Here is a 72,089-nt window from a genome sequence, read left to right as displayed (position 1 = left end):
GCTTTATGTGAACATCAGCAGTGGCCTGGCAGAACCCTCCATGGGTTGGTAGTGGTGGTGCCCACAGGGAGAGGCTCCTCTGCCTGTGGAAAGGGGAGGGAAAAGTGGGAAGAACTTTGTGTTATGGTTTGAGGGCCAGCTTAGCTACAGGTGAATAGAACATCAGGTAAATTTCTAAGATGTTTGACTCCAGTCCCTGGCTCCCAGACAATATATCTGGACTTGCCTGGAGCCTGGGGGAACTCACTGCCTGTATACAAACCTGGCTGGCTTCACTGCCTGCTTACTGTAGAGCTCTAGGGTCTTGAGTGAACATAGGTGGTAGCCAGCTAGTGGTTACAGCAGGCCCTGGGTGAGACCCATACTGTGCTGGCTTCAGTTATGACCCAGCACAGTCCCACTGGTGGTGGCCACAGGGCTGCTCACATAACTCCACCCCAAGTTCCAGGGGTCTCAGCACAGAGAAAGAAAGACTCTGTTTGGGAGAAAGTAAGGGAAAAGAACAAGAGTCTCTGCCAGGTAATCCAGAGAATTATTTCAGATCTCATCCAGGACCACTAAAGCAATACCTCTATGAGTCTGCAAAAACCACAATATTGTTAGACTTGGGACCCAAGTCTCTTTGAACAACTTAAAAGTCTTCTCAAGAAGGATGGACACAAGCCCAGACTGCAAAGACTATAATAAATACCAAACTTTTTAATGCCCAGACACCAACGAACATCTGTAAACATCAAGACCATCCAGGCAAACATGACCTCATCAAATGAACTAAATAAGGCCCCAGTGACCAATCACAGAGAGACAGAGATATGTGACCTTTCAGACAGAATTCAAAATAGCTGCATTGAAGAAACTCAAAGAAATTTAAGATAACGCAAAGAAGGGATTCAGAATTCTGCCAGATAAATTTAACAAAGAGATTGAAATAAGCAGAAATGTGAGACTTGAAAAATACAATTGGCATATGAAGAATGCATCAGAGTCTCTTAATAGAAAAATTGATCAAGCAGAAGAATTAGTGAGTTTGAAGACAAGCTATTTGAATACACAGTCAGAGGAGACAAAAGAAAAAAGAATAAAAAACAATGAAGCATGCCTACAGGATCTAGAAAATAGCATTAAAAGGGCAAATCTAACTGTTATTGGCCTTAAAGAGAAAATAGAGAGAGATAGGAGTAGAAAGTTTATTCAAAGGGAAAATATCAGAGAACTTCCCAAATCTAGAGAAGGATATCAATATCCAAGTACAAGAAGGTTATACACCAAGCAAATTTAACCCAAAGAAGACTACCTCAAGGCATTTAATAAATAAACTCCTAAGGTGAAGGATAAAGAAAGGATTTTAAAAGCAGCAAGAAAAAAGAAACAAATAACATACAGTGGAACTGCAGTACATCTGGCAGCAGACTTTTCAATGAAAACTTTGCAGGCCAGAAGAGAGTAGAGTAGAATGATAAATTTAACATGCTGAAGGAAAACAACAACAACAACAACAACAACAACAACAAACTTTTACCCTAGAATACCATAGTTGGCAAAAATATTCTTCAAGCATATAAGAGAAAAAAAGACTTTCCTAGACAAACAAAAGATGAGCCATTTCACCAATACCAGACCTGTCCTACAAGAAATGCTAAAGGGAGTTCTTCAATCTGAAAGAAAATGATGTTAATGAATAAGAAGAAAGAATCTGAAGGTACAAAACTCACTGGTAATAGTAAGCACACAGAAAAACCCAGAATATTGTAACACTGTAATTGTAGTTTGTAAACTACTCTTAGGTAGAAAGACGAAATGATGCACCAATAAAAAATAATAACTACAACAACTTTTCAATACTTGGTATAATAAGATATAAAGAGAAAGAACAAAAAGTTAAAAAGCAAGGGGATGAAGTTAAAGTTTAGAGTGGTTATTAGTTTTATTTTGCATGTTGTTTATTTTTTTTTTATGTAATCAGTGTCAAGTTGTTATCAGTTTAGAAAAATGGGTTATAAGTTGCATTTGCAAGCCTCATAGTAACCTCAAATTAAAAAAATACAATGAATACAAAAAAAATAAAAAGCAAGAAATTAAAACCACCGAAGAAAATCACCTTCACTAAAAGGAAGAAAGAAAGAAAAGAATGCAGAGAAGACCTCAAAACAAGCAATAAAATTACAAGAGTAAGTCCCCACTTTCTATAATAACATTGAAAGTAAATGGACTAAACTATCTAATAAAATGCATACAATGGCTAAAAGAATGACAAAACAAGACTGAATGATCTGTTGCCTACAAGAAACACACTTCACCTACAAAGAAAAAATAGATAAAAAATAAAGGGATGAGAAAAGATATTCTATGCCAATGGAAGCCAAAAAAGAGCAGATGTAGCTATATTTATATTTGACAAAGAAGACTTCATGACAAAAACTGTAAGAAGAGACAAAAAGTTCATTATATAATGATAAAGGGGCCAATTCAGCAAGAAGATAAATGATTGTAAATATATATGGACCCAACATTGGAGCACCCAGATATAAAGCAAATATTATTAGAAACACAGAGAGAGATAGACCTCAATACAATAATAGCTGGAGACTTCAACACCCCATATTCAGCATTGGACAGATCTCCCAGACAGGAAATCCACAAAGAAATATGAGACTTAATTTGCACTATAGAACAAATGGACCTAATATAATTTGCAGAACATTTTATCCAATGGCTACAGAATGCATTCTTCTCCTCAGCACATAGGTTATTCTCAAGGATAGAACATATGTTAGCTCACAAAACATGTGTTAAAACAGTCAAAACATTTTAATAATATCAAGCCTCTTCTCTGATCACAATGGAATAAAACTAGAAGTTAATAACGAGGAATTTTGGAAACTATACAAATACATTGAAATTAAGCAATATGCTCCTGAATGACCAGTGGGTCCACGAAGAAATTAAGACAGACATTGAAAAATTTATTGAAGCAGATGATAATAGAAACATAAAATACCAAAACCTATGGGATACAGCAAAGTACTAAGACAGAAATTTATAACCATAAGCACCTACATCAAAAAGGAAGAAAAACTTCAAATAACATAACAATGCATGATAAAGAACTGAAAAAGCAAGAGCAAACCAAACCTAAAATTAGCAGAATAATATAAATAATAAAAATCACAGCAGAAAAAAAAGTTGAAATGAAGAAAACAATATAAAAAAATTAATGAAACCAAAAGTTGGTTTTCTGAAAAAATAAAATTGGCAAACCTTTAGTCAGACTAATGAAGAAAAAAAGGTGAAGGCTCAAATAAATAAAATCAGAGAAGAAAAAGGAAACATTACAACTTGATACCACAGAAATTCAAAGGATTATAAGTGGCTACTATGAACAACTATATGCCGATAAACTGGAAAAGCAAGAGGAAATGAATACACTCCTAGACACATGCAAGCTACCAAGATTGAACCATGAAGAAATTCAAAACCTGAACAGACCAATTACAAGTAATAAGATTGAAGCTGTAACAGAAAGTCTCTCAGCATTGAAAAGCCTGGGACCCAATGGCTTCACTGCTAAATTCTACTAAACATTTAAAGAAGACTTAATACCAATCCTACTCAAACTATTCCAAAAAACAGAGGAGGAGGGAATAATTTCATACTTATTCTACAAGGCTATTATTACCTTGATACGAAAACCAGATAAAGACATATCAAAGAAAGAATACTACAGGCCAATCTTGGATGAATATTGATGCAAAAATCCTTAACAAAATACTATCAAACTGAATTCAATAATACATTAAAAAGATGATTGATCCCAAGTGAGATGATTTATCCCACGTGAGATTTATCCCAGGGTTGCAAGGATGGTTCAACTTAAGCAAATTAATCAATGTAATACATCATATCAACAGAATGAAGAACAAAATCTATATGATCATTTCAATTGGTACTGAAAATCCATTTGATAAAATTCAACACTGCTTCATGATAAAAACCCTCAGAAAACTGGGTATAGAAGGAACATACCTCAACATAATAAAAGTCATGTATGACAGACCCACAACTACTATCATAATAAATGTAAAAATACTGAAAATCCTTTAAGATCTGGAAAATGACAAGAATGCCCACTTGTTATTCAACATAGTACTGGGAGTCCTCTCTAGAGCCATGAGACAAGAGAAGGAGATAAAGGACATCCAAATTGGAAAGAAGGAAGTCAAATTATCCTTGTTTGCAGGTGATATGATCTTATACTTGGAAAACCCTAACGACTTCATTAAAAAACTGTTAGAACTGATATATAAATTCAGTAATGGTGCAGGATACAAAATCAGCATACCAAAATCAGTAACATTTCTATATGCCAACAGTAAACAAACTGAAAAAGAAATTTTAAAAGTGATCTCATTTGCAGTAGCCACAAATAAAATTAACTACCTAGGAATTAACTTAATCAAAGAAGTAAAAGATTCTACAATGAAAACTAGAATACATTGATGAAAGAAATTGAAGAGAAAACAAAAAATGAAAATATATGTTTATAAATTAAAAGAAGTATTGTTAAAATGTCCATGCAACCCAAAGCAATCTAAAGATTTAATGTAATCCCTTTTCAAAATATAAATGACATTCTTCACAGGAATAGAAAAAAATCATAAAATGTATATGGAACCACAAAAGATCCAGAATAGGCAAAGCTATCCCAAACAAAAAGGGAAAAACTGGAGGAATCAAATGACCTGACTTCAAATTATATTACAGAGCTATAGTAACCAAAGCAGCACGGTGCTGGCAAAAAAACAGACACATAGACTTTATTAGTTTGTTCTAACACTGTTAAGAAAGACATACCCAAGACTGGGTAACTTATAAAGAAAAGAGGTTTAATTGACTCACACAGTTCAGCATGACTGGCAAGGAATAGGGAAACTTAAATCATGGTGAAGGAAAAGCAAACATGTCCTTCTTCACATGGTGGCAGCAAGGAGAAGTGCTGAGCAAAAGAAGGCAAAGCTCCTTATAAAACCATCAGGACTCATGAGAACTCACTATCACAAGAACAGCATGAAGGTAACTGCCCCCATGATTAAATTACCTCCCACCAGTTTCCTCCCATGACACATGGGGATTATGGGAACTAGAATTCATTATGAGATTTGGGTGGGGACACAGCCAAACCATATCATTCTGCCCCTGGTCCCTCCAAATCTCATGTCCTCATATTTCAGAACCAATCATACCATACCCTTCTTAGCAGTTCCCCGAAGTCTTTACTTACTTCAGCATTAACCCCAAAGTCTGAGTTCATAGTCTTATCTGAGACAAGGCAAGTCCTTTCTGCCTATGATCCTGTAAAATCAAAAGCAAGTTAGTTACTTCCTAGATACAATGGAAGTACAGCATTGGGTAAATACACCCATTCCAAATGGGAGAAGTTGGCAAAATAAAAAGGCTACAGGCCCCATGCAACTCAGAAATCCAATAGGGAAGTCATTAAACTTTAAAGTTCCAAAATGATCCCATGTCTCCCATGGACTCCATGTCTCACATCCAGGGCACACTGAAGCAAGAGGTGAGCTCCCATGGCCTCAGGCAGCTTTGCCCCTGTGGCTTTGCAGGGTACAGCCCCTTTCCCAGCACATGCTGCTATCTGTCAGTGGATCTATCATTCTGGGGTAGGGAGGATGGTGGCTCTCTTCTCACAGCTCTCCTAGGCAGTGCCCCAGTGGGGACTATGTGTGGGGGCTCCAACCCCACATTTCCCTCTGCACTGCCATAACAGAGGTTCTCCTACCCTGCAGCAGATTTCTGCCTTGACATCTAGGCATTTTCATACATCCTCTGAAAATCTAGGTGGAGGTTCACAAAACTCATTGCTTGTCTTCTGTGCACCCACAGGACCAACACCACATGGAAGCTGCCAAGGCTTGGGGCTTGCAGCCTCTGAAGCAACAGCCTGAGCTGTATGTTGGCCCCTTATAGCATGACTGGGATGCAGCACACCAAGTCCTGAGGTTGCACAGAGCAGCAGGGGGGACGCAAGCCCAACTCATTAAACCATTTTTCCCTCCTAGGCCTCTGGGCCTGTGATGGGAGGCGCTGCCATGAAGGTCTCTGACATGTCCTTGAAACATTTTTCCCTTTTGTCTTGGTGATTATTTGGCTCCTTGTTACTCATGCAAATTTCTACTGCCAAATTGAATTTCTCGCCCCAAAATGGTTTTTCCTTTTCTACTGCATTGTAAGGCTGCAAATTTTTAAAACATTTATGCTGTGCTTCCTCTTAAACACTTTGCCGCTTAGAAATTTCTTCTGCCATGTACCCTAAATCACCTCTCTCAAGTTCAAAGTTTCACAGATCTCTAGGACAGGGGAAAAATGCAACCAGTCTCTTTGCATAGCAAGAGTGACCTTTATTCCGGTTTCCAAAATGTCCATCATCTCCATCTGAGACCACCTCAGCTTGGACTTCATTGTCGATATCACTATCAGCATTTTGGTCAAAGCCATTCAACAAGTCTCTAGGCTTTCCCACATCTTCCTCTCTTCTGCGCCCTCCAAGTCTCTGGGAAGTTCCAAACTTTCCCACATTTTCCTGTCTTCTTCTGAGCTTTCCAAACAGTTCCAACCTTTGCCTGTTAACCCAGTTCCAAAGTAGCTTCCATGTTTTCAGGTATCTTTACAGTAGTGCCTCACTCTCTGTGGTACCAATTTAACTGTATTAGTCTATTCTCACACTGCTTATAAGGACATACCCAAGACTGGGTAACTAAAAAGGGAAAGAGGTTTAATTGACTCACAGTTAAGCATGGCTGGTGAGGACTCAGGAAACAACCATGGCAAAAGGGGAATCAACCACATCCTTTCTCACATGGCTGCAGCAAGAAGCAGTATGAGCAAAAGGAGGAAAAGCCGTTCATAGAACCATCAGATTTTGTGAGAACTCACTATCACAAGAACAGCATGAGGGTAACTGCTCCCATGATTCAGTTACCTCCCACTGGGTCCCTCCCATGACACATGGGGATTATGGGAGCTACAATTCAAGGTAAGATTTGGGTGGGGACACATCAAACCATATCATAAACCAATAGAACAGAATTGAGAACCCAGAAGGAAATCCTCACACCTACAATGAACTCATTTTTGATAAAGATGCCAAGAACAACTGGGGAAAAGACATTCTCTTCAATAAATGGTGCTGGGAAAACTGGGTATCCATAGGCAGAAGAATGAAACTGAACCCCTATCTCTTGCCATATACAAAAAATCAAAATGGATTAAAGAATTAAATGTAAGACCTCAGATTATAAAACTACTATTAGAAAGCATTGAGAAAGCTCTCTAGGACATTGGTCTGGGCAAAATGTCTTGAGTAATACCCCATAAGCACAGGACAACCAAAGCAAACATGGACAAATGGGATCACATCAAGTTAAAAAGCTTCTTCAAAGCAAAGGAAACAATCAACAAAGTGAAGAGACAACCCACAGAATGGGAGAAAATATTTGCAAACTACTCATTTGACAAGAGATTCATAATTAGAATATATAAGGAGCTGAAACCACTCTATAGGAAAAAATTATAATTATCTGACCAAAATATGGAAAAATATTTTGAATAGACATTCTCAGAAGACAACATACAAATGGCAGACAGGCATATGAAAAGTGCTCAACATCATTGATCATCAGAGAGATGCAAATTAAAGTTACAATGAGATATTGTCTCATCCAAGTTAAAATGGCTTATATCCAAAAGGCAGGCAATATCAAATGCTGGCGAGGATGTGGAAAAGAAAACCCTGTACACTATTGGGGGAATGTAAATTAGTTCAACCACTATGGAGAATAGTTAGGAAGTTGCTCCAAAAACTAAAATACAGTTACCATACAATCCAGCAATCCCACTACTGGGTATATAGCAAAAAGAAAGGAAATCAGCATATTGAAGAGATATCTGCACTCCCATGTTTGTTCACAGCACTGTTCACAATAGCCAAGATTTGGAAGCAACTTAAGTTTCCATCAACGGATTAATGGACAAAGAAAATGGAGTACTATTCAGCCATAAAAAATAATGAGATTCTGTCATTTGCAACAACATGGATGGACCTGGAGGTCATTATGTTAAATGAAAGAAGCTAGGCACAGAAAAACAAATATCGCATATTCTCACTTATTTGTGGGATCTAAAAATCAAAACAATTGAACTCATGGAGACAGAGAGTGGAAAGATGGTTACCAGAGGCTGGGAAAGGTAGTGAGATTGTGGATAGGAGGTAGGGATTGTTAATGGGTACAAAAAATAGAAGAATGAATAAGACCTAGTATTTGATAGCCAAACAGGGTGACTATAGTCAATCATAATTTAATGTACATTTAAAAGTAAAGAGTATAATTGGATTGTTTGTAACACAAAAGATAAATGCTTAAAGGGATAGATACCCCATTTTCCATGATATAATTATTATGCATTACACACCTGGATTGAAATAGCTCATATACCCCATAAATGCATACACTTACCATGTACCCACAAAAATTAAAAAGTAAAAAAGTAAACAAAAGCATCATTTGTTTTACTTGCTTTGTCTCAAATACTTGAAGGCACTCTGATTCAAATGAACTTAGAAGACTCCCTGGCCTTTATAGTACCAAGCCTGTAACCGTGAAATAGCAAAAGAACTAATGTAACTAACTCAAGTTTTATTTAAGAGGCCTTTACCCATTCCTGCATGTAGGCTAGGATAATTTTAGAGCACTGAGATAATATGCAAAAACAGTGACCATGTAATTTTTAAAATTAACTCTGGGATTAAAGAAGTATATAAACAACTATGTTTTGTTAAAGATTTATAAAAGCACTGTGGCCTGACCAAGGATAAACAAGTTTCCAACCTTCTTGGACCCTCTCTGACCCCCAGATGTCTGTGGTCATTAGTACCTCTCTTCTTCCCCATATTTCCCTCCCATAAAAATCCTCTGGTCAACCTGAAGAAAGGTAAGATGGTACTTTAGAATGCTAGTTCACCATCTTCTCAGTTTGTTGGACCTTCAGATAAACTTGTTTTTCCTCTCACCAACAATCATCTCTTGTGTCTGGCTTTCAAGTGGCAAGCAGCTGAACCTGGGCTCGCTTACAGGTCTAGAGATGTAAGTGGCCCAGTTTTTTTCCTTTTCCTTGTACTTTAACTTTCTATCTTCCTGGCCTTCTATGGGCACAGTTGCCTACCCTCATGATGGAGTGTTTTTTTACATTATTTGACTGCATAAGATGATAGACAGATAGATGACTGATTGATTGATTGATAGAGATAAATGACATGGATAGAAAGAATATACTAAAACAAACTGTATCAAATGATTTGAGAGAAAGATGTTTACCCAGTTCAATTCCACAAACCCTTTTGTTTGCCCTCTAAAACCTTCATTCTTGATTAAGTTGGCTTAACTCTGGGGTTTCAAATTCTCCATTGGGCACTTAATCCAAAAGAGGGTTAACCTTCTTAGAGATGTCACTGTAGAGATGGGTTTTACAACAGAGACTGTTCTCAGGGAGACTTTGCATTTTAGAGCTCCCTGGTGCTGTCCTCCATGCCCCACAGCCCAATGTCCATTGCTGAAACAATTCAAGCCTCCTAGAGAACTCTTCAGTTTTTCTATCATACATTTCTTGGTGTCATTTTAACTACAAATGAACAACTAACCAAGTCTTTGGGAAAATATCTTTAAAATATATCTTAAAAATCTGACATTACAGTATTAACCTGTAAGATTGGGAGTGAGGAAGAGGGAGAGAATGTGTTGCTGCCAAGTTCAGCATGTAAAGATATTTCATTGCCTCTTGTTTGGAATGATACAGTTCAAATAGCATTCTGGTATATAACATCTGGGAAACTATGAAGCAAGGAGTCATTGGGACTAGCTGTACGGCATCAAACTACTTTCAATAGGTTAGGCTATTTTGCTTTGAAAAATATTTTTGTTGCATTGTTGCATTCTTGTACTTTGTCTTTCTTACACAACAGGATTCCTTTCAGTAAAGAGTGCTTTGAAATAACACAAAGATTGAGAACAATTTGTGTTTTTTTTTCTCCCACGGAAAATAACAGCACGGAAACCCCTTTTTTACTAATTGTATCTGTCATACAACTTTACAAGTTAAGAAGAATTGTTTTCTTCAGAATATCAATGCATGAATGCTGTGATTCATGGCGTTCTTTGAATTTTGGAATGATGAGCTAATATAAGGAAGGGAAGAATATGCTGAGTTAGCTGCCCTGACTCATTAGGTAATTATTATATGCACAATTAACATGATGGTGAGGGAAAGGCAAATACACTTTTTCTGAATGATCTCTTTATATGGACATACATTATCAAAGATACAACCTCATTTCTTAGCGAATAGATGAAAAATTTCTCAAATATTAAGAAAGAAATAGCACAGAAGCTCTTAATCTTTCTTTTGACATAGATTTTTGAAAATATCCTGGTGTAAGTCTCTCCCCAGCTGAGTAAAATTTTGAAGTTAATGCCTTAAGGTGTATATAATTCCCCTTCCTCACATCAGTGTTAGAAAAAGATTTAGTATGACTTTAAGGGGCTGTAGAATTAAGTTGTACATGTTTTTAAGATTTTAATCTGTAAAGTTTAACTGATTTCATAAGGATCAAGGTAACAGCGAGAGAGCCTGCGCTTTAAAATCTTACTTTTCTTTCTATTTTTTTAATAGAATAGTCTTAAGTTTGAGGTGACTCTACTACCTCCAGTCTTCTGCATAAGAAGTGAATGTCAGTGTGATAACCATTTCTATTCTGTCTTGAAGTTGTGTGTTTGAAACTGAAACCACATAGTTCCAGTTGTGTGGGTCATGATTTTTCCATTTAACTACATCCAGCAAATCGCATAAGTGCAAAGGATAGCCTTTATTCACATTCTGGAGCACACAGACTATGTCTTCACCTATTTCTATGTCTTTGTTTACCTCTATATCTATCATAGTCAAAAGAGATCTTAAAGATAAAAATATTGCACTTTCTAAAAAGAAAAACATTCATACCTTTCCCTTTATTTTAAAATCAACACGGTTTTATCCCATTTGATCATTATAAATTCTGATTTAGGTGATGATTATTCTATTAAGTGTAATTATACCCCAAATAACAGCGATCTAATATTCATTATCATCTTTACCTTGTCTCTGAAAAGCATCATATAGTTTTGCTTTTAGAAAAACATAAAGAGGACAAAATGCACAATTTCCCAGAATTTATAATGCTCCATCTATATATTAAAATAATTTACTTTTTGCTTTTGCCCATCTTTCAGAAATCGATGTTAATCTAAATTACCCAAGATTACATACTACTGGCTTTTGGCATTTTGCAAATTAGGTTGATTAGATGGTAGCATTATCCTTGCAGATTATTACAGAAAAGCTCCTTGGCCTATACAGATTTTACTTGTGTTCAGTTTTCACCAGACACTTCTCTGTGAGTAGTTTTTTAAAGATTATATATCTGATGGCAGAGAAATTTATGATAAAAATGTGCTTTGGGTAGTGTTCAGATTTGTATTTTAATTCTCACTTGCAAGAAGCCAAGTTAAAAATAAAATTTAAAATAAGTTAATTCTAAATCTTTGGCCCTTGGGTCCATAATAATTTTTCTGTGGTATTTCTTCTGTGAAGAAGAAATATTTAAATTTCTCTTCCTGGTTGCACTATTTGAGGCATTTCCTTTTGCTTTATCATCACTCAAGTTATCTATTGCTGTATAACAAATCACTCCTAAATTTATTGGCTTAAAATATCTTTATTTTTGTGCTGTGTGTTGACTGGGGAGATTCTTGCTCAGGGTCTCTCTTGAGGCTGCAGTCATCTGGACATCCAAGGTGACCACTCACATGGCTGGCAGTTGGTGCTGGCTTCAGCTGGAGCTCAGCTGGACTATTTGTTGGAGAACCTGTACATGCTTCTCTGTGTGTGTTAGCCTCTGGCTTCCAAGAACAAGCATCCCAAGAGTGAGTGTCATGAAAAACCTAGGTGAATGCTGCAAGGTTTCTTATGATGTAACCTCAGAAGTCCTAAGAACATCACTTCCACTGTATTTCACTAGTCAAGAACCCCACAAAGGCTTGCACAGATTTGATGGGAAGGAAATAGCCTCTGCTGCTCACTGGGAGGTGTATCAGTCAGTAGCAACAGAACGAACAGCGTATGTGTATGTACATGCGTATACATATATACTTATAAAGAAATTTAAGGAATTGGCTTACACAGTTCTGGGGGCTGACAAGTTCAAAATCTGTAGGACAGACTGGCAGGCTGTTACCTCAGGCAAAAGTTAACATTGCAGTTTGGGTCCTTACTTCATAGGGTAGGCAGCTAGGCCAAAAATTCAGGCAAAATCTCTATGTCATGGTCCTGAGGCAAAATATCTTCTTCTTTAAGAAACTCTTAGGGCCTTCAACTGATTGCATGAGATCCACTCACAATGTCGAGAGTAATCTTCTTTACTTAAAGTCAGCTGATTGATGATGTTAATCACATCTACAAAATACTTTCACAGCAACATCTAGATCAGTGTTTGAACAAACAACTGGGCTTCATAGCCTAGCCAAATTGACACATAGAATTTGAACATCATAACAGGCATAGCAATTTTTTTTTTTTTTTTTTTTTTTTTTTTTTTTGAGATGGAGTCTCGCACTGTTGCTCAGGCTGGAGTGCAGTGGCGCGATCTCGGCTCACTGCAAGCTCCGCCTCCTGGGTTCACGCCATTCTCCTGCCTCAGCCTCCCAAGTAGCTGGGACTACAGGCGCCTGCCACCATGCCTGGCTAATTTTTTTTTGTATTTTTAGTAGAGACAGGGTTTCACGGTGTTAGCCAGGATGGTCTTGATCTCCTGACCTCGTGATCCGTCTGCCTCGACCTCCCAAAGCATAGCAATTTTTTAGATCATCTTTAATTTGCTGTAGTCATCATAAAAATGCTTTAACAAGAGTAAGATATTTGCTTAAAAGGCAATAGCAACTTCAGACTGTGAGAAATGACGTTGACCTCTAGCAGGACTAATTGATCAAATGATTTTTTTCAGATATGGTATGAAGACTCTACCTTAGTCTCTGTCTCTCTCCTAGTCTAAAACTTATCTCTTGATGTTTGAAACTGATATTTTATATGCAATTACATGAAAAGATTATAGTGTAACTAAGAGTAATATCTATATAGCTCTGATTTTCCTTTCCTTGTTAGAATCTGACTACTTTACCTTTCGTGCTTACATTTCTGTTTCTTTTACTTTCTCTTGGAACTACTTTGTCAATAGTAATATACATACTCAAGTACCCTCACCCACCAAAAAAAGAGCAATAACTATAAGTTGGAGGATGTCTTATATTATTTTAAATTTCTATTTGGTGACTGACTTGTGTGCATTTTCCTCAACCTAATGCACATATCTAGAATTTTTGCTTATAAATTTAAGTGAGATTTGACCTGTGTTCCATTTTCCATTGACCTGGCTAGTTGATTTAATTTTTCCGCTATGACCACCTCCCTCCCTATGATTGAGTGTCTAATGGTGATTGGTTCATTGATAATACAATCCTTTAGGGTCTTTTTAAAAAACGCAGGTTCCTGGACCTTTCTTTGATGACTGAAGCAGAAAGTCTGGAAGTTAGGTGCAATCCACATTATTTTAACAAGCACCCTTGGAGTAACCATTTCCCTAATCAGAGTTCATCTGTAATCATATATATTGCTTTAGGAGAAAACTCAACCTCTACTTTTCAGTACCGCTATCTATTCCAATTCGACTATATGTGATTATTTGATAGCTTAATTTTCCATGTTAGATCCCCTTTTCTTCAGCCTCTAATAGAAGTTGTCTGTCTTTCAGGCCTTTACTAACAGTAAGACACTCATAACTTCTGTCTACTGCCAGTCAACATATTTCAGATTTTTATGGCACTCTCAGCTTCTGGTATCAATAACTGCTTTAGTTTGGTACACAGAAGTATATCCTGGTATAAGCAAATTATTATAGATATAAGATCCTATATCCTTTCTGGCAATAGTGTTCCAAAGGAGGGTGGAAGTTAGAAGATCAGAGAAATGTCCCTAGCCATTTCTAGTATAAGGGAATGAGTCAGAATTTGCTGGAAATTCTGGAAGCTAGTCATATCATACTACTAGAGTAGGACCATAAAGAAGGCTGATGCAGGCATCTATGGAAGTTGGTACTTTGTGACTCCTGCCTTTCTGGGTTAGTGCACATCTAAATTGTGGTAATAGGCCTGGGGCCTCTGTTAGTTATTATGGCCAACAGTTGATAAGGAAAGCTGGTTGCTGAGTAGGAAAGGAAGGCAAACTGGAACACGTCAGATATCCTTGGCACCTTTCTCTCTTTGCCACCAAGCAGTGTTGATATTTAGAGTGTAATGGCTGATGTTTCACCTCTATCTCCCAAATCTCATGCACCTTATCATTTAGCCAACTCTAAGATGAAATGATATGATAAGGGGATTCTAGAAAACATTGCTCCATGTAAACAAATTGACAATAGAACAGTTCAGTATTTTTCAGCCCTTGTCACCTTGACATCTACCCACAGCTCTTTTCATCATATTTAAGTTTAAAAAATAGACAGCAAAATCATGCTTCTGACTAATATACATCTGCCTCCGTTTATAACTGAAAATATACTTTCTCTTCAATAGAGGATTTACAAAGCCCCAATATATTTATTTTATATGTGATTGATGTTCATTCCTTGCTCAATGTTGAGCTTATAGAAATAGCCTCCTCCTAAACTTTTAGAAATTTACGATCTAATTATTTCTAGAAATAATAACAATTGTAAAGATCTTGAAATATAGAGATAAATTATCTATAATGTCACTCTTGAAACTGAAGAGCTTAGTAAATTTGATATAACCCTTTCAAATAATTTTCCATTGTGATATATATAATGATATGTTATTGATATATAGGGATATATTATTGATATATATATATAAATAAAATGAATTAATAATAGGCACACAATGTTTAATTTGCCATTCAATTTAATACCAAATTATAACTATGTTTTCAGATTCTTACATAGCCTTCTTAATAAAGGCTGCATAATAGTCTATCTAGTGACTGTGGCATCAATTAATTTGTTCCCATTCTACTGATGCATATCTAGATTGCTTCTCAGTTTTCATGGGTACAAATAGGCCCGTGTGATAAAATATAATGCATTCCTAGATAGGTCTATGAAAGTACAATGTGTGAAATTTGTACAGTATTCTTACTAGTTATAAGGGAAAGTCCATTCTCCAAAGCTAAAGAATTTATAAAATCCATGACTGTATTTCTTTTAAGACAATATGTTTCCCACAGTTATTCACAGAACGCTTTTGTTCTTTTATTTGCAGTGGGACACTGCCAACCAGTTAAATTCTAGTGAGTGACTGACTGAAGCCAAAAATTTCCTGATTTCTTTTTTTTTTGCAGTTTTATTACACTTGTATAACCAGTATTTTTACTTGTATCAGCAATTTTTTTCTTTTCTTCTAATTTTTACATTATTTACAAAATAACCATAACATTCAATAATATATCAAACTAATTGCACAAATATTGCTGAAGAGAAAAACTGATGTCAACACTGCCAAACCTGAATGTTTCCAAGAGCAAAACAATAGCTCAAAATATTCATTTTCAGTTGATGTACTGAAGTATTGTGTAATAAGTTTAGAAGTCACAGAAGTTGAAAGTCTAAAAAGTTAGGTGTTTTCCTAGAAGAGGCCAATTACTTCATACTGATAACCTTTCCTATATTTTGGAATTTTTAAGGATAAATACATGTTTAAAATGTATGAACATCTTATGGCTCTTCATAAATGGAATTACAATTAGGAAGCATATAAATTAGAGTGTGGTTAGATAGAAAAATGTTTTATGTATAATGTGATATCTGAGCTGAGTTCTGGGGGAAAAGTACTTAACTATGTCAAGGTCATGGGGTAGAGAATAAATGACTTTCCAGCATGTTTGGGAGAGAGAAAATGCATGATGTGTTTGAAGAATTGTTAGTAGTTTGGTATAGCTGAAGTGAAAGTCACATATGGCCAAAGAAGTATGGTGGGTGGAAGCATGAGTCAGCAGAGAGGCAGAGGATAGAAGCAGAAATCAGAAATATGAACTAAACTAATGGTTGATCTTGATTTTGAAAGCACTGGCAAATTCCTCAGGGAGGCATGCGATCAACATGACCAGATTTGTTTTCAAAAATATTTTTTGGCAGCTATAATCAGTAGAAATTGGAGAAGCTAAAGAGAGACCAGTTAGAAAAATATTATTGTGATTCAGGAAAGATAAAATGAAGTGACAAAGGGAGGCAGTGACAACAGGGGTAGAGAAGAGAAAATGGTAGATACTATTTTAGAAGTCGAATCCACTAGAACTGTGGCTTGTGCCTTTGGATGTGGGCAGTGGGCAATGAGATGAAACAGTCTAAAATAACTTTCAGACTTCCATCTTGGGCAACTGAGTTCATGATAATATCGTTCTCCAGGAGAGAGATAATACAGGAGAAGCAGTTTCATTAGTGTACACGGTGAGGTCATATTCATTAACAATGAGTTAGACACACCTGTAATTATATCTAAGGAGATATAATTCATTAGATAGTTGAATGTATAAATATATGGATGAAATTGAAAACATAAATTTAGGCAGTATTGGTAATAAGGAAATTGAAATGGAAAATAATATTTGGATCACGTGACTCAGGGATAAAATGTAGAGGAAGAAGAGCAGAAGGCATAGGGCAAATCTTTGGGGACCATAGATATCATGTAACCACAAAAGAAAAAGAAAGTATTGAAGAAGGCATAGAAAAAGCATGGACAGGTGTAAAACCCTTTAGCATTTGATATATACTTTATAGGAAGGCCTTCTAGTTTAGGAGTCAGATGAAGTACACTTTTGTGTTGTTTCTAGGCATGTGGCCATAGATACATCACTTAACATCATTGTAATTTTAAGTCCTCCTATGAAAGGTGAGACCATGACTCCTGCTGCCTGGTTTATAGGTCTATAGCAGATAAGACAATACATGTTAAAGCATCTTGGGAACACTCCAAGTCACCATATAAATGTAAAATTTTTATTATTTTCTAGATACTGACATATTTTATCACTTTTGACATTTCTTCCTTTCTACTAAATGGGATGTTAAGTGGGCTTATAATTTCAATCTTTGGGTATGATATAATCTCTTACATTGAAATAAACATTACTAAAAATTTACAGGACTACCAAATAGTCTAGGTCAAGAACCTCTAAGACACAGAACAGAGGACACACAAATTTTTCAAGACTTACTATGATATACACGTAAGATCAAGCTGACATTGGATTAGTTCTAAAAAAAAAAAAACAGTCATTGGAAATTTGGTTATGTGCTTGGCATTACTGTAAAAGCAATTAGAGGGAAATGGGTTTTCTAATTCAAAATAGATGGTTGAGGATAAGCATCATCTTAAAAGTGTGGCTCATGGCAAGGATTCCTGAAGGCAAATTCATACAATGGGTGGAATTCATGTTACTACCTGATTCCATTTTTTTTTAACAGCCTTTCCTTCCCATTCAGTCCTGTTTGCCTTTTCTCTATTTTATCTCCATTCTAAAGAATTTTTCTGAGCCTAGGGAATATAATCTAATGTATTCATTCATTTTCAAATATTAAAATATGAATATATCAATATTTAAAGGCAATGTTTCTCAAAGAGTGGATCATGAACTACCCAGACTCACTGACTCAGGTGATTTTGACACCCAGTTCTATTGGAGAAGCACTGCTTTAAGAATATATTTTATTAAACAGAAATGCAAGAATAATTTTCTATTATCTATTATTATAAAAAATGAATGAAACATTACTATAGTGTAATAAAAATAGTGCTTGGAATAAAAAAAATCCCATTTTTTTTCCTCACTGACTAAATGTGTGATATTCTCAGGTTAGTCTCTTAATCTCTTAAAAATCTCCATTTGCCCATCTTAAAATGGATAAATAATAATAATGAAACCTGCTCAAGCTCACAGAGTGGTTTTGAGCATCAAGAGAGACAGATTGTTGGTGAAAGTAGCTACAACTGTGAAATAAGATACCTCTATGTCTTTATCTTTTTTTTTTTTTTTTTGAGACAGAGTCTTGCTCTGTCCCCAGGCTGGAGTGCAGTGGCGCGATCTGGGCTCACTGCAAGCTCCGCCTCCCGGGTTCACGCCATTCTCCTGCCTCAGCCTCCCGAGTAGGTGGGACTACAGGGGCCCACCACCACGCCCGGCTAGTTTTTTTGTATTTTTAGTAGAGATGGTGTTTCACTGTGTTAGCCAGGATGGTCTCGATCTCCTGACCTCGTGATTCGCCTGCCTTGGCCTCCCAAAGTGCTGGGATTACAGGCGTGAGCCACTGCGCCCAGCCACCTCTATGTCATTATCTTTATTTTAGCTAATGGTGGAATGTCTTAGGGGAGGAGGGCATTTTAGTACTTTAAGAATTAAACTACATATTTTTATTAATGACAAAAAGCTAACCTCTAGATAGCTAGAACATATAAATGCAAATAACAACATATTAATTACACATATTTGAACCACAGAGTTGGGTTTTTATTATTATATATTTCAAGAACAAAGCTTACAATTATGTCACAATTTCTGGATTGGTGCTCAATAAATATTTATGGAATGGATAAATGCATTTGGAATACATTTATATTGTTAGCACAGAGCTATTCCTTTTTATTATATTTTCTAAAACTTCCTCATAAGAACAGAAAATATAAAAACTTTAATGCCTTATTGATGCAGCATCATTCAGGAGTATTAATATCAGTATGACAGTATATCAATAATAATATGACTAATGTAGAGAAATTCTGCCTCGGGGTTTATACAAGAATCCACTTGGGTTTTTTTCTTATGATTTAAAGGGTCATTACCTATCAATTCAATTACAGTTTTGTCTCAATGAAATGAGCATGCGTCTGTCAATAACACTGTTTATTAACTCTTTTAAACAAACTCATAATATGCTTAAGAAAATCAGATCTATAACCATTGCACTCTTAAGGGAACAGTTATTTTTCACTCTTGTGGTTGACATTCTACATAAATCCTTTCTAAAATAACATATAAGAGTTACTAAATATGATATTGCATTAAGGAGTGAGTTTTCTGTTTGGTTTATAGTACTACTGAATACTATCTAGTCTCTGAATTTAGAGTTAAAATTAACTGCTATTGATTGAATATTAGTAAATAGTGTAGATGCTCTGTTCCTGTCTCCCTCTTTTCCTCCTTCTTGCCTTTTCTTTCTTTCTCTCACCCATTCGTCTATTCTTCACTCCTATCATCAACGGCACACATTGAATATCTCCTGTGTGCTACAGAATATATGAGATAATAGAAGATACTTCAAATCAGTGGTACTCAACTGAGGACGATTTTGTTCCCCAACAGGCATTTGGCAATGTCTGGAGATATTTTTGCTTGTCACCCTGTGGGAGTGTTACTGGCATGTACTGGGTAGAGCCAAGGATACCGCTAAATAAAAGGACAATGAAAAGGACAGCTCTCTACCACAAAAAAATTACCTGTTCCAAAATGTCAGGAAGGCTGGGCTGGAGAAACTCTGCCTTATGTAATTTCTATAGTTACCATATACTCAGTGTTGGTAATATACTCAGCAATTCCCTACCAGGTGCTTTTCTCCTGATTCTTCACAACTTCTAATATGGAATTGCCATTAGTAATTACATACGATGTTCTTCTACATGGAGAAAGTATTGGAGTCTTTGCATGCCTGCTTGAAGGTTTCTATTTCTTTCACGGTCATCTTGTGCCACAATGTTTTTTTTTTTTTTTTTTTCTGTGTAGTGTACTACAAAAACACTTTCTGTTAAAAATTAATATGAATAAGATGTTTTATATTTTCTTCAGTAGGTGTGATCTTATTATAGAACAAAAGGTCTGGTTTGTAATATGCAGTATTGTTTGAGAGGCATTACAGACAGTGTCTGAGAGCACAAACATGGAGTCCATACTCCCGGGATTTGTTTACTGGCTCTGATGCTGACTAGGTATGTAACCTATGTAAGTGTCTTATCTTCTCTTTAAAATGCAGATTTTACATAGAATGATGTGGGTTTTGAAAGAATTACCATGCTATTTAATTAATAGGACAATGTTATTGATTTAAAGGTACAGCATTATTTTATGTACCACTAGGAAAAAAGAAAATGCCACCAATTAAATTCTTATAAGCCATCATGTGTAAGGCATATTCCAATGTCAAAGGTTGTTAAAATGTGGAGAAGCATACATCTTAGAACCAAGAAAATGCAGTATGTGTAAAGCATTTAGAACTGTGGCAGACACTGAATATACACAAAATATCCATTAACACTTGAGTTGATATATGCACAATAAACCACCACTAGGAAAACAGGCAGTATTGTTCAGAAAGAAGTCCAGAATTGCCACACTGCCAATATTCTTTTTCCAGAAGAGAATGCTTTTTTCTTTTTTCTTTGCTGCCAATACTTCTATTCATACATGTTTTAAAAGACTATTAGTCATTTCAACATGAATATTGATTAGGCTACTCTGTAACAAACCCATTGAAAAAATAAGTGCCACCAACTAACTGGAAACATTTTTTGGGATGAAGAATTTTGGTTTGAAATGTCCTTTATGCACTTCTCTATCTGATTTGATTCCATGATCTGTGTCATAATAGCCTGATATTTTTTCCTGACTGGACTGTGTGTGAGAGTAAGTCATTCTTGTGGGCTTTCACAGCTTTCCCATGAATGTCTGTTTATGTTCCTCTCTTTCTATTGTATCTTAGTCTTTCTATGTATGCCTTCTCCATTGTAAGACAAACGCCTAGAGGAAAGGGACCAGGTGATAATGATTTCTGTATACCAACTATCTGGCACAATTTCAGGTACAAACTCAATATACATTTCATACTGTACAACTTTTTAGTCTGTTTTGTGCCATAAGATATAGAAAACATCAATATGCAAGGACTAGAAACTAACTAAGTCAATTGGTGAATAATATCTACTCTCTAAAAGATATACTTGAGGTCAGAGTTCAGCATGTTGTATGGGTACATAGAAAGCATCCCAGTTCTGAAAGAGAAAGAATTTCTGACAGCACTGCTATTAGTCCATACCGTGGGTCTGAGTGAGCCTGAGCATTTGACCTCTTCCTTTGCTCCAATGTGGAGAATTTATCCTCTGTCTTTCCCTCCTACATCTCATTTTCACATGAGACTAACCAGAAGACAAAGGCAATTTTAGAGACTTAGAAGTTTTGCTAGAGATGATGATCAGCTATCTAAGCCAACCAGAGGCGCATTTCGAGTCATGTCTGTAAAAATTAAGATTATGTCCTGAGGCCTAAGACAGGTGAAGACATCAGCACAGTTGGAGGATAATGGCCAGGACTCTTTTCCCCCATGATCAAACCCAGAAGGAAGAATAGTACATCACAAGGACAGAAAGCTCAACCAAGGGGTTTGAAAACAAAATCAAACCAACTTGTTCTAGGATTTTGGAATGCAAGAATACACTCCTAGAATAGAGCTTAAGCCATTATGTATAAACTTTGTTCTGCGTTTACCTGTGAGAGGTGTAACTAATGTGTTCAGCTGTGAATGTCTTATCAGATAAGCTGTTTGGATGAAGCTCTGTTCCCACATTGGGTAACACATCAAGGACAATAGCAAATGGCAGGCTGCTAGTTGCCATGTGGTTTATTGAAGCCAATATATCAACAGACATAATCTAGGAATAGAGCTCACAGATCTAGTGTTTTCCTGCTTATTCCAGTAGATTTTGGAAACTCAGTCTTTTAAAAAAAAATAGTAGTTAAAAAAGCCATAGTAGAAGAAAAAATACTACTGATCTAGTATTGATTTTTGGTAAAAGGCTCTGGAATTTTACATCCTAATTAGTCTCCTTCTCAGAAAGAATATTTATTAAATACTTCCCCATCCTAGTTTTTATTTAGGCAGATGGTTGGAACGTTATGGTAATATATTAATAACAGATGCACACCTTTCCCTGGACTTCACAGTAGGGAGGCTGCTGTCTCAAGAAATTATTAATGGAATTTAAAGTCTTTCACTTCCAGGTCATAGGTTTGAAAAATGTGCCTTTGTTGTATCTAAAAAATCATTACTGTCTAATATGTGTCACGCAACATGGACTTAGTCCAGATATCACATTGGGTATTAATAAGTAGCAATTGTATGTAGACAAGAGATGATTTCTTTTTAAAAGTCATCACAATAAATTACTATTCTGAATGGTGTTTTGGGTCACCCTTAGACAGAAGCACTGTGATTTTGACTAAGGTTGACCACATTTCCTAGAAGGCTATAGCATCTTTCACAAACATTTGTTTTGTGACAGGGGAAAATAGATGCTTTGGGTAGTAATTAGTTTTCTAAAAAGGTTATTTTACTTTTTAAGTATGCCTTTCAAATGTTATTTAATGATTAATAATAACTTGATTGGAAAAAAATAATAATTTGAAATACAGAAGAACTTGAGGCATAAATTATATTCTTATAATCTAAAAGGTTACCTGCCTAGAAAATATTATTCATAGGAAATCTTAGGGATTTGGAGATAAATATGGTGTAAAATCATTTCTTTAAGTCCTTTTCTTAAAATTATCTAAAGTTGCCTGAGAGTGGACAAGAAAGCATACACTGAACTACACTGGGGGTATCTTCCTCTGCAGAATGAAGTTAACTTACTCCCACAATCCCCTACGTATGTATTTTTATTTTCAAATTAATGTAGAGTTAAAATGACTATTTTCTGACAAGTTCTACAAGCTTTAGTATACAAATTTGTATTATGACCACTATAATCATGTTATAGACCATTTCATCATCCTTCAAACCTGCCCTGTACTGCTCCTTTATAAAAATATCCTTCCCCACCCTATCCTCTGGCAACTACTAATCTGTTTGCTGACACTACAGTTATGTCTTTTTGCAAATGTCTTATAAATGGGACTATAAAGTGTTTAACCTTTGAGAATGGCTTTTCTTCACTTAGCTTAACAGCTTTGAGATCTGTCCAAGTATTGTTTATCAGTAGTTTGTTATTTTTGCTTGCTGAGTATTATTTCATGGTCTGTAACACTGTTTATCAGCTCATTGAAGAACATTTGGGTTTCTAGTTTGGGCACATAAGAATCGTGCTGCTATAACCATTCATGTATAGGCTTTGTGTGAACATAAGTTTTAATCTCTCTAGGGTAAATACCTAGGGGTGGAATTGCTGGGTCATATAGTAAGTGTATGTTTAACTTTGTAAGAGAGACTTTGCCCTTTTCCATTGCCATCATCACATTATATGTGAGTTCCAGTTGCTCTGCTTCCTCACTAGTCCTTAGTTTTGTAGTACTTTTTATTTTAGCCCTTCTATTAGTGGCTTAGTAATATCACATCATTGTTTTAATTTGCATTTCCCTAATGACAAATGATGTTGGACATCTGTACATGTGTTTGTTTGCCATTTATCTGGTTTCTTTGTATATCTTTTATGATGAAGTATCTGTGCAAACCTTTGCCCATTTTTTTTATAAAGCTGGATCGTTTTCTTACTGTTGGGTTTTAAAGTTCAGGATCCAAGTGATTTGCAATTGATTTATTCCAGCCTTTAGCTTCTCTTTACATTCCCTTAATAGTATCTTTTGCAGAACCAGGGTTTTAAATTTTGCCGAAGGTTAACATCTATTTTTAAAAATTAATTATGCAGTTGGTGTTATATGTAAGAACTATTTGCTTAATGTCAATTTAAAAAGATATTTTCCTATGCTTTCTTCTAAATATTTAACATTTTACATTTAGGTCTATGATCCATCATGATTTAATCTTTGTGGAAGGCATGAGGTTTATGTTGATATCCATTTTATTGCATATGGATGTCCTAACACCACTTGCTGAAAAGGCTATTCTTTCTCTATTGAATTGCCTTGAACCTTGGTCAAAAACTAATTGGCATATTTGTATAGGTCTATTTCTGAACTTTCTATTTTGTCCTATTGATGTAGGAGCCTACCCCTTTGCTAAAACCACAATGTTTTGATCACCAAAGCTTTATAAAGAGTTTAAAATTATAAAATATCAGTCCTCCAACTTCCTTTTATACCAGAATTGCTTAGGCTAGTCTAGTTTCTTTGCCATTGCATATACATTTTAGAATTAGCTTGTCTGTAACTATAAAAATAATCTAGCTGCATGAACTAGCTAATGAAAACAGCTCCTTTCTCTCCTTTTATCAGATAGCATAATTAACTGATAAAACAGTCTAGAAAGACCAAGGAGAAACTAGCATTGCCTACATTTACAAGAGTTTGAAAAGGGAGGGGCACTTATTTCTAAGGAGGCTGAGCCACAGACAAAGCCTGGGTTGCTGAAGCTTGCTCATACCACTTGATCATTCACATTGATGATTTCAGATCCTTTCCTCTTGATTTCTTTTTGAAATAACAAGCAAAGTAACTTAATGGGCTCTCAACAGTGTTTAAGTCTTAGTTCAAGAGTGCTGAGTAATTAGTATAATGTACACGAGGAAAACACTAAGATCCTACGATTTTTCTACTGTGGCATTAGAGGTTGGAAATTATTAGTAAAATAATGGTATAAGAGCTATTCCAGTATTTTCCCTTTGTCTGCTTTGTCCGGTAAATAGGCTTGTTTTCTTTTGTAGTGCCTGGTTCTAACATATGCATGACATGGCAAGAGGTACTTGACGTAGGCTGGAATTTTTAGCTCAGTTGTGATTTGGGGACCTATTGGCAAGATGAGAATATCATAAGATTAGGGGTAGTTAGGTATTTTTGTGAGAATCAAACTGGAACATAGTAACCACTCTGTGTGTTGTATACCAGCCATCTCTTAGGCCCTGTTTCTGATTTTCTCAGCTTCATTTTTCTGTGGATCCAGCTGCACTGTGGGCTCCGACTAACTTCACACAGATGTGATCTAACAATGTCTCACCTCATGTCATCTATCTCATCTCTGCTTCAGGGCTTTCCTGTTCACCAAGAGCGATGGAACACTGGAAGATTCTGAAAGTCAACAAGAATTAATGCTCTGTGTACCAAACATTTTGATGGGCAGGAGCTAGCTGCAAATTATTTTTCTTTCCCCTTTCTCTGTGTACTCAAAGAGTGGTCCTAAGATGCAGATTATGTGGTTTCTCGGAGGAAGGTCCTAGGAAATCAAGCAATCAATTGCATTTATTTTAAGCCACCTGATGACACATTTTCATGTTAGCTTCCACTGCACCCATCTTTCCTTTACTCCCTTTGTCTCCTGCTTCTATTCTCGGGTTCTGCAGTCCCTAATTGCACATTAGCACTTAGAGCTATATCTAATGTTTTATTTTCTGGGGAACCTTGGCCAAGTAGCAAAATAACATCATTGCTTAATTAAGAGGCCCATGTGAAGTATAATAAAAGATGAGGTAAGCATTTCCAGTTGAATAGAATTATTAAATAATTATGTTTAGTTTAATGTGATGATTTTTTTTCCTCTCCTTTCTAATTTAATTTTGACTTTCCCCTTTTCACTGCTGTACACTTAAGGGAACTCTGGTTTTCTGTTTTTTTAACAGGTATGTGCTCAGGGAATCTGTGCTCAATAAATAGTTGTTAATTACTATTGGGTTGTTTCAATAAAAACTTAAGCAATATATAATATGGAGGTAAAACTGATTTTTATGTCTCACCAGAATTACATAACACATTACAAACAGAGTTTATAACATCTTTGGGTCTTTAAAATAGTCGTGTGAGGTAAGAAGGTTTATTTATCTCACATAGGCTGGTAATTGGGGTTCAGGGAGAAAAAGTAACTTGCCTTAGATCACAGAGGAGATAATTGTTAGAACCAGAGTCGTGAGTCTACTAAAATTTTGTTATTTCCCCTTGGTCTCTTTTATATCAAGAGTTTGAAATCACTGGGTCTTGTAAATTAGTAAATTTAGATTGAATACACTTATGAACAGTACCCCTAAATACAGTCTGATGTTTCAACTGATGATGTTAAGAATTTTCTAGTTTATACAATGTAATATAACATATGTATATAACAATGTGAACTTGAAACGAATGAATCAATTCTATAAAAGAAGCAAGTTGCATTTCACCTAAGCTTTCATCTTGACATATCCTATGCCCTTTTATAAGTATTTATTATTCTGTCTTATGTATCAAGAAAATACAGTTTTCAAAGCTCTTTGTTTCCCTCCTTCAATCCTTATACTTCCTCATTAATGCTTTCATTGGAACAAACTGTGAGATTGGCTATTTTTGCAAATAAGAGATATTTCTGTTCTGTTTGATGAACATAGTCTTGTACTGCAATAAGAAAATTTAGGTTCACAACTCAGATTTGTTGTGATATAATGAGATACATAGGCATAATCAACATATTAAATGCACATACATTATTATGATATATAACATGTATAATATATTTTAGATAACTATATATAGTATTTATTTATATTTTTATATGTTTGATATATCTGGGCTAATCTTCGTATTACAAAAATTAAATACTCTTAATATAAAATATTTTAAAAGATTTTTGACAAACTAAGTTAAAGGAAGATACAGTATTTCTTTACTGTAGTATGCATCATATTTTTTCTCTTTTTGATGGCTGGCATCTGCTTTTAGCTGTGAGATTTCTCAAATGATAGTTGAAGTAATAATTAGTTACTGCATAGGTATCAACAAATCCTACTTCAATACTTTCTGTATGTACAATAAAGGAGAAACCGAAATATTTTTTTTCTGTGTGTCAACATTCTCACTCCTCGTAGTTCATTAAATCAAGATGATATAAATCCCTGAAGACTGAAGTACAAATTTTAGAGCTGTATTGATTTAACCTTCCCTTTGTAAATATTTCATAGTTCTATAATGTGCAAATGCAGTCACTCACAGAACAAAGGATTGCACTTTTCTGTTTTTATGCAGAGGGGGTGGCTGACAGCTTTTATTATACCATTTAGAAAATAATACATATGAAAATGTGTAAGGATATTTTGTCATTATTATGGATGTCAAGAGGAATTGATGAAACACTGTTTTTAAAACAAGATTTTTGTAGAGAATACTTTAAATGTGTCATTTTCCAAATATAAATCCATTTACCTTATATAATTTAAATATTCTTACTATGTTTTAAAATTATTTACTGGCTCTTCTTAAATAAAAGGCTTTATTTGCTGGCCTTTTATCTCCCCCTCATTGACACTATGGAGAAACTTAGGATTTAAATATGTAATATTTGAGTTACTTTCATAACAGCACACTGTGAAATCATGGTGGTACAAAAATAAATATTTCATTGAAGGCTCCATCAAGGAAAAAGTAACCTTTCTCAACTGAGGGTTGGAACTATGGCTGTAAAAATGACAAATATGTTATACTACTGTTTAATGTTTTCTTTTTAAGCTTTATATAAAAATAAAGCCATAGTCAACATAGTGAATACTGATGTGTCAAGATGTAACAAAATTAGTTTTCTGCTGCCATAGAGATGGCATCAGAAGAAGATGATTTTTTTTCTTTTAATATTTACTTTGCTAGGAAGGAGGCAGAGAAAAATGGATCTATGGGTGAATGGTAAGAGCCTGGTATTATGAGATATCACTGTGAACTGCTTTCATTAAACTAAAAGTTTGGTAATTACCACACGCACAAAAACACACATTTTAGGAAAAGAATATTGTAGACTTTTATAAACTAGCAACTTAGTGCACCGAAACAGGAATTTTATCTACACCAAAGCAGATTGCATTCAGAATTCTAAGAGTACAGTGATGAGGTTTACTTATAAAGACAGAGTTTCTGCAAACAGGAACCAGGGCTTTTCACTAGCGGGGAAACTTTGATTGGCAGACTTTTCAGTACCTGATTTATGCTGAATTTCATCACATAATTTTTCCATGAAAACATAATACAGATACGCAAAAGGAAGTCTAATTATATTCCATTGCTTGTACTCTTACTTTTTAAGACTGTATGGCTGATTTTTATTTCTGTATCAGTGTTGCATGTATGCAAATGCTCACATATATGTGCAGTGTGTGATATTGTACCAGTTGGTCCCATTTAAAGTGAGTTTTATTTTCTTGGAGACAGTTTAGGCTTCATTGATCTCAATATTTCTGATAATTCCTTCATAGTGCTTTCTGTAGATGTCCACATTTTTCATCCCATATTCAAGTTAAAGCACAGTAAAAACACAGCTACTTATAAATGTTTCTGCATGCCTGTCCCATTGATCATTTAATATGAACATAAGAAATCTCTCTATTTAGGAAACATAGCCATTTTGTTATCTCAAAGGCTATTTTTTATTAGTTAATTTCAACACTTTCCTTCATACGTATTTCCAGGTCCACCGTTGGCTATCTATTCTCCCAATCTATTGTAAGAGCTGAAATACAGTTACTTATTCACATTTACAATGTGCCAGATATTATCTCCTCAATGTAAGTTTGGGCGTAGAAAGACTTGTGTCCTGAGGACAATATGCTTTACTTCTCTGCAGATCTCACCCAAGTTTTTAAAGTGTTCAGGCATAATGTTCACTTCTTATAAGAGAAAAACGACTTTACCTGGGCACTTGGAAAACACGTATCTATGAGAGAAAAATGCATACTGTAGCTGTTTATGTTATTTATTCAACATTCAAATGAACGTCAACAAATTTTAATGGAACACCTTCTAGGTACCAGGCAGTGTCTAGCCATTTGGGAACTGTGAAGAGTAAACAAAACAGATAAAAATATCTGTCCTCTCCCAGGAGCTTGCATTCTTCTGGGGGAAATAGATAATAAACATATAAGTCATTAAGTAATTTATATGGTATGGAAAAGTCCTATGGAAAACAGAAAGAAGAGTTATTAGATCAGGATAAGGACAATCAGGGATGATGGTGGGCTGTGGCACTTTTCACTTTTACGTGAGATGATCAGGACAGACTCTCTTGGAAAGATGAGCTCTGAGATCTGAAGAAGGCAAGAGAACTAACCAAGCAGATATTTGAAGGTGGGGCAATTCAGGCAGGAGAAACAGCTAGGACAATCTGGAAGAGACAGACACAAAGAAGGCCAGTGTGATTGTGGAGCTGCTGAGGGAAGAAAGAGAGGAAATATAGTTAAAAAAAGGCCATTGAGTGATCTGACTTATAGTTTAAAGGAATCTTCTGGCCGCTGTGCTGAGAATAGACCTTCAAGGGGGAAGGGCAGAGGTAGCACATAAGGAAGGCGGCATCAGGTAGGCAAGTGGAAAATGATGGTGACTTAGACTTGGGTGGCAGCAGTGCAGGAGGTGGAGGTGAACAGATTCTGAATATTTTGAACATCTCCAAACTTCTTGACACTGGGATGGAAAAGAAACTGAGGAGTTGAAGATGATGTCACAGCTTTGGTGTAAACCATGGTGAAGATGGAGTTGATAGCAACAAAACTGTAGAAGACTGCACTGGAGTAGGTTTAGGCGGGGAAGGACTAGGAATTCCCTTTCAGACAACCAAGTGGAGAAATAAGGAGATCAGCTGGAGCTGAGTCTAGGCTTCCCAGAAAGAGGTATGGGCTAGAGATTTCAGGTTTTGATTCATCAGTACATGGAAGAGATAAGTGAAATAAACCAGACACAGAAAGAAAAATATTGCATGATCTCACTTATATGTGGAGTCTAGGGGGAGAAAAGGTCAGACCTACAGAGATAGAGAATATAATTACTATAGATGAGAGGCAAGGAGGCAAATGGGAAGATGTAGACCAAAGAATACAAAGTAGCAGATAAATGGGAGGAAAAGTCTAGAGAGTTAAACACAACATAGTTGTAGTTTATAGTTTATAAAATTATAATGTGTTAGGGATTTTTGTTAAATAAACAGATTTTAGCTGCTCCTGTTAGAAAAAGTAACTATGTGAGATGATTAATATATTAATCTGCTTCACTACAGTAATTATTTTACTATAATTACTATAATGGATTATTTATTATACGTATGTGTTCCATATTATCATCTTATAAACCTCAAATATATACAATAAAATTTATTTTTTTAAAATAAAACTAAATAGTTTGGATGAGATCACAAATGGGTGTGAGTGTTGACAGAGGAAAGAAGTGGCAAATAAAATGTTGAACCACTGTTACATTAGCAGGTTGGAGAAAAGAAACTTCTTCTTTCAAAAAGATGTAGAAGGTGAAGTAGATGAAAAACCAAGACAGTGTTTTGTCCTGAGAGGCAAATAAAGTATATCAAGAAAGAAATGATCAACTGTGGTACATACTGCTGATAGGTCAGGAGAGAAGAGGAATGAGCATTAATACTTCAAAAACTTTAGTGGGTTCAAGTAAAATCTTGTAAGCAAATTCCTTTTCTTTGCAAGAAAAATACCAAAAACTTTTGAGGAGTAGCAGCACTGTCATCATGAAAAACACATCTTTGTAATCAGGTAGATCTCGGCTTGGGTCACAGGGTGGATCCTCATTAGTTTGTGACTTTAGGACAGTCACTTAGCCTTCATGAACCTCAATTTCCTCATCTCTACAAAGCAGATAATAATACCTCCTTCATAAGGTGATTGGGAGGATTAAATATTTAAGTGCTGGCCTTTTCTCTGACGTATGAGGAATGCTGGCAAATGATAGTTAACAATTATTGCAATTATAGTTATAATTATTAGCGCTAATAGTCAAGGCTGCCTCACATGTGGTCCTATCCCCCCTACCCAGATGTTCACTATGGTGCTGTGGGATCTTTTGGGTCCAAAAATCCTGCTCATCATCCCCAGAATATTCTTTGTGTGTGTCATTTTTTTTTCCCTCTTCCATTGTTAGTTTATGTGTTATCCTCAAGTTAGAATACCTTCCATCCATCTCTGACTATCAGGATCCTACTCATTCTTCAAACCATTGCTCAGTCCCTGTTCTCTTCTGGGAAGTTTCCTTTATCATCCCAGCCAGATGCAGCCTTAATCTCCTCTGAACTAATCTAACACTAATAACTGCACTATCAATCTACCTTCGATACACACTGCATCAAGAAGACTAATCTGTTTACATGCTTTATCTCTCCAAACTACAGAGTGAGTTCTAAGAGGTTAGAGATTTCTGTGCCTTTTCAATGGCACCATTATGGTAATTCACACAGACCCTCAATGTTGGTTGACAGATGATGATGCTGCTTCCCTGGGGCTGGTTTCATAGGAGGACTCCGCTGTTCTTTTGAGAGCCAGAGTTTAGATCCTTTTCTATTATTACTCAAAAAACCTTTGGAAATTTAGAAGTCTTTTAAAGAAGGTGTTCTTATGGTCAAAAAAAAAATACTGTGAGACGTTAGGTAAGTAACTGTACTTCTCAGGATTAACAGGGATAATAAAAAGGTGATCTTTAGGACTGAATGAGAAAGTAGATGTAAAAATGCCTAAGATACCCAACACAGAGAAACACTTAAGTATTTGCTGTTATTATTTATTAAAGCACATTTTTATATACAATTTTGTGTTTCTACAGTGTAAGTATTTCAGACCCAGATTTAAGTAAAATGTAGTAGGGTCCTTGTCTGTGCTAAGTGTTTTTTTTAATGTTGCCATATTTAATTCCTAAAACAATCTTACAAAGTTTGAAAAGTTTTTTCTTTTTAAATAATTAAGCAATATGATTTTCAGAATGGCTAAGCAACTTTCATAATGTCACACATATGATGTCTCCAGATTCCAAGTTTCATGTTCTTTCATTTACATTAATAATAATTCTAATATCAATACTTCATATGCACTGAATTTGAATAGGGCATTACACTGACTTAATCATGTATCACATCATTTTATCACCACAGTACACCTATGAGGTTGCTGCCAATGACTCCATGGAGATTAAAGGAAGTCAAGTCATTGACCCAGACCGCACAGGTAGAAGTTGTAGAGCAAGGATTCAAGGCCAAATAGTTCTAATTTTTCTGCCGGTGGTTGTCCTACTCCTTTACAACATCCATCATTTCAGGGGCTTATTCTTACCAAATAAGAGTCAATGTGAATGGGGGAACATACACATTTTGTTTAAATGAGACACTGTAGATTGCTCCTAAAATGTCACAGGCTGGGAACCACTAACCTAAGATCTCCTTTTGATTTTTAATTGAGTTGCTCCTGTAACGCCTTCAGCATCTTTAACTCCATGTTCTTTCTCTTCTTTGCTTCAGTAACTCCCATGCATTCTTCAAGCCTTAGAATAGCTGGAACCTCTTCTGAGAAGGTTTTCTTTCTACTTCCAGTCCCAATAGGCGCTGGATTTCAGGTGTGTGCCCTGGGCAAAACTCTATCACCCATCAACCACAAAGTTTTCCTATTTTTCCCTCCACTAAAGTAGGTCTTTAAACTTCTAACTGTCATAGAACCTAGAACATGGAAGGGGCTTAAATAAGTTTGTCCACTGAGCAATTAATAAAAATTACTTCCTATCAACATATCTTACTATTTTTCTGCAGTCAGTGATTCATTCTCAAGCAAAAACGTTTCTTTTCTCTACCATTGGATCGTGCTTCTCCTCTGCTCCCTACTCTCAAGTGGTTTCCCTATCTCATCTGTGTTGGGAGCAAGAACTTTGTTTTGATGAAGGAGGTTTTATCACATCATTTTGAGTTTCCCATGTCACTTCTTCATTCTTAAGCTACCAGCATCTCCGCTCATTCAGGCTTTGGCACATGACATTTTCTCCAAAAATTAGTTTTGTCCTTTTTGTTTGTATCTGAATTCCTGGTTGCCTTTGTCTTTGGGTGGTATGTCTCTCTCTCTCTCTCTCTATATATATATATACACACATACACACACATACACACATACATATATATGTGTGTGTGTATACATATATATGTATATGTATATATATGCATGTGTGTATATACATATATGTATATACACATATATGTGTATATACATATATGTATATACACACATATGTATATACACATATATGTGTATATACACATATATGTGTGTATATACACACATATGTGTATATACACATATGTGTGTATATACACATATATGTGTGTATATATACACATATATGTATGCATATACACATATATGTGTGTATATATACACATATATGTATGCATATACACATATATGTGTGTATATATACACATATATGTATATACACATATATGTGTGTATATACACACATATATGTCTGTATATACACATACATATATGTGTATAGAGAGATCATTTTGGTCTCTCTATATATATTTATATATATATATTTTTCCTAAAACACTAATTTCTTGATAGCTAAAACCATGTCCTTAACTCTCATTAATGGAATATTACATAAATAGAAAATCAAGCTAATGCTGTGACAGTCCAATTTTCCTCTGACTGAGGATAAAAATTCATATTTTTATCAAGGGTTTAGTAGAGTCCATGGAACATAGACAAACTTTCTTTAATATTTTTTTAAATTGAGCTTTAGAGGTTCAGTGTCTTCTTCAAGGTCCCTCAGCAAGAAAGTTGTCAACTTGATATGGCATGAGAGTAAGTCGTCAAGTCAATGAGGTTTCACTCTGATTTTCCAGTGGTTTGTGGTTTAGCAGCAATATTATGTCCATGGGGGGTTCAAAACTATAAATAAATTGGTCAGTTTGTAGACATAATTTTAATTAAAATTTTTCATCCATTTAGCTCCATAAGTCTTACTAAATTTGAAGTATTAATATTGGGGATAAGAATTAAGAAAGAAGGCATTAAAGGTATAGAATCTACCTTTTTAAAGGCACTATAAAGCACCTTCCTAGAGGTAGTTCCTTCTTCAGAGTGAATAATACACCTGGAGTGGCATTTAGCTTAAAGCCCTGGCAGCTCACTTTTTTGGCTGTAAGGCATAATTACGGAGTTGGACACTGTGCATTGGCTACATTAGGGATAATGCTTGCAAGTCTTTCATTTATGTGGTTTGGAGTCAGAATGAAGTTCTCCAGATTTCTTTTTGATGCTTCTTATCTCTAGACAGATCCTTTTCATTAATTGGTTTATGCTTTCCCTCAGTGGATATCAGTTGAGAAACATAAATGTTAAATGACTCACTTTCATCCCAGAGAACATCTCCTACATTTTAGAATGAAATGTCATAATTGAGAATCAACAACCTTTTTATTTTGTTCCTAACGGACAATTAAAGCCAGACTCTTAGTAACTTGACATTCTTGAAAACCACCACATGACTTGATTGAGCCTACTTCTTGAACTGCAGAATTAACATAAAAACATTAAAATCTAGAGAGTAAACGATCAAGATGAGAAAACTTGAGGCATAAAATAGGGTGAAATCTGAATCATAGAAAAAGTTCTTCATTGCTTGAAAGATACAATTTACAAACTATTATCAGCTGTCAAAGATGATTGTGTTTAACATGGGGTTTGTGTGCAGCTCAGGGGAGATCCATGAAGAATTCTGAAATTATGGTTTAGTCAAATGATGGCAAATAGATTTTTCATTTGTGGATCAACTCAGAATGATTGGAGGAAGCTTCCAGGAGTATTTTATTTAAAAAAGACCTAGAAGTTGCTTCTGCCTTAGTGGGGAAGAGAGTGCTATGGGTAAGCAGCAATGTGTATACAGTAGGTACAGGAAGTGAGAGTGACAATATACATACTACCAGCTTGCAGCTGTGGACTCGAACAAAGCCTCTGGTTGGTTCTGGAAAGAACATAAATCCATTTTATTACTTCCAAAAGTATCTAAATATATCCTGGATGTTTCCTTAGTAATCCTTATAATTATACTCCCCTAATTTATCTTAACTCTCCTGTTTCTCAGATTAAATTTGGGGCAGATATCTGCAATATGCCAACTAAATGCAGAACAGATTATAGATACTTCAAGCTCTTGAGTTATCTTTTCTCAGACTTGGAGATAACAGGAGCAAGCTTGTGTGGCCTTCTGCATCTCTCTCCTCAAAGGACCTCTTTGGCAGCAGGTGAAGCATATACCAATGTGTTGTGCTTTTGTAACAATGGTCGCCTGATAATAGCAGAAGGCTGCTGTTTGTACTGTGTGGGCATCTGCAAATAAAATATCAAATACACATACTATAAGGCCATATGTCAGAGTCTGTTTTAGGGGCTCACTGGCTTTGAGCTACTATCAAGAAATAATAATCCTTTTCTTTAGCATAATTTCCCTCGGGTCATGTTTATAGCTTAAATCAACAAGCTCCAAAATGGACTGCTCTACTGTGGCCACCCTGTAAAAGAGTGTTCTATCTACTAATTGTATATAGATGCTTCAGGGGATCTTTCCAGAATCTGCTCCCAAATTTAATGACTGACACAAGGCAAAGCTTTTTTCTTAGGAGGCTGACCCCTGAAAGGTTGTTGTGTTGTAGACTCCAGTTTTGCATGATCAGACTCCTGTGATAAAACATGCATGCACATGATCAAAGAGCAATGGACATTTGCATTTCTAATTTCCCTTGGTAAATTACAGTGAATCCCCAAATCTGTACTCTCTTTTCTCCTCTCTTTTCCTTCCTGTTTCTTCCTTGCTTTTCTCACCCATCTTTCCCTTTCTCCTTTCTTCCCCACTTCCTTATCTCCTTACTCTCTCCCTTCTTGAGTAAATCAGTTTGTGAAGAATAAAAAGTAGACATCATTTGTTCCCTATAAATTTACATTCCAGTTGAGGAAATGTTGACAGAATAACAATGAATTTATAAAACATGGGCAATAAATGTGCACTGCCTCAAAATCATGTGCACAAAGCCATGAACTGGTCTTAAGCGTGTACCCTTCATTCAGTTTTCATGAAGGCATCTATGACCCATTCTTGCTTATTGCCTGGTTTTTGCATTTACAGCTAACTGCATGAAAAAATAAATGCTAGGAAATAAATATCCCCTCTCCACACACAATTTTTACAACAGTTTTTTTTTCTCTAGTTCTTTTGATTCATCAAGTTAATCTCAAAATTGTTGTAGTGATCATTTCCAAAAAAATAGATCTGTTAATGTTTGACAGATACAATGGCCACAGTAGATACACTGAAACTTGATTCACAGAAAAAGGAATTGTTTTAAACACATCTGCCTCCCGCCTCCTTCCTGCCGCATGTGTCAGCCTTCTGGTAATTTTGAAAATGAACTCAGCTGAGTGTATTAGAAGACGGGTTTCTTCCTCACCGTCTCTTTCTAGGATTAAAGTGTTTGGTTTTAACAAGAGTTTCAGAATTAATCTTTGTGTATTCCTTATCTTTTCTTGCTCCACTGAGCCTTTTAAACATAAATGCCCTGAAGCAGCACACCACTTGTCTTAAAACCCTGGAGTCTCAGAGCACGACACAGGGTTCTCTTTACCACAAACTACTAGAAACAACTCACAGGCCTCTTGTTTCTTTCTTGCACTCTGCAGGGACAAACCATCCCCTCAGCCCCCATCCCTGCCCTCACTGTCCTCACATCTGTTCCATCGACACAATCATGGATATTGTGTTTAGGTTGTAATACCTAATGGTTAACCAGAAAGAAACATGACCTAATTTAATAGCTTGGGGGCAAAACAAACCAACAAAAACTTCCCACAAAAGCAGACCCCCGAAGGGGATCTGTTGGCTTTTTGTATCAGGAATGTGAAATCCCAGGAAAGGTGCTCGGAGTAAAAGGTTCATTCCCATTCTTTACTCTGCAGTAGGAGGCCATGGTGCTATTTGGTATACAATTTTGCTTTACAAAATTCTAGGAAATGAATGAAACCTGTGAAAAGAGAAGCTTTAGACATTAGATATAGCAGAGTTTATCTGAACAAAGAATGATTCATGAATCTTGCAGCACTCAGAACCAGAAGAGATTCAGAGAATTCTGCTCTGCCAGTGGGCCGTGAGTATTTATAGACAGAAGAGGCAAGTCATGTACAGAAATAGTTCCATTGGTTACAGCTGGGCTTTTGCCTTATTTGCACATATCTGATCTGTTGGCAGCCTGTGATTGGCTGAAGCTCAGCTGCTTCTGATTGGCTCAGACCTATCTGTTACACAAAAATGTACTCCTAAGTTAGGTTTCAGTTTGTCTAGGTACTAAGTTCAGTTGTAGTTCCTTAAGTAAAGACTCAAAGTTCAGAGATGGCCTTTGGCCAAATTTAATTTAATACTTTGACACCACCATCCCTGACCCAATATATTTTACAAATCAGACAGTATAAAATAATGGGAGCATTTTGGAGTAGGGCCATTTTTGAAGAGTAATTCTTAAATGATGCAATGTGTTTTAATGACTCATCTACATGATGAGAGGCTCCCAGCAAGTCTCAGGCCTCCTGGGTCTCTCTCTCTCTGTGCTCCACAAGACCTCTAAGGAGAGAAAAGGCATGAATAAAAAATCCTGGCGAGACCTTCTGTATGCTCCCTTCCTCTCCTAACACTCCTCATCCCCAGCACCCCTTTGGGGTTCTCATAGACCTGCTGACCTTGTTGTTATTGCCCTGTGTGCACCAGCATCTCCAGTAATCAGAAAAGGGAGTTTCTTTCAGCATCTTTTAAAGCTGGGCATATGGCATTTGGTAATATGAACAGGAGGAAAGCGGGAGAAGAGAGAATGAAAGAGAGAGGAATTTAGACTTTACATTGACAGTTCTGTGACATCTGGATGGGGTCACTAACTTGTGTGTCCAACCCTACCCCCGAATCTGAAAGTGGTCAAGGGCCTGGGAAGTGGGTGTACCGTGAGCCTTGGGTTAGTAAATTAGTGACTAAACTCTGAGTCAGGTTAGATGCTAATTGTGCTGTGATCCTGAACACCTGGGATCCCGGTGCCAGACCAGCTGTCTTGCTTTGTTCCGAGTCAGTCCTTCAGTAACCAGTACCTTATCTCGTCCCCTGATTACTCTGTAATGGCATCCCTGACTTGAACCCCAGTGACTCAAAGTCGTATAGGAAGTGCCTCCATGATCTCTTAGTTTTCACAATTGGATTTAATTCTGAACCTCAGTTTTCTCAATCTTGAATCTTTAATAACTCCTCCCAGAGTTCCCTAACAGGAGTCATTCAACTGCGAGACTTTAGCCAGTTTTGCACTGTTTCCTCTTTCTTTGATCCCTTGATTTTTTTTTTTCTTTATCTACTTGAAAAGAATTCCAAGCTCATCGACACTTGCAAATAATGCAAATAATGCTTAAGGCCTGATGCTCCTTTTCTAATATCAGTATGGGATTAACATTAGGAGATGTTCCTGAATGCCCCTCTGCCAGAAAGAGATCTTTGCTCTGGCTTCTGTGTTTATAGCGTCTGACATTTAAAGCCTGCGTATACTCCTAATCTCAATTTTTCCAATTCCCCAGCAGGCAAAATTGTAAAAATGCCACCCAACATTCCGCATGCTAATTCCCAAAACCTGTGATTATAGTGAGGTATTAATATCACTTCCATGATTATGTTATGTTATATGGCACAGATGACCTTGAGTTAGGGAGATTATCCACCCGGGTAGGTCTTCCAATCTCATAAACCCCTTTAAAAGCAGAGAATTTTCTCCAGCTGATCAGAGAGGTCAGAGGGATTTGATGCTGTCTTGCTAATTTAAAAGATACAGGGGGCCACATGCCAACAAATGCAGACAAGTATCTTCCCCACCTCGCAGCCAATAGCCAGCTAGAAAAGCCAGACCCAGTCTGACCTCCTCAAGGAACTAAATTCTGCCAACTACTTAAATAAATGTAAAAGCAAATATTTTTTCCGGAGCCTCCAGATAAGGACCCATCCAATGACACATTGATTATGGCCTTATGAGACTCTGAGTATAGAACCCAGTTGAACTCGCTGGGATTTCTGACTTACAAAAGTGTCAGCTAATAAATGGGTGTTGCTTTAAGGGCTAAATTTGTGGTAATTTGTTAAGGCAGTAAAATGAATATTCTCCATCTTCCTTCCTACCACTGAAGCCTTAGTGGAAATAAATTGAAGTTGAAATAAAAGCATTTTAAGTCTGAGTAAAATGTTTTATGTACTTGACACATTTTTCTTCGTTTAGTTGCTTGAGTTTGATTGAAGAAAGTTTTGGAACTAACATATGCAAACTGTGAGAGTCTATCCTCTTGTTAATGAATGTCCATCATTGTTTTAGCAAACATTCAAAGGCAAATTCAATAACTGTTAAGAGAGATTAATAGAAGCTTTTATATGCTTAGTAGAAATGGAACCCTAGTCTCATAAACACAATGTACTTCTCTGTGTATCTAATAGGAATTGGCAGAAATGAGAGAGAATTAGGCTTACTGACAGCCTTAGTGAGACTGAAGTATTAAAAAGAAAACATAACAGCCATTTACTTATCAACATTAAAGACTATTAATACATTTGCAGGAATTTAGTTTTACAATAATACTCTTTGCTACATCATTTAATATTTGATTCACTTGAATTTATCTTTAGGGAAATAATATTTAGCATAAATTCTAACTTTACTATATGATAAAATGTGAATGTTTTATGGAATCATACCCAGTAAAATAGGCTTTATTGGAGGGGCTCATTTAAGTTCAGCAATAGCGGGAAGGGATGGATAATGATCACATAAAGTCTTGGTAAAAGCACATCAATTTAGATTATGTTTCAATCTGGGAATGGACTTTGGTGTTTCATTTGTAAATGTGAATAATTAGCATTGTTTATGGGTTTTTATAATTTGAAAAAAAGCTTTGATACAAGGCCCTGAAAAGTGAAACTTGCCTGACTAATAGATGTTTAAAGAATATATTCTGACTAATTGAATATTCTGGTTAACTGTGTCTTTTTATTTTGCCCATGATCATTGAAAATCTTGTTCAAGTATACTGTTCCATTTTGCTGCCTTAGCAAGTGTACTATGCTGAAAATGAGCATATTCTGACTGTCTCACAGGATCAAGGTTATTATTAACTTAATGATTAATGTCAGTAACTTAAAACCACTTACATATTAAAATATTTGTTTTTAGAGTATATTTATATGTATTTATCTGGACTTTTTATGTATCAAGAGATGTTTTCTCGTAAAGTGAAATTAAGAATAATAAAGAGTTGTGTAAAGGTTTTTGATTTGGGTTCAAGTAACTAAGGTGTATGTATGGGTGAATGCATATATAATTATTGTGTATGCAATCCATAAAATTGTAGAAAAACAGAAACGCAAAGAGAAAAATATAAAAATCACACATAATCTTGTTTCCAGTTAATCTCTTGTGATATATTCTTTGAGTTTTTTCTATTTATGCAATAGCATTAATAATTAAAATTAATTATATTAATAGAATATATTACCTATGTTAAATATTAAATAAGTAATTCATTATATTTAATTATAATTACAATAAAAATATAATTCAATATAATATAATATTAAATAAGTATAGGACACTTATGCCATTATACAAATTTAAAGAAATATTGAAATTTGGGCCACATATAGAAGAGATGAAATCAGTATTTAAGAAAGAAAAAGGTGATGGAAAGGGTAGAATATTAGAAATTCAAATGTAAATATAGGCTAACCTCTTTCTGGTAGAAGAGAGAAGTGACACAGAGTAATGGGTAATTTAAAAGGTGTTTATATTAGTCTTGGAATGTCGTCAGAGAGGCAAAAATACACACATACTCAGACACATGTATATCCCCTTGGACCTAGGTGGGTGGTACTAAGGAAACACTAGGTTAGTGAGAGTAAACCACAAAGAATTCCACCATTGATGAGTAATTGAGGGTGACTCTCTTCTCGACAATGCGCAATCTGTTCCAGTCCCTGACATTCAAAGAACCAGTGTTTCTGCACAGAGAGGAGAATTTTCAGGTGTACTGAAGGATGTCTTTTCTGCCCCTGTAAGTTCAGTCACACATTTTAGAACTGGAAGGAAATTTAGAGACATTTTAATACTAATTCATTTAATGAAGGAGGATATTAAAATCCAGGGAGGTAAAGTGACATGCTGAGAGTCATTAAGCCTTTCCAATAATGGTCAAGAACTCTTGTTCCTTAATTTCCAGCCAAATCTCTTCTCGATTTTTCAATGAAGTCAATTAATACACATTTACTGACTTTCTATGTTCAGGAAGATATTTAAATATAGTGATAATAAAGAAATTCATTGCAGTATCTTTGACTTTCAGGAATTTACATGCATGAATCAAGGCCATATATTATTATTAGAAAGCATATATTAGAAAGCAAGGCCAAAAGTTAATAATCATGTGAATTAGACTAAGCAATAACAGATATAATAAGGAGAAAGACTGTATTGGGTTGGAGCCATTAGAAAATACTTTTTAAAGGAAGTAGTATAGATTTTGGAAATAATTTTCAGAGTTTGTAAGAGAACTGCCTTTGGAAATATTTATCACAATAATTTTTAATTTTCAAAATACTACATTTGTTGCTGTTTAAAGCTTGATGCTACTTTTGAATTTTATTTCACTTTTGTTAGAGAATGTAGTCTGTATAATTTATGCTGTAAAGTTTTTGTTAAGTTTTTTTTGCTGTTATTGGTTTAAATTTGTGCAAATATTTGATGGATGCTTCAAAAAATCTACCTTGTGATATTTATTCAAATGTTGTTGCTCTTAGTCTTTTTTATTGTTTATTATACTTTTCTTGTTGTACTTTTCTATAGAAACTATGGTTCTGTTAACATTTTCTTGTATTTCGATTAATTTTCCCTCATCTATTTTAATATTACGTTAGTAAGCACAAACGTTGATAACTTTTATATCTTTATGATGGCTTGCACCATTTTATTAATATAAAATGGCCTTGTTTATTTTACTTATTTACTTTTTCGCTCATATTCCCCTTTATCTGAAATTAATATGCTTATCCCCACTCATTTCTTTAATTTACCTGCTGATCTTTGCTAAATATTTTTCTGTCTATTTACCTTTTCAAAATAGCTCATAGTTACTTTACATTTTTTGGTAACAGCTTTATTGAGATATAAATTATATATCGTACAATTCAACCATTTGAAGTATAGAATTTAATAGCTTTTAGTATTGGCAATGAGTTGTAAAATCGGCCAGGTGCGGTGGCTCACGCCTGTAATCCTAGCACTTTGGGAGGCCGAGGAGGGTGGATCACGAGGTCAGGAGATCAAGACCATCCTGGCTAACATGGTGAAAACTCGTCTCTACTAAAAATATAAAAAATTAGCTGGGCGTGGTGGCCGGTGCCTATAGTCCCAGCTACTTGGGAGGCTGAGGCAGGAGAATGGTGTGAACCCAGGAGGCGGAGCTTGCAGTGAGCCGAGATCGCGCCACTGCACTCCAGCCTGGGCGACAGAGCAAGACTCCGTCTCAAAAAAAAAAAAAAAAAAAAAAAAAAAAAGAGTTGTGAAATCATCACCATAATTTTAGAACAATTTTATCACCTCACCCCAGAGCAAAATTCTGTACCCTTTCATCGTTATCTCCTAATCACCCTATCCCTATCCCTATGCAAAACTAGCCTACTTTCTTTCTATATAGATTTTCCTGTTATCGGATATTTCGTATAAATGGAATTTTACAATGTGTGGCCTTTTGTGTTTCGTTTCTTCCATTTAACATAATATTTTCAAGGCTTATTCGTGTTGTAACATGTATCAGTCACCCATCCCTTTTTATTATAAACATATACTACCTCTTGCTTATCTATTCATCAGTTGATAGACATTTGGGTCTTTTTACTTTCTGGCTGTGATGAATAATGACGTTGTGATCATTTGTGCACAAGTTGTTGTGTGGATTTGTGCTTCCATTTTTCCTGGGTATATACCTGGGAGTGGGATCCGAGTCAAATGCTAACTCCATGTTCAGCTTTTCCTCGGAATTGCCAGACTGTTTTCCAAAGTGGTTGCACGTTTTACTTTCCCACTAGCAATGTATGAGAGTTCCAGTTTCTATACACCCTTGCCGACACTGTATTGTCTGACATTATTATTATTGTTATTATTTTTTTCTTACCCTAGTAAATGTGACATAGTATCTTGCTGTGGTGTTTATTTGCATTTACCTGATGATTAAGAATGTTTCACATCTTTTCATATGCTTATTAGCTATTTGTATATCTTCATTACAGAAATACCTATGAGACTTGGTTTTAATACAGTATGAGGATCACTGATTTTTAAGACAGAATTCCAGCCTATTAACATTCAACAACTAAACCAATATCTATTTTCTATCATTTTATGTTTCCTTGTTTTTGATATTTTACTATACAAACTTGATTTATTTTTACATTTTCAAATGATTTGGCAGTTACTAACATTGCTTTTAATTATTCTCATGGTTTTATTTAAAAATTTTTAAAAGTTTTCCTTATATGTCCCTAGTTATTAAAATAAGAAGAAAATTAAAAAGTGTCTCCTGAGCTCCACTCAGATAAAATGAAGCATTTTTGAAACTTTTAGTTTCACTTTTCATTCTAGTCCCAGATTTTGTATATAGAAGTTTGGATATGAGGAGTAGATTACTGCTATTAGATGATCATATAATCATGTTACAAATATCCTGCTTGTAGAATTATTTGCATTCAATTCACATTTAGTAAGATTCAATTCTGTTTCACATTTAACTGGATTCAATAAAAGTTTGACATTTTTAATTGTTTATTATTACGTATCATTTTTGGTTCATCACTTGGTTAACTGTAGGTTGTATAAAATGTAATTTTTTTTGCAAGAAAGGTAAAAGTTGGCATATCTAAACTCTGACACATCTGGAAAAAATGCTTTTGCATGTAAATAACAAATTAGATAGCAATAAAAGTTTAGATTTATAACCTTTTCCTTTTAAGATACATGATTATTAACATACTGTTAGGTAATATTTGAGACTGTAAAATAAGTTTGATGATAAATCCTTTCAAATTTTAAAATTTTTATGTATTTTTTTCTCTCAGTATGTTTGAGATTTTTTTTATTATTCTTGTATTTTGTGTTTTTCCAAAGTATGTTACATACAGATTTTCTTTTATTTTAAGCCTTCTTTTGGTGAAACTTCTTGTTTTCCTTTATTCTTCACTTTATAAAAGTACTTTTAATTATACTATTGCTTTGTTTTTTTGCAAAATTGCTTTTCCTTAAGTATTAAGTTTTAAATTGACTCTTTCTTCTCTCTTAATTCAGCCCACTTCAATTTTATTGAATTATATTCAACCAGTATCTATTGAGCATCATTACATACTGAGCTTTGCTGACCATCGATGACAGATACAGCCCTTGCCTTGTAGAGTTGAAAGTCTAGCTGACAAAAGCAAATATTAAAAGATAAATTATATTTGGGATGTGTGCAATGGAAGGGGAAGGAAATAGGCATGAGGTGAGTAATCTTATTTTATCAGTGAGGCCAGGGACAGCTTTCTAGAGAAAGTAAAAAGTATTTTACTTTTACTGAAATTTAAGGATGAATAAAGATTAAATGACGGTCACGGTGATACTGGCAGTAACGAATGGATGGTAGCTCAGGAGTGGTAGGGAACAAAAAAGATTGCTCAGGCCACTTGGAAAGAGCAAAACAAAACAAAATCCAGATGTGCCATAGAGTGAGGGTCACCAAATTATAAGACATCATCTGATCTTGTAAAATAAAGTTTTATTGAATGACAGTCTTGCCCGTTATTTACATAATGTCTATAGCTGCTTTCATGCTACAATGGCAGTGTTGAGTAGTTGCAGAAACACTTTATTAGGTGCAAAACATAGACTATTTTTATCTGGCACTATCCACAAAAGTTTGTCAACCTCTGTCTATCTATATGTCTGTCTATCTATCTATCTATCTATCTATCTATCTATCTATCTATCTATCACAGTTGGACCACACCACAGGATTCAGAGCGCCCTTGGCATATATTTTGTGGGAGGGCAAATTCATGTTCTTACTATCTTTGAGTCATGTGGGGAAAACATAGGTAAAATATCTAATTTCTTCCCAGTATTCTCCACTGATTTGTAGTTTATGAAAATCCTCAGATCCTGGCAATTATTAGCCTCATTGTCATCAGCTTTTGTTTTCTTCTGGATATTGGTCTGCATTAGTCAGGTTTCTCCAGAGGGACAGAACCAATATGATATATGTATTTATAAAAGAGATTTTATTAAGGAGAATTGGCTCATGTGATTACAAAACAAAGTCCCACCATAGGCCAGCTGTAAACTGGGGAAAGAGAGAAGCTGGTAGTAGCTCAGTCCAAGTGCAAAAGCCTCAAAATCAGGGAAGCTAACGGTGCAGCCTTCAGTCTGTCACCAAAGGCCAGAGAGCCCCCAGGAAGCTGCTGGTGCAAATACCCAAGTCCAAAGGGTGAAGAACCTGGAGTCTGATGTCCAAAGACAGGAGGAGCAGAAGCAAGCATCTGGCAGAGGAAGAAGAAATAGAGCCAGAAGACTCAGCAAGCAAACTTATCCCACCTTCTTCCACCTGCTCTGTTCTAGCCACGCTGGCAGTCCATTGGATCGTGGCCACCCACACTGAGAGTGGGTCTTCCTCTCCCAGTCCATCAGCTCAAATGTCAATCTCCTCTAGCAACACCCTCACACCTAAAAACAATGTTTCACAAGCCATCTGGGCATCCCTCAACTCAAGCCAAGCTGATGCCTAATATTAATATTAGGCATCAGGGTATTTCGGAGATAAATTATGAGAGACCACAACAGGAAAATCTATGCAGATATAATTATAAAAATGAATTATGTGTGCCACTTGAGATGTTAATAGTATAGTATTCTATATTTATTGGGTTAGGAATTGGTGACCTGCCCTAATCTTTACCCTCTAGGTTGTTCTAATCTAGTTATTGATGTCATTATTCTTTCAATTATCTGGTCTTAAAGTATTCAGTAAATCTTGATGCTCTCCTCTATTATTATCTATCTTGTCCCTTCCTTTCTGATTAACAAAATAATCCAAGCCTGTATACACTGGCATTGGTGTGCTTCTTGGTCTCTTTTTCTCCAGTTGCCCTTCTGCAAATACCCATTTGTGCACTTGGCCAGGTTAAGATGTACAACACTGATTATCACTAGTGCCCCTGTCCTTACTCCATTTTCTGAAAACTCCTGTGATGCTCCATTGCGTGTATCGGGGTTTGACAAATTATGGGTCACATCTGACACCTTGCCTGCTTTTGTATGGCCCGTCAGCCAAGAATGCTTTTTACATTTTTAATGATTTCAAAAAAATCAAAAGAATAATGCCATCTTCGGATATGTGAAAATTACATGCAATTTAAATTTTAACATTCATATATGGTGTTATTGGGACACAGACACACTGATTTCTTGATATAATATCTATATCTTCTTTCACCTACCATGGCAGAGCTGAATAGTTGTAATGGAGATGGCATGGCCTGAAAAACCTAATATATTTACTATCTGGCCCCTTAGAGAAAAAAAAAATTGCTGACCTCTGGCATATAGGAATACCAACTTCTTATCATTTATTTTATGTAATCTGACCTCTACTTATTTTCCGACCCCAATTCTTCCTACACCAATCCTGAACCAAGTTGACTCTTTTACTCCTTTGTAAATGTGAGCATTTCTGCTTTTACTTTCCTATAGTGTGGACCCTGCCCATAACTTCTGGCTCTTTGTTTCTGCTTAAGGACTGCTTTTTCGTCACGATTGATTAAAATTTAGCCTCACTTATAGTCTTCCTTTATTTGTCCCACCTTCAGTGTGTAACATGTAATAGCTGCTTCTTTAGTTATGTTAATCGGTCCCTAAATTTCAACGATATATTTCTAAATTATGCCGTAGTTTGCTTGGGTGTTTCCTAGGCAGCCTTCTGCGTGGTAATTCAGGGATCAAGTAGCTTTCCAGCTTGTGATGTTGCTAGCTTCTACATCTTCACTGGACTTTGCTGAAACTCTTGCATTCAGCATGAAATAGCCATAGTAAGAAAAATGGGAAAGTCTGTTTCATGGCTGGCCTGGAAGTGGTATACATAATTTTCCACTTATGTTGCTTTTGGCAGCATCAAATTACACAGCAGCAAGCTAACTGCAAAGGAAACTGGAAGATGTGGTGTTTCCTAGCATCCAGGAAAAAAAAAAGGAATTGGTGAACATCTAGCTGGGTTCTACCACATTACCAAATAGATGTTAACTGTTTTTGGACTGTTTGAGGCAAGAAATTGTGCTCCTATTTATATCTGCAGCCATGTGGCATGTTGCATTGTAGGAGCGAAGTAAATATATCTTGATGATGCTTATGCCAACTTCACATTCATTTTAAGTCTGTAAAGTCACCTTCTTTTTAAGTTATTGGCTCATTTGTGATGCCAGGCTAATTTCAGCCACTGTTACGTACACTGAAGCACTATCTTATTTTAGTGACTTGAAAGGGATCATCATACTAGCTAATACCTACCAACAGAAAATTCCTTAGGAGTGTTTTTACCCCAGAACCTCAATCTTTATTTTAGGGTCATGTCATTATCAGAGTGGCTAGATTTGTACTGGTTTAGCCAAGTGTCTCCTAGATCCTAATATGTGATTAAAATTGTATTAGAAAGTCTTTGTTATACAATGAAGCTGATGATAAGAGCAAATTCTAAATATGCTTTGGATGTAAACTTACCATTGCAATGACAAAATTGGCTAAGTCTCAACAATAGTAAGAAATATCCCTCTTACTCAAATGAACCCTGTGTGGCATTTTCTGTGCACAAAGAAGCAGTTGCTTTCTCATTGCACTCAAGATTGACTCATCATTATTGTTCAGTTCCTAATGAACCCTGATAAAATATTCAGTGATGCCTCAAATTTTTATATTTTTTCTTAAAGGAGTTTTGAAATGATGCTCTTGAGCGTATAACTAAAGGTATCCTATAATAAAAGTACATAAAAATTGGTCAAGAAAATGAAAGTGTCAATAAAAATGGTCTCTATGATGACTTCTAAAGGATGCTTGCTGCTGACCTGGCTTTTGTTTCTTCTTTAAATATTAATTGCTTATTTGTTGGTTTGAAAGCTCAGCTTTGAGTACTGATGGGTCTATAGCTGCAAATTTCTGCCTTTTTATTCATTTGAAAGAGAAAACTGGATTCTACGACCCCCTTGAGGAGTGCAGGGGTTTGCATGTGAGTTTCACCTATATGTAATATGTTGTTACTACACTTGCTGAGTCTCCATGTTTTGTTTTAATACATAGTTGTGCTAGAGATATTGGTGAGGAAATTTGCCCAGGTAATATAGCAGAGCAATAAAAAGAAAAAAATAAAGAGCAAAGGCAGCACTTTCCATTCTGAATGTGTCTCTTTCTAATCCTATCTCAACTCTTCACACATCCCAAGGAGGTAATTCAATATAATGGAAATTATAAACTTTGGTGTGTAACCATTTTTTCACCCTGCAATTTAAAAACAGCACGACTTTCACGGGGATTCTTCATCTATAAAACCTGGGATATCATCTATTTCATAAGAATGTTTTGAGACTCAATTTTGATAATGGGTACAAAACAGATACCATCCATGAAAGCATGCATTTTGCATATTCATAAAACCTCTGGGTGTATCTTAGTTTTCCTACCCTTCTGTATTTCTGACTGTATGCATGTGTTTACTTTTATGTTGCTAAAGGACATGTGCCTTTGAAAGCTACCTTCAAAACTGTTAGAAAAAGTTGGAGTGTGCCATTTATTTGTTGCTTCTTGGCACTGAACTTGTACTACTTTGTTCTACTTTGCGCTACTGGAGCAGGACTCAGCAAACAACATTTTTTCTTTTCTTCTGGCTCAATATTAGGCTCTCCTGCTGTTGAGCACAGAGGGAGATTGTAAGGCTGGAGGGAGAAGAGGGGACTTGCTGCTTTCTGGTTTTGGGTTTCACATGGTGATGAGTAGCTCTCTTTGTGCTGAAATCCATGGGTTTCATTGCATAGGTGGGCAAGGAGTTTTTGAATCTCACACTTACAATCTCTGTGTTTCTTCCTATTCACTTTTCTCTCAGCCCTTAGGGGAGGGAGCCACTTCCTGCAGTTCCTATTTCTGTTACACCTTAGAATTCTCTAATACTTCATCAGTTGTTAACCACATTCTACTAGGCTTAACCACCATAGTTAACAGTTCTACATTCACTGTTCAAATTACTGGTGGGGTTTCTCTGTCCCTACTAGACCCTGATGGCTACATGGAGAATAAATAAGTCTGGAAATATTGATTAACTTGAAAATGACTTTCTCATTTAATATATTTGAGCCAGGTATATCACTGGGAAAATAAAAATGAATAAGACAAAGCCCCTCCACTCAAGGAACTCACAGCATAGTCCATTTATTTTGTATCATAGAATCATATTGTGGAAGGAATGTTTGAGGTTGGTTTGTTTAGTTTTCCCACTTATTTCCAACTTGATTCTAAAGCAACTATACGTAAGTCATCTTCAGTCTGGGCTTCAGCACTTTCATGAGAAACCACTGCATTTTTACCTTCACAGATTATTATCCTGTTCTTCCTTTGATTGAAAGAAAAGGTATTACCCTTTATTTTCCATTATTGAAATGAATTCTACTTTCTGATATAATTGATTAATTCAATAAATATTTACTGGGCACCTTCTATGCACCACTGTTCTGGATCCTAGTAATGCAAATGTAAATAAAAGCAAAGATTCCCTCACCTCATTGAGCATACATTCTAGTGCAAAGGCAAAGAAGAAATGAGTCAATGAACAAATAAAGAAGATAATACTGAGAGACAAGGAAATAAAAAAGGTGGTACCTAAAAAAGTGCCTAGGGAGATGGAATACTCCTTTCAGGAACATGGTCATCAAAGTCCTCCCTGGGAACATCATCAGAAATGGTTCAGCATTACAGATCTGACAAAAGTGGACACAAAAACAAGTGGTACAAGATGAGGCCTGAGTGGTTACAGGTCCACATGTGATTAGGAATAATATATACTGGGAATACAATGAGGATTTTAAGTAGGGAGTGTCATCATTTGTTTTGCAAAAAAAAAAAAAAAAGTTTACCTCATAAATAACTAGATAGTTATTTACCATATATCTCTTCCCTATCCTCCGACCCAGTGTTATCTCTCTCCATGTTAAAAATTCTTAGCTCTTTCAACAGTCATGGCTTTCTCATTTTCTCATAACACATTTTTCCAGGCCCCTATTATTTTAACCATCCTCAAGACTTATACTATTTATTTCCCCAGATCTCAGAGTTAAACACTTTGTTTTCATTATAAATATGACTTACCAGTGTATATGAAGGGAGCCTGTCAACTTATTAGAGCACTGGGTAAGTATTAGCTGATTAGAAAAAAAATTTTATTAGAAGTGAGCTTAGTTATGTTTTTGACTTGCTCAGCTGGGGCTTAGTTAATATGAAATATAGTGAAGTCAGATGGTTTTAATTTTACATTTCATTTTTGTGGAATTGAATTCTTGTATCTGAATACAAATATTTTAAAGGTTGTCTTGTTGGTATTATCAAAGAGTTTTTATCCTAGATATCTTTTGCTTTTAAAGCATCTAGGTAGATACGAATTGCCTTTCAGAAATTGCTATGATTACAAATCAGACGTGAGTGATTTGAAGTATTTGAGTGAACTTTAGAAATTAATACTAGAATTCTGACACTGTCAAAGTGACCTACAGAATTTCAGTCTTTGAGAGTTCCTCAAAATTGTTTCCTGCTTTTCCATACCAGATGCTCTAGAAAGAGAGTTTTGTTGTAGAGAGGGAAGAAAATCTCTTGATTCTGTACTAAAATACATAAACAATCCTTTTGCTAACTTGGACTTATGACAACATACATGTAGAGCCTGGAAGTAAGGAATAGATTTGAAGTCAATAGAGAAATCTGTGAGAAATATTTTTAAAAGACTTATATTTGCATTAGAAGATATCTGAGAAATAAGATAAATGATTTTACTTGAAAAACATTTCTCAAAAATTAATATATACAGGGGCTACTCTTTCTGGACTTCTTGTTCTGTAAGCAAACTTAAACCTTAATGTAATAGGGTTTTCTTTGTGTGTAGATGAATGAAATCCTAACTTATTGAGAATTTTGTCCACAAATATGGATGAATTTGATGTTTCACAGGAAATCTCTTCTATGAAGTCAGCTATGTTAGACTAAACTCAGCCAAGTTTAAACTCAGCTAAGTCTAACATGGCTTGTTTGATAATTTGAGCAAAAATTTGAAATTAATGTCATCAAGGAAAATGTGTCATGTTTCTATTTCTATGGATTCCTCACAGTAGTCCAAAAATATTGGCTGAATTTCACTCTCTTTTTTACTGAATAATCATATAGTTCATATCAAGTGAAAACTAGGGGAGAAAGTAGATCTCTACTTGTGACTTTTATCTTTGCTGGCAGGCATAAGTGTACATGCGCGTGCTCACACACCCTCTCTCTCTGTCTCTCTCTCTCACACACACACAGAGAGAGAGAGAGATAGAGAGAGAGCAAGCATGCAGGAGAGATCAAACATTTTCTACAAACCAATATCATGAAACAAAATAGTGCCTCTTCTTTCTTTCTTCCAAGACCTTCAAATGCAAGTAGGGTTATGGGCCTTTGGCTGTTTGCCTACCTTTTAGTGTAAATTACCTTTAAGATGAGGGTCCTTACCTTGATCATAATGAATTTAGCCTGCCCTGCTATATAATACTGACAACCTATGTCTTATTAATGAGTATTTCAAGCATCCATTCCTGTGTATCTTGTCTTATATGGCAGGAAAACACACCAATAAATCTTTTCTCCCCAGTTCATCACAGGTTTTGACAACAGGAGTGTAAGCAATGACAAAAAGGCATGGAGATTAAAAAGATGCCTCTGCTGCTCCACAACATGGATCAGAATCTCCTTTTTTGAAATCATAGGTAACTGATCATCTTACCATTGCTAAAGTCTGTTTAAAAGCAGGCTTAAATTGCCAGTGTAGTCAACAGCAATTCATTTTACTATACCCAACATGAGAAGAACTGATCAAAATCCATGTTTCCAAAGGTCTGACTACAAAAGCAAATGGTTTAGGCACTGTTCTGTACCAAGAATCTTTCATCGTTAACGATAGAATACTGTCTCTATAAGCCTGTGAAATGCCATAGAAAACATTAAAATAGTTCCAATCTATTATTTTTAGCAAAATTACTAGCAATGTTTGTAGACTTTAGCAAGATAAATACCCATAACACCAGTGGTTATTTCTTTCTAGTACAATAGTGGTTGGTGATTGCCGAAGATAATTTTTTTTTTTTTTTTGCCAAGCCAGAAACTTGAAGGATCAACTTGTCTCCTCTTTATCTGTCACAACTTCTTGCCTACCCTTTAACTTACTCTCTGTCTCAGCAATTTGATTGACTCTACATCATCACAGCCTTTTGAATTTTTCAATTTTAATTCATGCTTATTGCACTTACCATATTTCAGAGCACCACCATCATCCTCTAATGTTACCTAACTGGTCTCCTTGCCTTTCTTCTTGAAGTTTCTGCAATTTATTTCTATATTCAACACATGTTAATCTTGTTTTTAAATTAATAACCATTTTTTAAAAGTTTTAAATTTACAGAAGAAATGAGCAGATAGTACAGAGAATTCTCATGTTCTCACCCCTGCCCCACAATGTCTAGTTATGAATATTTTATAGTCATATGGTTTGTTGTGATAAACCAATATTGATACATTACGTTTAACTAAAGTCCATGGTTTAAATTTGGGTTTGCTCTTTGTATTTTACAGTTCCGTGGGCTTTCACAAATGCATGATGTCATGTAACCACCCCTTACAGTATTATACAGAGTAGTTTTACTGCCCTAGAAATTTCTAATTCTTTACTAACTTATGTCACAGCCCCACTGTGAGCCCCCAGTAACCACTGATATTTTACTGCCTTTATAGTTTTGACTTTCCTATAATGTCATATAGTTGGAATCATACAGTATGCTGCCTTTTCAGACTGGCTTCTGTCACTTGGCAATATGCATTTAAGGTCCCTTCATCTCTTTCCATGGCTTGGTAGCTCATTTCTTCTTAGCACTGAATAGTATTCCATTGTATGGATGTTTGAATGCTTATCTATTCATTCGCATATTGAAGGATATGTTGATTGCTTCCAGTTTTTGGTGAGTATAAATAAAGCTGTGATAAACATCTCTGGGCATGCTTTTGCTTTGAATTTAACTTGGTAAATACCTAGAACTTCAATTGCTAGATTATATGATATGGTTATGTTTAGGTTTGTAAGACTCAAACTTTCCTCTAGAGTGGCTGTATCATTTTGCATTTCCACAGCAATACATAAGAGTTCCTATTGTTCTACATCCTCGCAAGAACTTAATATTGTCAGTATTTTGAATTCTAGCCTTTCTAATAGGTGTGTGGTGGTATCTCATTGTCGTTTTAATGTTTTATTCCCTAGTGACATATAATGTTGAGCATTTTTGTGTGTGCTTATTTGCTATATCTTTTTGGTTAGATGTCTGTTCAGATCTTCTGTCCATTTTTAATTGAATTTCTTATTTTCTTATTGCTGAGTTTTAAGAATTCTTACATGTTTTGATTACAAATTATTTATCAGACATGTGTTTTGCAAACATTTTCTCCCAGTCTGTGACTTGTCTTTTCATTTTTAAATAGTGTTTTTCATAGAGCAGAGGTTTTTATTTTAATAAAGTCCAACTTATCAATTTTTTTCTATCATCTATCATGGTTTTGGTGTTACATCTAAAATTTCCTCCCCAAAACAAAGGTCACCTGTTTCACTCATGTCCGTGTGAAGAGACCACCAAACAGGCTTTGTGTGAGCAATAAAGCTGTTTATTTCACCTGGGTGTAGGCAGGCTGAGTCCGAAAAGACAGTCAGCGAAGGGAGATGGGGTGGGAGATGGGGTGGAGCCGTTTTATAGGATTTGGGTAAAGGAAAAAGGGGGGCTGTTCTCTGGTGGGCAGGAGTGGGGGGTCACAAGGTGCTCAGTCGGGGAGCCTTTGAGCCAGGATGAGCCAGGAGAAGGAATTTCACAAGACAATGTCATCAGTTAAGGCAGGAACAGGCCATTTTCACTTCTTTTGTGGTGGAATGTCATCAGTTAAGGCAGGAACCGACCATCTGGATGTGTACGTGCAGGTCACAGCGGATATGATGGCTTAGCTTGGGCTCAGAGGCCTGGCATTCCTGTCTTCTTATATTAATAAGAAAAATAAAATGAAATAGTGGTAAAGTGTTGGGATGGTGAAAATTTTTTTGGGTTGGTATGGAGAGATAATGGGCGATGTTTCTCAGGGCTACTTCAAGTGGGATTAGGGGTGGTGTGGGAACCTAGAGTGGGAGAGATTAAGCTGAAGGAAGATTTTGTGGTAAGGGGTGATATTGTGGGACTGTTAGAAGAAACATTTGTCATTTAGAATTATTGGTGATGGCCTGGATATGGTTTTGTATGAATTGAAAAACTAAACGGAATAAGAGAAGGAGAAAAACAGGTATTAAAGGTCTAAGAATTGGGAGGACCCAGGACATCTAATTAGAGAGTGCCTAAGGAGATTCAGCATAGTCCTGCCAGCAAATATTATTTATTTACTTTAAGAGTTAAGAGTGGCAGTTTAGGGATAGCACCAGGAGATATCAGCTGTGATGGCTTAGAGGAACAGTGTAAACCAGCAGTGTAAACAAGAGCAGGGCATGTATGAGTAGTTGAGAACTGTGAATAGGAGTATGACTAGACAGAAGATAGTAGGGATGACAAGTTTTTTGGGGCACAGTCCAAGTTAGTCTGGTGTCTGGAGTGAGACTGGGGCCTAATAAAAAGGAGCATCTATACAGGAGCTCAAATGGGCTGTACCCTGTAGCATTCCAAGGACAGGCCTGAATTCTGAGAAAAGAAAGCGGTAAAAGTATTGTCTAGTCCTGTTTAAGTTGGTGGTTGAGCTTGGTGAGGTGTGTTTTTAAAAGACCATTAGTCCATTCTACCTTTCCTGAAGACTGAGGACTATAAGGGATATAAAGGTTTCACTGAATACCAAGAGCCTGAAAAACTGCTTGGCTAATTTGACTAATAAAGGCTGGTCCGTTATCAGACTGTATAGAGGTGGGAAGGCCAAACCAAGGAATTATGTCTGACAGAAGGGAAGAAAAGGCGGTGGCCTTCTCAGACCCTGTGGGAAAGGCCTCTACCTATCCAGTGAAAGTGTGTACCTAGACTAAGAGGTATTTTAGTTTTCTGACTCGGGGCATGTGAGTAAAGTCAATTTGCCAGTCCTGGGCAGGGGCAAATCCCCGAGCTTGATATGTAGGAAAGGGAGGGGGCCTGAACAATCCCTAAGCGGGGTAGTAGAATAGCAGATGGAACACAGAGAAGTGATTTCCTTGAGGACAGATTTCCATGATGGAAAGGAAATGAGAGGTTCTAGCGGCTTGTAACCTACATGGAAGAGGTTATGAAATAACGACAGAATAGAATGGGCCTGTGAGGCTGGAAGGAGATATTTTCCTTGGTCTAAGAACCATTTCCCTTGTGTGGGAAGAGATTGATAGGTGGAAGTTTCAGCGGGGGAGTAGGTGGGAGTGACTGATGTGCAGGAGAAAAACTGGCTGTGAGCGACAGAAGTTGGAAAACTAGCTGCTTGTCTAGCCACCTTATCAGCGTAAGCGTTGCCTAGAGCAATGGGATCTGACACCTTTTGATGGCCTTTGCATTGAATGACTCCAGCTTCTTTTGGAAGTAAAGCAGCCTTGAACAGAGTTTTTATTAAAGAGGCATTAATGATGGAGGACCCTTGCGTAGTGAGGAAACCTCTTTCAGCCTATATAACAGCATGGTGGTGCAGAATATGAAAGGCATATTTAGGGTCAGTATAAATATTGACGCGTAGTCCTTTTGCAGGAGTGAGGGCTTGAGTTAAGGCAACTAATTCAGCTTGCTGAGAGGTAGTGGAGTGGGGCAGAGTGGTAGCCTCAATGATAAATGTGGAAGATACTGTAAGCATAGCCTGCCTTTGCTGGTGAGTGGCGATTAGGCCTGGTGGAACTGCCATCAATAAACTAAATGTGATCAGGGTGAGGAACAGGAAAGAAGGAAATATTGGGAAATGGGGTGAATGTCAGGTGGATCAGAGAGATACAGTCATGAGGGTCAGGTGTGGTATCCAGAATAATGTGGGAAGCCAGATTGAAGTCCGTGCCAGAAACAATGGTAATTGTGGGAGACTCAACAAAGAGTGAGTACAGCTGAAGGAGCTGGGTTGCAGAAAGTATATGCGTCACGTATGAGGAAGAAAATAGATTTTGGAAGTTATGAGAACTGTAGAGAGTGAGTTGAGCATAGTTTGTGATTTTTAGGGCCTCTAAAAGTATTAAAGCAGCAGCAGCTGCTGCACGCAGACATGAGGGCTAGGCTAAAACAGTAAGGTCAAGTTGTTTGGACAGAAAGGCTACAGGGTGTGCTTCTGGCTCTTGTGTAAGAATTCTGACCACACTAACCATGCCAGGAAGGAAAGGAGTTGTTGTTTTGTAGAAGATGCTGGGGTTTGAGAGATCAGTCAGACACGATCAGCAGGGAGAGCACGTGTGTTTTTATGAGAATTATGCCGAGATAGGTAACAGATGAGGAAGAAATTTCGGCTTGACTGAAGTAATGGGGGCTGTCTGTGAAGCTTTGTGGCCATATAGCCCAGGTAATTTGCTGAGCTTGATGGGTGTCAGGGTCAGTCCAAGTGAAAGCGAAGAGAGGCTGGGATTAAGGGTGCAAAGGAATAGTAAAGAAAGCATGTTTGAGATCCAGAACAGAATAATGGGTTGTGGAGGGAGGTATTGAGGATAGGAGAGTATATGGGTTTGGCACCATGGGATGGATAGGCGAAACAATTTGGTTGATAAAGCGCAGATCCTGAACTAACCTGTAAGGCTTGTCTGGTTCTAGGACAGGTAAAATCGGGGAATTGTAAGGAGAGTTTATAGGCTTTAAAAGGCCGTGCTTTAGCAGGCGAGTGATAACAGGCTTTAATCCTTTCAAAGCATGCTGTGGGATGGGATATTGGCGTTGAGTGGGGTAAGGGTGATTAGGTTTTAATGAGATGGTAAGGGGTGCATGATTGGTCACCAAGGAGGGAGTAGAGGTATCTTATACTTGTGGGTTAAGGTGGGAGGATACAAGAGGAGGATGCAAAGGAGGCTTTGGATTGGGAAGAAGGGCGGCAATGAGATGTAGCTGTAGTCCAGGAATAGTCAGGGAAGCAGATAATTTAGTTAAAGTGTCTCAGCCTAATAAGGGAACTGGGCAGGTGGGGATAACTAAAAAGGAGTGCTTAAAAGAGTATTGTCTAAGTTGGCAGCAGAGTTGGGGAGTTTTAAGAGGTTTAGAAGCCTGGCTGTCAATACCCATAACAGTTATGGAGGCAAGGGAAACAGGCCCTTGAAAAGAAGGTAATGTGGAGTGGGTAGCCTCCGTATTGATTAACAAGGGGACGGACTTACCCTCTACTGTGAGAGTTACCTAAAGCTCAGCGTCCGTGATGGTCTACGGGGCTTCCGAGGCAATCAGGCAGCGTCAGTCTTCAGCTGCTTACCTGAGAAGATCTAGGAAGGAGTCAGTCAGAGAGCCTTGGGCCAGAGTTCCAGGAGCTCTGGGAGTGGCTGCCAGGTGAGTTGAACAGTCTAATTTCCAGTGGGGTCCTGCACAGATGGGACACAGCTTAGGAGGAATCCTGGGCTGTGGGCATTCCTTGGCCTGGTGGCCAGATTTCTGGCACTTGTAGCAAGCTCCTGGGGGAGGCAGTTCTGGAGGAACGCCTGGCCGCTGCGGTTTAGGCGTTTGGAAGTTCTTGTGTGCTGGAGATGTGGCTGGGGTTTGTCTCACAGTGGAGGCAAGGAATTGCAACTCAGAAATATGTTTTTATTTGGCTGCCTCTACTCTATTATTGTACATCTTGAAGGCGAGGTTAATTAAGTCCTGTTGTGGGGTTTGAGAGCTGGAATTTAATTTTTGGAGTTTCATTTAATGTCAGGAGCAGATTGGGTAACAAAATGTATATTGAGAATAAGACGGCCTTTTGACCTTTTAGGGTCTAGGGCTGTAAAGCATCTCAGGGTTGCTGCCAAACGAGCCATGAACTGGGCTGGATTTTTTATATTTGACGAAAAAGAGCCTAAACGCTATCTGATTTGGGATAAAGAAAAAGGAGCATTAACCTTGACTATGCCTTTAGCTCCAGCCATCTTTTTAAGAGTAAATTGCTGGGCAGGTGGGGGAGGGCTAGTTACAGAATGAAACTGTAAGCCGGACCAGGTGTGAGGAGGGGAGATGATAAAAGGATTATAGGGTGGAGGAGTGGAGGCTGAGGAAGATTTGGGACCTAGCTCGGCCTGATGAGAAGGGGAGAGGACAGATGGGTCTGTAGAAAAGGAAGATTAGAAAGACTCAGCAACGCTTGAGGTTGGGACTGAGGGGACAGGTGGGAGGGAAAGAAGGACGATTTGGGATGAGTTGCATAGGAGAGACTAGGGAGGGAGCAACGTGTAAAAGAATGCCTGGACGTCAGGCACCTCAGACCGTTTGCCTGTTTTACAACAAGAATTATTTAGATCTTATAGGATGAAAAAATTGAAAGTGCCGTTTTCCGGCTATTTGGAACTACTGTCGAGTTTGTATTGGGGTCAAGCAGCATTGCAGAAGAAAGTAAGACACTTAGATTTTCGGTCCGGTGAGAGTTGAAGAGGTTTTAAGTTCTTAAGAACACAGGCTAAGGGAGAAGAAGGAGGAATGCAAGGTGGAAGCTTGCCTATAGTGAAGGAGGCAAGCCCAGAGAAAAGATAGTAGAGACACGGAGAAGGGGTGGGGGGGTTCTTGCCTTCCAGAAAAGCAGAGAAGGGGTTGAGCCATGGAGATAAGGGGTTGGGGCACAGAGATAAGAGGTCGGGGTGTGGAAATAAGGGATTGGGGCACAGGGATAAGAGGTTGGGCACGGAAATAAGGGATCAGGGCGCAGAGATAAGAGGTAGGGGTTCCTGCCCCTCCCCCAGAAAAGTGGGACTTGGCACTAAGGCTGAAGGAGAAGGGGTTGAGGGGTTCTTGCTCCTCCCCAGAAAAGCGGGACTTGCTGCTAAGGGTGAAGGACCAAGGCAGGCGTCCCTGTGTGGTCTGACACCTCTGAGACCTGGTTGAATAATCAGAGGCATCCCTGCAATGATTAAACACCAAAGGAAGGCTGCCTTCCCTAGTCCGTGACTGGCGCTGGAGTTTTGGGTCCACAGATAAAACTTGTCTCCTTTGTCTCTACCAGAAAATGAAAGGAATTGAAATTAAGAGAAGGGAGAGATTGAAGTGTGGCACCAAGATTGAAAGGAGAAAGAGGTTGAGGGATAGTGAGGGAGGTTGGAGAAGAGAGTAAAAAGAGGCCGCTTACGGGATTGGAAATTGGTGAGATGTTTCTTGAGCTGGTCGGTCTTAGGACTGAGGTCGTAGGTGGATCTTTCTCATGGAGCACAGAACAGGAGGACAGGGGATTGATCTCCCAAGGGAGGTTCCCTGATCCAAGTCATGGCACCAAATTTCACTCATGTCCGTGTGAAGAGACCACCAAACAGGCTTTGTGTGAGCAATAAAGCTGTTTATTTCACCTGGGTGCAGGCGGGCTGAGTCCAAAAAGAGAGTCAGCAAAGGGAGATAGGGGTGGGGCCGTTTTATAGGATTTGGGTAGGTAAAGGAAAAGGGGGGGTTGTTCTCTGGCGGGCAGGAGTGGGGGTCACAAGGTGCTCAATAGGGGAGCTTTTGAGCCAGGATGAGCCAGGAGAAGGAATTTTACAAGATAATGACAACAGTTAAGGCAGGAACAGGCCATTTTCACTTCTTTTGTGGTGGAATGTCATCAGTTAAGGCAGGAACTGGCCATCTGGATGTGTACGTGCAGGTCACAGGGGATATGATGGCTTAGCTTGGGCTCAGAGGCCTGACAAACTGGATTTTCTCCAGTGTTATTTCTTAGAGGTTTCATAGTTTTGAATTTTAAATTCAGGTATATGATCCATTTTGAGTTTATTATTATGTAAGGAATAAGGTCTTTGTCTTTATTCATTTTCTTAACATATGGATGCACAACTTTTCAAGTACCATTTATTTGAAAGACTATCATTTCTCCATTGAATTGCTTTTGTTCCTTTGAGAAAGATTAGTTGACTTGGTATGTGTAGGTCCATTTCTGGGCTTTCTATTTTGTTGCATTGACCTATTTGTCTATTCTTTCTCATCACACTGGCTTAATTATTGTAGCATAGAAAGTATTGAAGTCGAGTATTCTCAGTCTTCCTACTTGGCTCCTCCTCCTCTTCTTCTTCTGTTTTATGTTGGCTATTCTAGGTCTTTTGTCCTTCCATATAAACATTAGAGTTATTGACGTACTGATTTTTCTCATTTAGCCTGAGTCTTGATGTGATAGATTATATTAATTGATTTTCAAATGTTCAACCAGTCCTTGCATAGCTTGAATAAATTCCACTTGGTTATAATGTATAATTATACACTATTTTATAAACTGTTGGATTAGATTTGCTAATATTTTGTTTAGAAATTTTGCATCTATGTTCATGAGAAATACTAGTCTGTGGTTTTCCCTTCCTGTAATGTCTTTGATTTTATTATTAGGGTAATTCTGGCCTCATAGAATGAATAAAATGTGTTAATTCTACTTTGATAGTCTGAAAGAGCATGTATAAAGTTGGTATAATTTCTTCCTTAAATTAGTAGAATTAATCAGTACAACCATTTGAGCCTGTGCAGTCATTATTGACAGGTTATTAATTATTGATTCAGTTTCTTTTATAGATATAGGCCTATTCAGATTACTTATTTCTCTTATACGTTTTGATAGTTTGTGTATCCAAAAAATTAGTTCATTTCATCTGTCATCAAATTTATAGATAGTGTTTTTCATAATATTCCTTTATAATCTTTTTACTGTTCATATGACCAGTAGTGATAACCATTCTTTCATTTCTGGTATTAATAATTTATTTATTTCTTCTCCAAGTTTTTATTGGATAGCCTAGCTGGAATTTTGTCTATTTGATTGATTTAAAAAGAAGAACAAAACAAATAAAAACCCACCAAATTTGGTTTTATTGATGTATTTTCTAGTGATTTCACATTTTAAATTTTATTGGCTACTGCTATAATTCTTATTATTGCTTGTTTTAGGTTTAGATTGTTCTTTTTGTCTCATTTTCTAATGTGGGAGTTTATTGATTTTAGATCTTTCTTTTTTAATATATGCAATGAATACTATAAATTTCCCTCTAATCACTGCTTTTGCTGCATCCCACAAATTTTGGTAAGTTGTATTTTCATTTTTATTTAGTTCAAAATCTGTCAAAAATTCTCTTAAGATTTCCTCTTCAATCCCTACGTTATGGAGAAGTATGTTGTATAACAGCCAAATATTTTTGAATTTTCCTGATAATTTTTATTGACCTCTAGTTTAATTCCATTGTGGTCTGATAACATGCTTTGTATAGTATCCATTCTTTTAAATTTGTTAAGGTTTGTATAGTTTCTATTCTTTTAAACTTATGAAATCCAGAATGTGGTCTATCTTGGTGAATGTTTCCATGTGAGCTTAAGAATAACTTGTGAGCCAGGTGCAGTGGCTCACGCCTGTAATCCCAGCTCTTTGGGGGGCCAAGTTGGGTGGATCTGGAGGTCAGGAGTTCAAGACCAGCCTGGCCAAGATGGTGAAACCCTGTCTCTGCTAAAAATACAAAAATTAGCTGGGCATGGTGGCAGGTGCCTGTAATCCCAGCTACTTGGGAGGCTGAGGCAGAGAATTGCTTGAACCCGGGAGGTGGAGGTTGCAGTGAGCAGAGATCGCGCCATTGCATTCCAGCCTGGGCGACAGAGTGAGACTCTGACTCAAAAAACAAACAAACAAAAAACACAGTAACTTGTATTCTTCTGTCATTGGAGTCGTTGGATAAAGTATCCTGTAAATATTGAATAGATCAAGTTCAGGTCAACTCTATCCCTACTCGTTTTCTAACTTCTAAATCTGTCAATCACTGACAGAAAGGTGTTGAAGTCTCCAACTATCACAGTGAATTCATCTCTTTCTCCTTGCATTTCTATCAGTTTTTGCCTTACGTATTTTGATGCTCTGTTGTTAAGTACATGCACATTAAGAACTGTTATACTTTGGAGAATTGACACCTTTGTCATTTATGTAATACCCTTCTTTGTACCCCACAATTTTCCTCACTCTGAAGTTTTCTTTGTCTGAGATTAATATAGCTACCCTAGCTTTCTTTTTGTTAGTGTTAACGTGGTTTTTTATATATTCCTTTACTTTTAATCTGCCTGTGTCTTCATATTTAAAGCTAGACTCCATCTTTTAATTGGTAATATTTAGACCAGTATTAAAACATAAAGTGATTGTTCACAGAGTTGTATTAATATGTTTCACAGAGTTGTATTAATATGTACCATGTTTGTAAATGTTATCTGTTCATTTCACTTGTTTCTTTTTTATCTTCCCTCTTTTTCTGCCTTCTCTGGTTTCGATTGAGCATTTTATATGCCTCGATTATATCTTCTTCATGGCATATTAATTCTACTTCTTTTTAATACTTTTATGTGGTTGCACTAGAGTTTGCAAAGTACATTTAAAATGAATCTAAATTCACTTGCAAGTAACATGTGAGGGGCAGTGCAGGCACCTTGTAATAGAGCATTCCTAGTTCCTCCCTCCCTACCCTTATAATGTTGTTGTCTTTCATTTCACTTATCCATATGCTATAATCACCCAATACATTATTGTTATTTTTGCTTCGAACTAACGATTATCTGTTAGATGGATTAACAAGAAGAAAAAAGGAATCTATTTTACTTTTACTTATTTCTTTTCTTATGCTTTTCCTTCATGTGGATCCAAGTTTTAGACCTGTGTCATTTCCCTTCTCCCTCAGGATTTTAATATTTTCTTGTTGGGGAGGTATATTGATGATAAATTCTCTCAGCTTTTGTTTGAGAAAATTTTTATTTCCCTCTTACTTTTGATGGATAATTTCACTAGATATAGATTTCTAGGTTGGCGTTTGTCTTTCTTTCAACACTGTAAATATTTCACTCTGCTCTTTTCTTGCTTTCATGTTTTTCGACAAGAAGTCAAGTGCAATTATTTTCCTTGACCATCTAATAGGTAAAATGCTTATTCCCTCCCCTTCTTACTTCTTTCAAGACATTCTCCTTTTCTTTGGTTTTTCTGAAGTTTGAATATGATATTCCTAGGTATAGGTGTTTTTTTTTTTCCTGTTTATCCTGATTGGATTTTTCTGAGCTTCTCAGATCTGTGGTTTGATGTATATCATTCATTTTTGAAAAGTCTCAGCTTGTATTACTTTAAATTTTTTTTCTTCTTTCTCTCCCCTCCTCTTTTCCAATTACAGACATGTTATACCTTTTTTCTATTGCCCCATAGTTTTTGGATATTCTGTTCCTTTAATTTTTTTTTTCATTTTAAAATTCACTTTGGAAAGTTACTATTGATATATCTTTAAAATCATTTATTCTTTTCTTGGCTGTGTTCAGTATATTGAAATAGGTGTTCATTTTTGTTATACTGCTTTTGCTTTTTTGCTGCTTTTTTATTAATATACTTTAAATTTTGGGATACATGTGCAGAACGTGCAGGTTTGTTACATAGGTATACATGTGCTATGGTGGTTTGCTGCACCCATCAACCCATCATCTACATTAGGTATTTCTTCTAATGCTGTCCCTCCCCTAGCCCCTGACCCCTCAACAGGCCCCAGTGTGTGATGCTCCCCTCCCTTTGTCCATGTATTCTAATTGTTCAATTCCCACTTATGAGTGAGTACATGTGGTGTTTGGTTTTCTGTTCCTGTGTTAGTTTGCTGAGAATGATGGTTTCCAGCTTCATCCATGTCCCTGCAAAGGACATGAACTCATCCTTTTTCAAGGCTACATAGTATTCCCCGGTGTATATGTGCCACATTTTCTTTATCTAGTCTATCATTGATAGGCATTTGGGTTGGCTCCAAGTCTTTGCTATTGTGAACAGTGCTGCAATAAACATACGTGTGCTGCTTTTGCTTTTTTACATTTCTTTGATTCTTAAGACTTTTAATTTTTTTTCTGTTCATCTGTTCTTTCATGTTGTCATATCTTTCCATTAGAGTCCTTAAAATATTTATCACAGTTTTTAAAGAGTACTTCTCTAATAATTACACAATCTGTGTTATATCCGAGTCTGGTTTTGATGCTTGCATTGTCTCTTCAGACTGAGTTTTTCTTGCCTTTTCACATGCCTTGTCATTTTTTGTTGGAAGCTGGACATTATGGATCAGATAATAGCAACTGAGGTAACTAGGCCTTTAGTGTGAAGCTTTACATTAATCTATCCAGGAGCTTGCCTGTTTTTCATGTTGCTATAGATGAATGTAATAGAGGATTTAGGCTCCATCAGTTTATTTCTTTCATTCCCTGCTTTCTTTGTGTTCCTAAGAATTTTTAAATAGAGCCTATGTCTTTAAGGTCTCTTGATTTTAATCTACCATCCTTATACTGAAGCCCTGCTGATGTGATGATCTTGGAGAGGAAAACATTCCATAATCTTATAATTATGTCAGTTTTTACTGGGCTTTAGTTCCTGGGCTGTAACTTTCCAATAGATTTCTTAATCTGGTTTTTTTTGTCCTCTCTAGACATAAAGGCTAGAGTTGGCTCTGGTATTTAATGGTTTTTGACAGACAACAAGCCTTTCTTATGGAGAACCTCTGAATATATTTCAAAATGCTTTACTTTTGCATTCCTCCTGCCTAAGACAGAAGGCTGTTTTTCTCATATTTTCACTTTGAGGGCCTAGTGGGACTCCTGGAGGTAAAATTCGCAAAAGCATGGAGATTCCACACAAGACTGAACTGCTCAGATTTTTTTTTTAAGTTTAACAGTATTTGATCAATTAGAAAACATATTCACAACACCTATGATATAGGAATTAATAGTATTGATATATAAAGAGCACAATAAAACAACAATTTCAGTCAAAATTAGGACAAAAGACATGAATAAGAAATGCACCTGAAAGATATACCTATAAATGTATTTTAAAAGTTTACCTTTGCCAAATTTTAAATTTCATCTTATTGTGGTTAGAGCACTTAACATTAGATCTATTCTCTTAACAAAGATTTAATTGTACAATATGTCTTGATAACTATAGGTATGATGTTTTATAGCAGATTTCTAGAACTTATTTATCTTGTATAACTGAAACCATATCCATTGATTAGCAACTCATCATTTCCTCCTCCTCCCAGAGGCAGTAACTTATAGGAATACTGATATAGACTGAATGTGTCCCTTCATTCAGAGTCTTTATAAATGGGACTAGTGCCCTTGTAAATGATGCCCCAGAGAGCTCACTCGCTCCTTTTGCCATAAGAGGACTCAGCAAGAAGGTGGTTGTCTATGAACCAGAAAGGGGGTCCGGAAACTATAAATGCCAGCACCTTGACATTGGACTCTCTGGCCCCTGGAACTGTGAGAAATAAATTTCTGTTGTTTATAAGCCACACAGTTTATGGCAGTTTGTAACAGTAGCCTGAACAGACGAAGACAAACACTTAAATAGTAATTTTAATGAATTGCTAAAGGCTGAGTGTAATCTAGCTTGAAAATTCCAAGTTCCAAAGGAAAATATCCTTAGAATTTTTAACTCTCAAGCTAGCCTATGCTCACTCTTCAACAATTTATCAAAATTACCATTTAATTATTTCTATCAGTTACTGCCTTCAGGAACTTCTCTGCTCCTAGGAAGCTGGTTTTGACTGTGATTTTCTGTATTATCCTGTCTCTGAAGATTTGGGGGTTGTGGTTTGAGAATGGTTGAGAAAAGTCATTAGTTTGCAGTTTGTTCAGTTTTTTTGTTGTTGTGAGGGTGGTAGTGATGACTTCCAAGCTGTTCATGTGTTGGAGCTGAAAGCAGAAGTCCTAATTTTTTTCAGTCTAATTTTTTTTTAAGTAATGGCTGTACTGAAATATAATTAACATTCACATGTCAAAATTTACATATTTGTAGTGTACAATTGAATGATTTTTAGTATATTCACAATTCTCTGCAAGTATTGTGACAATCAATTTTAGCACATTTTTATCACCTCATAAAAATGCCCATGCCCATTATCTATCACTTCCCACCACTATCTTCTAACCTAGATAGCTACTAATCTAATTTTTGTCTTTGTAGATTTGTCTACTCTAGACATTTTATATAAATGGAATTATATCATATGGTCTTTTGTCTTGAATAAGGAAGAATATGCCAGTTGTTTTAGTTACTGTTGTTTAACAAACTACCCCAAATTTTATGTTTTAAAACAGGGTTGTTTGGTTACCTGGGCTTAGCTGGACAGTTATAATTTAGGAGGTCCCATACTGTCGCTCTCTGGTGTTGATTGCAACTGCAAACATCTGACAGTTCAGTTGGGCTAGATGTTTAAGGTGGCTCACTCACCTGGCTGGCAGTTGATATGCTCTGTTGGCTGGGAGCTCAGTTGGGGCTTTGAAGTGGTTTCTGAGGGAATGTGGTCTCTGCTTGTGGTTTGGGCTTCTTGTGACATGAAATCCAGGATCAGAGAATGATCTAAGAGCAAGTATTCTGAGAGACCCAGGCAGAAGATAAAAAGCTTCTTATAGCCTTACATCTAAAGCTATGTAGCAACACTCCCATTGTATTTTATTGGTCAAAAGCAAGTCATAGGACCAATCCAGATTCCAGGGAAAAGGACTACACAAGGGTGTGAATACTGAGATATGTGTTTTGCTGGGAGACTGCTTTGATATCTAGCTACCATGCAAGGGGCAATCTATCAAGTATTTGAGAAATCTGTGGGTGTGAGGGGGCGGGGAATGGATAATAATAACTATAAGAAGAGTGAAATTGGGTGGCTGGTGCTAAGCATGATTAATGTTTTGGAAAAAGCTATAAAAAGCAGAGAGTGTTTAATCAGCAATTAAATACTGAGCATAAAAGCCAGAAGCCCTGCTTAGTAGCGTGTAAAGAGGCTCTCATCCCAGCCAGAGGAATGGGAAATCATACAATATTTTATCCTAAGGACATAAAGCTATAAAACAAAAGGATACATGGGTAGTGGAACCCCTCATATTCCTATTTATTTTTCCAGTATGGCTCATTTAAAATCTAGATGAACTCTGAAGGAAAATAGTAGACTACTGTAAATCAATGGACTATCATAAACTCAGTACTAACAAAATATAATACTTTTACTAGAACAGATTAACATGGCCTCAGGAACATGGTATGTGGCCATTGAACAAATGAATGCTTCTTTTCCATCTTATCCATAAAGAGATCAGAAACAGTTCATGTTCACTTAGAAGAGAAGAATATACATTTATGGTCTTATAGGCCCCAGGGTTATAGTAACTCTCCCACCTACTGTCATAATAGTCTGAAGTGATCTGGGCTGTTTGGGCATCTCAGACAACATGACACTGGTGCCTATATTGATGTCACTATGCTAATTGGGCCAGAGGATCAAGAAGTAGCCAATAGGTTGAGGCCATTGTTGAGACACATATGCCTTAGAAGGTGGGAGATTAATTCTATTAAGCTTAAGAGGCTCACCACATTAGTAAACTATTTAGGGGTCAGTTGGTCTGAGACATTCTATGACATACTCTTGAAAGTAAAAGACTAACCATTGCATCTCACATTACTTTCCATGAAGAAGGAAGCATATAATGCCCAGTGGGTTTCATTGTGTTCCAAAGGCAACATATTCAACTCCTGGATTTACCACTACCTCTGATATATTAAATGGCATGGAAAGCTGCCGAATTTGAGTAGGGACAAGAGTGGAAAAGGATTATGAAGCATGTCCAGGTTGCAGTTCAGGAGGCCCTGCTGTTTGGGTCATATGATCAAGACAATGTAACACTGATGATATTTGTGGGAAGAAAAGATGGCATGCAGAGTTAAGACAAACCCCAATAAAAGAAGCTCCATGTACACTATTTGGATTTTGGGGCAAGAATTTGCCATTGTCAGTGAAAAATTATATATCAATTGAAAAATAGTTTCTGCAATAATATTGGGCTCCAATAAAGATGAAGGATTTAGCTATGATTATCAAGTGACCGTAAGGCCACAACTGCCCATCATTAACTGAATTCTAACATACTTATCAAGTCAGAAGATCTAGCAAGCCCAGTAACAATCCATAGAAAGATGGAAGTGGAGGATTGGGTATGAACTGGACTGGAGAGCACAAATAAGTGGTACAAGGTGGTGACTCAGACCTTCATATTATCCACCTCTCTTTCACCTATGCCTCTCTCTTTCATCACTCCTTTGTGTGATCCCATAGGGGCTCTCAGCTGACTGAAAAGGAAAAGGGTGAGTTGGCTTACTATGTAGATAAACCAAAAAATTACAGCTGTTCCAAATCATCCCCAAACAGGGATAGCTTTGAAAGACAGCAAATTGGAAAGATTACTGATATGGGCAAAGTTTCAGGCAGAGTGGGAAGAGAAGTGGCCAATGGTTAGTGTACATACAAACTCATGGGCAGTGATAGATAGCTTGGCTAAATGATCTAAAAGAGAAAAAGAAAACATTGTCAGTAAACATGAATTACCAACTTTCTACATGTTGCTCTGGCTATTGACAATCCTGAGGATTACCACGCTTATATCCACAACAATATTTACTGGAGTCCAGTTTATCAGTCCTTAGGATGAGTTCTTTGCTGAAATGACAGCATACACAACTCAAACAATTTCATAGAATTTAAGGGTACTGATTGGTCTCCTCAATGGATGGTTCCATTCTGGGAACTCATCATTGATCTCAGTTGCTAGAAAATTAAATATTTGAAATTAATAGCAGTTTGATTAGCACTGGTAAGAAGAGCCTTTGCTGTTGATCCCACATATAGTTTGCAGACAGAGGCTGGCTGATGCCAACTGGTTGAGCCTCTGTCACCAGCCAGACCCATGTAAAAAGCTGGTAATTTGAGGTTATAATCCATAATTATATATTTTTCTGCTTGTTAGTCAATGCAGGTTCAAGGCTAAAATTCATGACATGGTAAATGTATTCACCTTGAGAACCCTTTGAGTGCTGCTAGATTATTCATTTACAAAGTAATTAATGTTACTGACCTTCTAGAAGAGTTAGAAAAGACATCCTACTAGGCAAATTATAACCAAATTTGCATATACAAAACTGGATTCGAATCAAAGCACCAAGGGCAATGGAAAATTTAAAAAGTAGAAAATATACAATATAAAATTTTAGCACTGAGCATTAATTTGGACAGAGCATATGTTACACCATTATTTGAACTAATTTTTTGCTTGATTTATTAGAATTCTTACTCAGTTGCATTGTACACCTTTACTACATCTCTAGTTAAAATGTTCTTTCTGCAAAATGTTCTTACAGAAAATATCTAACTTCAGCTGGGGCACAGTAATAAGAACAATGTTATATTCTTAAATTTTATTAACTTTTAAACATCAGATCTATTTCTCAACTCCATATTATGTATTGAGTTGAATTGGTCCTATTTTCTTTCCCGGGTAATATAATCATCACTCTTTCTCCTCTTTTTATGGTTTGGTATAGTTGTAAAAAAACAAACATGCTGAAAACTTGTTATTGACATGAAGTACAAGTTTAACACAAAAAGTGTAGGAATCTATGTCTGTGGTATCAATGATAAAACTGAAAGACTGAACTCAAATATGTGTCTATAGTTACTGCTATACCAATGCACCAATTTTTAAATATTCCACCTCCTTCCTATGATTGAGAAACTAGACACATTCATAGGAATAATTGTATTTCTCTAGTGCTTGAGAATCTCACATAGTCTATAAACCTTGTATAATGAATTAGGAATCTCAGAATAGTCTGAAGTGTTGAAATCTATGAAGAACAAAACTAAAATAATACAGTGAAATTTCAGTTACCCAGAGTGCTTAGCTTCGAATTATTCAACATGGCTCTTTTCTGAACGTTTTCTTCCTTTAGGCAATACACATTTTAATTTCAATAATGTTTGTCAAAAAAAATTGCATAATGAACTACAAACTTCTTAGGGTTGTAAATAATTAGGCTTTATTTTTATAAAAGCAATACAAGTACATAGGTTAAAAATTCAAATAATATCTCAAAATTTGTAGTAAAAATCAGCAGACTCCTGTCCACCCTTCTCAAACCTCAATTCTTCCACCTCACATGCAGCTACCTACAAACATTTAGGCTATTTTTTCTGACATTTATTTCCATCTAATAAATAGTATAGCTATGCTGTTAGTTATTGATTTATGAAGTTTATATTATATAACTATACTGTATACTCTATGACTTATATAAACCTTTTACTTTGCAAGAGTATAATTTAACTAGTTTATACCACCATCCATATAAACTCTCTATTTCTCAATCCTCTTAATGTGATTATCTGATGACTTGATAAATCAATATTAATATTTATATCTTATTTTAGTTACATAAATATTATTCACAACAGGGACCTATACCATATACCATAATTACATTTCACTTTATGATCAATTGCTTTTCCTGCAGTTAGTCATTGCTTTATATTTCTCATATTTGGTGTTCTATCGATTCAGTCCTAAGCTTTCAAAAACTCTCAATATGACCAAATATGTTATTACTTTCTGTTTATTTTTTCATTTTTTAGCAATTTTACTGAGTAAAATTTAAATACAAGAAACTATATAATTGAAAGCATACAATACTTTGATATAATTATGTACCCATAAAATAATCACCATAATCAAGATCATGAAAATCTTCATCTGCTCCTTTACAAATCTTTCCTCCCATCTTTTCATGACTCTCTAACCTTTCCCAAGGCAAACACTGATCTGCTGTCATTATAGATCAGTTTTCCTTGCAAAAATCTTATGTGAATGGAATTATATAGTATGTACACGTGTTTTGTGTGGGTTATTTTATTCAGCACAATTATTTTGATATTTATGTTGTAACATGTATAAATAATTTCTTTTTATTGCTAAATAGAATTCCTTAGAATGGACATATATAGATTCTTTATCCATTCTTTTGTTGATGAGCACTGGATTATTTCCAGTTTTGGCTATTAAAAAGAGCGGCTATGAGCATTCATATACAAATCTTTGCATGGATACAACTTTCATTTCTCTAAGATAAATATCTAGAAGTGGAATGATTGGATCCTATGGAAGGTGTATGATTAATTTTTTAAAGAAACAGCTAAATTATTTTCCCAAGTGGTTGTACCATTTTAAATTTCCTCTAGCAGTTGTATGAAAATTCTAGTCCTTCATATTCTCACCAAAACTTCCTATGGTATGGTTGCTCTTTTTAATTTTACCTATTCTTATATGTATAGTGATATCTCATTGTGGTTTTAATTTGAATTTTCCTAATGGCTAATGATATTCAACACTTTTTCATGTGTTTAGTTGCCATCTACATGTTTTTGTTGGCAAAATGTTCATGTCAGTCATTTTGCTCATTTTTATTCAGTTACATGTTTTCTTCTATAAAAGTTAAACTTTTCTTCTATATGTTTTAACTGTCTTTATAAATTCTGAATACATGTTCTTTATCAGGTATTTGATTTGCATATATTTTCTCTCAGTCTGATGTCTTATCTTTTCATTTTCTTAACAATGTCTTTAGACATTGTTTTATTTTATGGATCAAGCTTTGTTATTGTATCTGAGAAATCTTTACCTAACCGAAGGATACAAAGATTTTCTTCTTTGTTTTTATTCAAGAAGTTTTATAGTGTTAAGTTTACATTTAAATTTGGTCTCTGATTTATTCTGGGTTAATTTTTGCTTATGGAATGGGATTTGGATTGAAGTTCATTTTTTGAATATGGAAATCCAAATATCCTAAAACTATTGAAAAGACTATCCTTTCTCTATTGATTTGC

Source organism: Pan paniscus, chromosome 11 (assembly GCF_029289425.2).
Source record: "Pan paniscus chromosome 11, NHGRI_mPanPan1-v2.0_pri, whole genome shotgun sequence".
Taxonomy (NCBI): domain Eukaryota; kingdom Metazoa; phylum Chordata; class Mammalia; order Primates; family Hominidae; genus Pan; species Pan paniscus.
Note: the sequence above shows the minus strand (reverse complement) of the source record.